This window comes from Lactuca virosa, chromosome 5 (assembly GCF_052849685.1).
Source record: "Lactuca virosa cultivar CGN04683 chromosome 5, Lactuca_virosa_CGN04683_v6, whole genome shotgun sequence".
In the NCBI taxonomy this organism is placed as follows: Eukaryota; Viridiplantae; Streptophyta; class Magnoliopsida; order Asterales; family Asteraceae; genus Lactuca; species Lactuca virosa.
In genome coordinates, this window is record NC_136430.1 from 432657496 (window position 1) to 432729584 (window position 72089).

General features: G+C 35.4%; 3 protein-coding genes, 1 long non-coding RNA gene and 1 other non-coding gene across 5 annotated transcripts; 3 read left to right on the plus strand and 2 right to left on the minus strand.

Moving 5' to 3' along the window:
* Nucleotides 1-22686: 22686 nt before the first annotated feature.
* On the minus strand, nucleotides 22687-24193 carry LOC145113394 (SAGA-associated factor-like protein). Its single transcript, XM_079049495.1, has 4 exons — nucleotides 24036-24193; nucleotides 23653-23707; nucleotides 23094-23402; nucleotides 22687-23019 (listed from the first exon to the last, which is right to left on the minus strand). Exons 2-4 carry the CDS (start codon nucleotides 23677-23679, stop codon nucleotides 22957-22959), a joined length of 399 nt encoding a protein of 132 aa, XP_078905621.1. The 5' UTR covers nucleotides 23680-23707; nucleotides 24036-24193; the 3' UTR covers nucleotides 22687-22956.
* A 42-nt stretch (nucleotides 24194-24235) lies between these two features.
* TRNAL-UAG (transfer RNA leucine (anticodon UAG)) lies at nucleotides 24236-24315 on the minus strand. Its single transcript has one exon. It is a non-coding gene; the product is annotated as a tRNA-Leu (tRNA).
* Nucleotides 24316-28549: 4234 nt separating this feature from the next.
* On the plus strand, nucleotides 28550-29128 carry LOC145114179 (uncharacterized). Its single transcript, XM_079050173.1, has one exon. It carries the CDS (start codon nucleotides 28550-28552, stop codon nucleotides 29126-29128), a length of 579 nt encoding a protein of 192 aa, XP_078906299.1.
* Nucleotides 29129-30158: 1030 nt separating this feature from the next.
* Nucleotides 30159-31466, plus strand: LOC145114180 (uncharacterized). The gene has a single exon (XM_079050174.1). It carries the CDS (start codon nucleotides 30159-30161, stop codon nucleotides 31464-31466), a length of 1308 nt encoding a protein of 435 aa, XP_078906300.1.
* Nucleotides 31467-33635: 2169 nt separating this feature from the next.
* Nucleotides 33636-34338, plus strand: LOC145112248 (uncharacterized). Its single transcript, XR_013710475.1, has 4 exons — nucleotides 33636-33766; nucleotides 33842-33919; nucleotides 34020-34110; nucleotides 34187-34338. It is a non-coding gene; the product is annotated as an uncharacterized LOC145112248 (long non-coding RNA).
* Nucleotides 34339-72089: the final 37751 nt, after the last annotated feature.

The window sequence follows — 72089 nt, forward strand, 5'->3', positions numbered from 1 at the left end:
AATTTTGGATTTACGTTCAGGAAGTTTTAAGGTAAAGGATAGTTGATATAACTCTAGATCTTCTCATTACCTTTCCGTGGATATAAAGAACGTCAAAATCGGACTTAGAACGAAGAAGTTATGGCTTTCGGAAGATTGGTGGTTTTGGTCCCTAGCCGAGTACGCGGGGTGTACTCTATGAGTACGCTGGGTGTACTCTATGAGTACGCTGGGTGTACTGGCTCGTTGGTTTGGTGGTGGAGGTGCCCACAAATGTGGGGCGTACGTGGGAGTACGTAGTGTATACGGCCAGCAGGGACAAACCCTAATTTTAAGGGTTTGTGCCCTATTTAAACACCTTAAGCTGCTCCTAGACTCTCTTATGACCAACCTCCACCTCTCCAAACCCTAAGAACAAAACCCTAAGTGCCCTTTGAGTTATTTTGATATTATAAATAAACTTTAAGGGTGTTTTTGGTGATTTTGAAGGAAGAGGAACTCTTGGAAGTTGCATTGGTGTGGCTAGAGCTTGTGGATCCAGAATCATCATCAACATGGAAAGCTCTTTGAGGTATAAATCTCTTAACTTGATGGTTCATTTTGTGAGATCTAGTTAGGGCTTGTTTTTTGTGCTTTTTATGGTCCTTTAAGTAACGCATGAGAGTATGAGCTACTCCATAATAGAAGGATGATAGATCTTAGCATTTTTGAGGTCCCTTGTTCATAAAAATGAAATCTTTATGATTTATATTGGACCATGCATGAGTTTGGGTGCTTATTACGGATTTTATTGAGTATTGGGTCCCATTAAGACATGCAAAGGAGTAAAGTTTCCAACTTTTCGTGTTAAGACATCATTTAGGATCATATCTGAGAATTAGACATAGTGGCTTAACTGATTAAGCACTTAATGGTGAGTTGGGTTGGCAGTGGAGTATGCGGCGCGTACTCAGCTCGTACGCAGCGTGTACTAGCGAAAGTATGCGTACGAGGGGCATAAGTCTCAGTACGAGGGGCGTACTCAGCTGCCATTGACTTATGTTGACTTTTGCGATTTGGGCCATATTTAGACTATTAGGGTTTTGGGCCTTGTTAGGTCAATAGTCTTTCTGAATTTGGGTCATTGTTAGGCTTTGGGCCTTCTTGGATTTGGCCCATAATGGGCTTTAGGCCACATTTAGGAATTTGGGCCATATTGGGCTTTTTGAGTCATTAGGTTGGGCCTCGTTTATTGGGCGAAGCAAGGAAATGGTAAAATGGTATTTTACCCTGGGAGTTGGACAAATGAATCAGATTCTTAGTTATGGTTTATGGCCTGATTATTAATTGGGGTTTTATTTGATTGATTAGTGCGGGGACTTTCCGGATCACCAGTCCGAGCATTTATCTGGTTTTCAGCAGTTTGAGGTGAGTGCCAATGGCTCTAAGGAACCAAGGCTAGCCCATTTATTGTGGTTATGTATCCTATGATGTAGGATTTCTATGATACTTAGATGTGTGAGTTGTTGTGTATATGTCGACATATGGATGGTTGGGTTGAGGCCGCGCGCCAACAAACCTGGTATGGTTGGGTTAAGAATGGAATTCAACATACCCGGTATGGTGAGGTTGAGGCCACGTGCCAACAAACCTGGATGTTGTTTGAGTCCACGTGCCAACAAACCTAGATGGTTGGGTTGAGGTCACGTGCCAACAAACCTAGATGGTTGGGTTGAGGCCACGTGCCAACAAACCCTGGATGGTTGGGTTGAGGTGTTACTGCTCTATGTTGTAAACCAACAAACCCGATATGGTTGGGTTGAGTTAAGGACCAACAAACGTTGTATGCATGCTTGTATTTTATCTGTAATTTTTTGTATTTTGGGGTATTTTTGGAATCTCACTAAGCTTTGGCTTATAGTTTGGATTACCATGTTTCAGGTACTTCTGGATCGGAAGGGAAGAGCTCGGGGTGATTGTTGGATTAGTGTCTAAGTCCATAACTATAATTGATATGTATTCGACCCGACTTGGCATGGTCCATTTGGGTTTCACTTCACCGGAACAATTTATATGGATAGTCTTTTGAGAATAGTATCTTTATGATTTATATTAATATATTATAAGTTCTAATATATTAATATGAAATCATATTATTTAATTAGTATTGATCAAGAATTAATTTAGATTAATTTAGTGATCAAAAAGGAACGAATTAAATATGGACTCTTATATATATATATATATATATATATATATATATATATATATATATATATATATATATGGAATGGGCCAAGTTCATTTAGGTTGGGCTAAGCTTTCATGGATAGTCCATGGAGTGTTTAACCCATGGATCCTATGGAAATGAAAGGTAATGAGTATTAGGGTTTACATGAATGTAACCCTAATCCTCCATACTATATAAAGAGGTCTTTGGCACATGAAATGGTACTAGTGTGTGAGAACAAAGGGTGGGCCAATTTCTAGAAGTGCTTACTATTCTCTCAAGTTTTCCAAGGTGTTTTTGGTGATTTGTGATTCCACTTGAGGCTTCCACACTATTGGGGCTAAGCTCTTAAAGTTCAAGACTTCAAGCTACATCAAAAGGTATGTTATCTAACTAGGATTTTGTAGTATAGTTGCTTCATATTATGCTAGTTAGGATAAAACCTTGGAATATAGAATATTTGCATGTATAATAGAGAAAACATAGATCCAAGGTTTATAGGGTTTGATGTACACCATAAGAGTGTTAGAATGCTCAAAACCCATCAGTGGTATCAGAGCCTAGGCTTGTTTTCTTTTATACTTGATGCAAATTGCTGAAAATCGAAGTTTGTATGCTGTCTGGTCAGCTGACTCGCCGAGTCCATTAAGGGACTCGACTAGTCCATGCCTAAATTCATCCAACTCGTCGAGTTGGTTCTTGCACTCGACGAGTTGGACCCCCTGACAACATATCTTTGAGTTTTAAGGTTGGAATTGGTCTAGAATCATTACCTTAAACTGTTTTGGACCTATAAAACTTGTTTTTGATGTGGTAATGATTATGGTAAACCAATTTCAAGGTTTTTATCAAAATTTCAAGTTTTATGTGTGTTTATGTAATTCTTGAAATTGTTGATATGATTGTTCATACACTTATGAGTTTTGGTGGATCATAGGAATTATTTGCAAAATTGTTTGTTAGTTAATTCTTGATCTAAATGTGTTTTATTGGAGTCCATAAATTGTCCTCGAGTTATGGATTACCAAAAGTCATTTCTTTTAAAGATCCATTAAAATGCATAGGTTACAAAATTGAAGAGTCTTTTTGTTTTATGAACTCCATAACTTGTCCTCAACTTATGGATGTTCAAGAGTCTCTTCATTAAAGTTTTTAAAACCTTAATTAAACTCATAAGTTATGAAAATCCAAAAGTTTTTGAATAGTTCAAAACTTGCCCTCAAGTTTTGGAATTTGTAAAGTCTCACACACACTTTAATTCCAAACCCTAGAGTTTTAAAAGTTAAAATTCAACCCTTATACTTTATAGTATTATAAGTTAATAATATATATATATATATATATATATATATATATATATATGTATAAGATCAAGTCAGTCTTGCCGTTAGTAGGCCTCATTCACGAAGCCGGTCTATAAGGGGGTATAAGGTTACTGCCTATAAAATGGCAGTTTAATGGGTGTCCACTCTCATCCACCGCTTCCTTGACTGGTGGAGGGTCGTTAGCCGAACGGGTAGGACAAGGACTATAATTTTCATTATAAGTATAATGATAAATGTAAAGTAACTAAACCTTTTATAAATTCCCAATCTTAGTTACTTTAGGAAAATGTGAATTTGGTGCTAACCCATGAAATTACACTTTGCACTTTGCTTAACTCGTTAGTGGAGCGCGTGTGGTTAACCGACACGCTAACTTGGATTTAACAAGGTAGGCAAATGGTAACTTAATGTTTATCATAGGATCGGTGGAGCGCGTGTGGTTAACCGGCACATCAATTAAGTGATAAATATTAAGGGTACCAAGTATATTTGCATGGTTATTCACACCTTGTTTTGTGATCCTCGGCATCCCAGTCACAAAACTTGAGAGGGCACAATCGATATTGAAACATGCCATTGAAAAGTTCAATGAATCTCAAAAGATCTAGGAGTTTCAAATCCAATTAAAACCTAATATTTCTATTTCTTTTTCATGGTGGAAACTGGTGAATCGTCATTCGCCTACCCTCAAATATTTTATAGCTTGGATTACGGCATCCCTCTTCCAAGTTATAAAAGTATTGTGTTGGATCCTAGCCTTAATATTTCATATTGGGTGTTATATTAAGGACTTTAAATCAACTAACTTGAATTTCTCCCATTGTAAATGTCTAGTTCAGACAACTATGATCTTCCGAAATCTCATGGAACAAGCTTTCCTAATGAAGATGATGTCCCGTGGTTGGCTCATGGAAATCATACTTCACTTCCTCCACCTCCTCCAATTATTCTCCCTATCCCACAAGTTCTTGAATAGCTCAAGGTCACTCAAACCCTATTGGCAAGCAAGGTCTATGTGTGCTCACATCTTGGAGATGAAGTCACATATTGACAAGTCGGGAGAGTTGGGTGTCAAAGTCTTGAAAAATTTGGTTGTTCAATCACTTTCTAAGTCACATAGTGAGTTTCCTTTGGGACTACTATGAAACAGACCATGACATGACCCTTAATGATCTTATCTATTTGCTAGGTGCTGCTGAATCAGCAATGATTTGGAGCACTGGTAAAGCAAATTTGATTAGGAGATCAACTTCCCAAACTTCCATGGACATTGACAATGGTAACATTGAAAATCCATAAAATCTTTCTCTTCCCAATGGAAAGGGATCGGCCATAGTCAACTCGGTTGACCAAATGGTAAAGAGAAAGGCTAAGTCTGAGACAGTCTCGTGTACCATTCCCAAAGAGTACATATGCTTATATTTCTAAAGGAAGGGGCATTGGTTGCAAAGCTGCCCTATTTACCTGAAATATCATAAGGTTGGTCAAGTCAAAAAGTTTGACTCTACTTCAGGTAAGTCCACTGTCTAACTCTATTAAGTTCCTATTTGGAGATTCTTATTACATGATGTGACTGGGTCACATGTTGAAGTTTTAAGAATCAAAGAAAAGAGAGGAAGCTTAAAGAAGAGTAAGCTGATTCTGATCGCGAAGATGGATTTCGATCGCATGGTTCGGTGATCAGAATTTTTGAGCTGTTGCTTAAGAGTTGTGATAGATTGTTTAGGAATAGATAACAACATAGTTTTCATATGCATTTTGCATTGTAAGGATAAGTTTTTCCACAAGTTTTAAATAAAAGAAAAGTTTCGTTTTTTTTATATTTTATTTTAAATATCCTTACAGTAGCATTTGTGAAAAATTGTTGATTATATGATTCCATTGATAGCAACATTGGAAAATGGATTTGATTCTTTCGTTTGTGGTAGTGTCATAATTTACCAAATAAGGAAAGATTCTCATCAACCAAGTTTCAATTGGATAGAAACTTGGAATTATGCAAGTGTATTGTATGGTGAATGAGAATTTGCATCTTTGGAAAATTAAGAATAGTTCCTTGTTCACATGTATATGTGAGTCAAGTGAAGGACTAAGGGATCGAGTATACATTCTTGTGTACTGGTCAAGTCCACCACAAAAGATCGATAATACTATTCGTCATGATTTACTAAAGTTTAGTAAATATGGTTATACTTACAAGTTTAAGTATAATTCTGAAGCATTGGAAAAGTTTCGATATATGGCAGAACGAATAAGAAGAATCAAATTTGGCAGAAAGATAAAAGTTTCTCAAATCTGAAAAGATGGGAGAGTACTTTAGTATCATGTTTTATGATCATCTTAATGATTATGAAACCATATCACAATTGATTCTCTAAGGACATCTTAGAGCATTTGTTTGACTAAGAAGAGGAATCGTGAATTGTTGAATTGGTTAAATCAAAAAGATGAATCATATTGAGTTCCAAAACAAATCTTAGAGTCATACTCCAAGATTGTAATTTGAGTGACACATTCTCAAGAAGGTTTACTAACACTTATCAAATGTAAGAGTAAAATGTGTCCTACTCTTGTACATTTGAAATTGGTAAGTTGTGATGTTTTGGATAAAACAGAGACCAACTTAGGCCAATTGTGTGAAGTGTTTGTCTTGATAAGAATCCGCACTATCTCTTGAATATTTGTCTGTCAAAGAATGTGTACTTGGCAAGAGAGTCTTATATGTCAAGAGGACAGTGGGAGTCTAAAAGATTCTAAAGAGTCTAATCAAGAATAAAACATGTAGTTTATCACTAGCACACGACTTGAGGTTTATAAACTATCGTGTTGACATATTCCTATTTCTGTGCCCATTCTAGTTAAAGTTGGCTTTGCATATGAGTTCTGAGAGTTCTCAATTGGTTGCATAACAACTTGGAAGCAATGGCAGACCCTTGTGCTGCCAGGTGGCAAGAATTTAAGATTGCACAAGTTCAATCCATATAAGTTTGGATTTGTCACTAACCTTGTCTTGTGATTATGGTTTTGACAAATTCACATGGATAGGAACACATACACCATAATATCTAAGTGTCATAAGGTTACTCTCCGATTCATGAAAATGATGGTGAGGAAACGCTTTCACTAAGTAGATTTTAAGTAGATAGCAATTGTGATATTTGTATTCTCAAAGTCGTTAGTGGAGCGTGTGTGGTTAACCGGCACACTAACATGGACTTGTGAGGAATAGCAAAGGTCTAAACAATTGAGACTGTGATTACGACATCCCTTTTCATAGTTCTGAAATTGTTTAGACACACATGTGTGCTATCTAAGGAAAGGTGTATGATTTTGATAAAGTTTTATCAAAGCATCTCGTATAAGAAATCTGAACTTTGGTAAGAAAGTCAATAAAGTATTGATTTATAGAATTCCAGCTGATTTCTGAGTACATGTCAAAGCTAGTAGGAGCATAAGTGTTATGCTAATAATCATCATGCAAGTGGGAGTATGATAATTATGGGAGTATGATAATTATAATAAGTGTTGTAAGTTAGCAATGTTAATTATAGAAAACAAAAAAGTTTCAATTTGGAAAAAGTTGTTTTGCTATAATTAAGGGAGAGGAAATTATACTTCATTTCAATTCTAAAAGCTTAGATCGTGAGATTTTAATCAAATTTAGTCAAGTATATATATGAATGTTATGTTGGAATGGTTCAACATAAAGAACTTCTATATATGGGAATATTATTTGCGTTCTAAAATTTGATTATGATTACGGCATCCCTTTTCATAATCTGAATTGTGAGAACATGGCAAATAGAAATAGAAATATTATAGCAAAAGATTGGTCTAGTATCATGTCTTTATGTGAGACATCATGAATCGTGTCCCATACGCTTCGGATATAGGGTCGATTGCATGTGCTATAATATTCATCCTTTCTAAATTTTCCAAATGCTCAGGGCATTAAGAGGGGAAAAGTCTAGAATTGGATATGACTAAAATGATTAAGCAATTGTCGAGGACAATCTAAGGTTTACCAAAGATTGGTTGCTCATGGACAGTTGGAAGTATGTTGTAAATTTTTGGAGAGGACGATATTGACATATTCTGAAAAGAGGCAACTCTTGTTCAGAAGTGATAGTCAAAATGAGAATATGGAAATATTCCCATAGGTGGAAGTTATTCATTAAATCTGTGTAAGATTAGGAAACTTAATCCAAGAAGGATGTTCAAAGCAATGTACTTTGAATTTGATACTTCGTTTTCATGGAATGATCTCTATTGGAATACCCTGTAATGACTGTTGACAAGTCTTTGTGACTCTGTGCATAATCATTACAAGAGGATCAATGCATATAAGTTTAAAATCTAACAAGATTTCGGTAAATGGCAGGAATTTGGAATTCTTGCATTTGCGGTAAGGATTTGGGATTGTGAAATGAGAATCATTGGAATTATGTTCAATCGATCTATTCCACAAAGTAAAGGTCATAGACAAACATAGTGTGCGTACTTGGTGTATGGCATGACTAGTGTTTAGAAAACAAAGTGTACATGCTTGGAGCATGGGACAACTATTGTTTTAATTCAAGTATAAAGTTGATAATTTGAAACAATATGCAATGAATAATGTGTAATCAATATGGTGATAAATAAAAGGTGTTCTATTTATATTCATAAGTTCTGAGACCATATTGGGTTCGATTATTCTTGTGTTTCACTTTGCATGTTTTGACTTCCAGAATAACTAGGTCGCTCTTCCTGAATGACTAAGTTATTCAAACCATCCACAGTCGATAATACGTTGGAAGTAGGTATTAAGGCAAGACTGTCATGAAACTGGTTTGTAGATGTCCAAGGTTTGGACATAGCAAGAGTTGCTACAACATTCATGAGTGCTCATAAGTTCTGAGTATTGGATTGGTTCCACGCTCATTTGACTCACTTCATGAGTTTTATCACGAGTGATCATGAGACGATAATATCTTGTATTCTTTAAACCTAGAGATATGAGTTGTTGCCTATGAGTTGGTTATACATTGATTGTACGAAAACGCATTGGTAACTTGATGTTATAAAACGTGACTTTGTATATGATTCAACAAGTAGTAGAACATGCATATGAGTCGAAGTTTATCCATTCCTTTTACCCTTAAAGGGATAAAAGCGATATTTGTGGGCCCCTCGATGATTTAGTGATGACACTCCGAAGTGCTTGGCCAAGCCTGGACTAATTTGATTTGTTCAATTAGTCGGTCGTCATAAATCGGAAATCGGGAAACAACAAATGGACAGAGAGAATGATTATAATCCATGTCTCGGTCCATATGATATCTAGAATGGAGGAATATATGATCCCTTATCTAATGGACACGTCATTGATTTGTTCAGAGTTCGACAGCGGCTTTAAGAGCTACGATTGCTAGTCGGGTTTTGGAGTCATACGCAATAATAGTTTTAGACTTATCCAAGTGGGAGACTGTTGGATTAGTGTCTAAGTCCATAACTATAATTGATATGTATTCGACCCGACTTGGCATGGTCCATTTGGGTTGCACTTCACCGGAACAATTTATATGGATAGTCTTTTGAGAATAGTATGTTTATGATTTATATTAATATATTATAAGCTCTAATATATTAATATGGAATCATATTATTTAATTAGTATTGATCAAAAATTAATTTAGATTAATTTAGTGATAAAAAAGGAACTAATTAAATATGGACTCTTATATATATATATATATATATATATATATATATATATATATATATATATATATATATATATATATATATATATATGGAATGGGCCAAGTTCATTTAGGTTGGGCTAAGCTTTCATGGATAGTCCATGGAGTGTTTAACCCATGGATCCTATGGAAATGAAAGGTCATAGGTATTAGGGTTTACATGAATGTAACCCTAATCCTCCATACTATATAAAGAGGTCTTTAGTACATGAAATGGTACTAGTGTGTGAGAACAAAGGGTGGGCCGATTTCTAGAAGTGCTTACTATTCTCTCAAGTTTTCCAAGGTGTTTTTGGTGATTTGTGATTCCACTTGAGGCTTCCACACTATTGGGGCTAAGCTCTTAAAGTTCAAGACTTCAAGCTACATCAAAAGGTATGTTATTTAACTAGGCTTTTGTAGTATAGTTGCTTCATATTATGCTAGTTAGGATAAAACCTTGGAATATAGAATATTTGCATGTATAATAGAGAAAACATAGATCCAAGGTTTATAGGGTTTGATGTACATCATAGGAGTGTTAGAATGCTCAAAACCCATCATGATCGCATCACACACACACACGCCCCATAACTTCCTTTTTATATGACTCTGATGTAATGAGATGATTGATTGACTTACTATGATTTTCCTTTATGGTTTTATGAAAACGTCTTGGATGATGATTTTATTATTATTAAAATGAAATTTTTGGTCTTAAATTTTGGGACATTACAAGTTGGTATCAGGGCCATGGTTTGAGGGATTCGGGCATAATCTTGGGTGTGTCTGAACTTAAACTGAGGGTTTGGTAGATTTTACGAAATAAAAGTTTTATTAAAGGATTTTCTAATAAAAGAAAAAGGTGTGGAGTGTGTGTAATCAGTTGAGCTTAAGTAAGTGATTCCCAGAATACCCATACATGTTTGTTATGTTATATGTTATGAGAATTGCATGCTAGAATAAGGCTAAGGATCTACTTAGGATTTCATGACTAGGAAAGATGCCTTTTATATGCCTAATTGTTTGAGCTTTTAGAAATGCATGTTAGTATGAATTTCAGATGATTGGATGGATTGGCCTGATATGTGATGCCTTGTAACCTAAGTGGAATTGGATGTTACACTAGATTTGGAATTTTTTTTGGTAGGAAGCGAGCTTCAGATGTCCTCTGTTTGGTTGTGGCTTGGAGTGTTATTGCACGAATGCTGCTTGATTTGTGCTTTGTGGGACTCTTGATGATGTAAGCTAACTATTAAGTGAATATTTTAAGTGACATATTGCATAGGTTAAATAATCTTAGAGTGATGGATTTAACCCTACTGCGCAACTCTCGTATGAGTCTAACCGTTGCAGGGATGAGTCTTTTACTCGAAGGATTATCTAAGCTTTGTGGCATGTGATTCTATTCATGAAGTAGTTAGCTAAAATTATTGGGAGTTCTTCAGCAACTGATGGCAGGGTGAGCTCGGGAACCTAGGAGAGCCTAGGATGTGTTGTAGTGAGTTGGTTGCGCTATTTAGTAGATATTTGGAGTATCAGTTTGAGAATGTGACTTGGTGGATTCGGTATAATTCTTGATGAAAGTATGAATAGGTGTGGAAGGTAGTATTGGGCCCGTACTACTAAAAGCACATGATCCATACTCGACTCAAGGAGAATCACGGAGAATATAAGAAGCCTAAAGGATGAGGATTCTTTGGGTATGTTCTGATCATTTGAGTATGGTGATGAACACTTGTGGAGGAGGATCTGATTCAAGCTTAGGTGCTGGTGTTGATCCAATAGATGAGCGGATGCGGGAATTTATCTCGTCGTAGATCACCCGTGGTATTTTGGAGCGGACTCCTGTGATGTTTGGTACCATCAAGGAAGGGATCATGGAACTCTTGGAAGATCGTTTCGGGGCTTTTAGGGTTGAGATTGTCGCATGACAGTTGGAGGCCCATCGGGAGCTCAAGGCTTGTGCATCCCTAAAATATTTTTGGGAGAAGGATCCTATTGCTAGCTCTTGTCATGAAGGATCGAAGGTGGGTTATGCATCATGCCTTACGTGGGATCGATTCCATGATTGGATTGCCATTGAGGTTTCACGAGCCTTACGCGAGGAGTTACCCGACATTATTGGTCATGTCACTGACAGACTGGTCGCCAGGTTCGAGAATCGGATCTCGGCCGTTCAGGCAGTTGATGGGATGGTAGAGGTGACTTGAGAGCAGGAGCTTAGTTTGGATAGGCAATTGGGGAAGAGGAAGTGGACTCATAATCCGACTCTGCTAGCATCATCTGAGTAGTTTGATGCTATCATGCCTAGTGATAGAAATCTGAGGGGCCATGAAATTTGTGCTAAGGGTGGAGGAACCCATGAGCGTGTGCGCGACAAGTCTAAATGCGGCATATGCGAATGGAAGGGCCACATTCGCCAAGAATGCACCCTGGAAGTAGAATTGTGTCATCGTTGTCATCAGCCTGCTCATATCAGGACAAATTGCCCATATTTAGTGGTTGGGGTGGCTCAGGTTCCATTGCAATTGCTTCTGCAGGAAGGAGGAGCAGGACCCTAGGACACTAAGGGTCTGTATTGTGTTCTTCTATTTCATGCTTTAATCAATATGCTAATAATTCTGTGTTGGTGTGCATGAAATGTTATGCCCTGATTATCTAAGAATAGAAGCACCTGTATGAGTAATATAGTTATTTTATCCGAAAAGTTATTATATGCCATTTTTCATGCCATGGGTCGTGTTCAGAAGAGGATTGAGTATCCCGCTTGGGAGACCAACATCCGGTCAGATCTTTAGTGGTATCAACGAGAATCTAAGAAATCTGCAAGGTAGGCATGTCGGGTTTGAATGCAGGATGTGTAGGGGTGTTCATGACCTCGAGGTAGTTAGGAATTGGTTCGGTCATGGTTGTCATATCAGTAGTTTTAAAGTTCACACCTTCGAAGCGAGGTCAATTGTAGGTTGCATGGGGGTTGCTCTAAGTGCAAGTAAGTGGTTGAACGGATTAGGTACTTGTTCGATATTGAGATATTGTTCCTCATCAACCGATCAGTCGTCAAGGACTTATAGTGGATTCAGTGAGAAGTGCCTTAGGATCTTGAAATTCGTTGAGGTGTTGGGAATGATCATCCGGTCTTGGAATGTATAAGCACTAGGTTTGGCTGGTGAATGAAAGCTAGTTGTTGTAAAGCTCAAGTTGTCGACTGCTACCATCAGTAGGGATTGAGCAGTGGTAACGTATTACTCTTAGGTAATGGGAAAGTGTTGTTCGCATGGGTTATTTTAGTCATTGGTATTTTCAACAGAAATCGAATGGTATCATTTGGCGAACTTTTAATACATCGATCCTTCGATAGGTGAGTTGTTGAATTGATGATCCATCCGTTTCGGTTAAGGGTTATAGTTCTATGCCACGAGACGCGGTGGCTTAGGATTTGGAGCTGTATGATGTGGAGTACTTGGGATTATTGAGCTCATTGAGAATTTGGGAAGAGTTCATCCGGTTTTGGAATGTGTGTGGTCGCTGAGGTTGGCTAGTAATGGAATGCTAGTTCTTGTAATCCCTGGTTGTTAACAGTTTGAATTGTTAGGTTGTGGGATGGATTAGGAATCCATCAAATTCTTTGTGGATTGGAAGAGCGCAGTCGAATCCAAGTGGGGGAGAATCGTTTGGTCTTAAAGGTTGCACAAGAGTGGATATTCAGGTTTCATTGCACATCAGTAGTGACGCATGGTGGGTATGTGGATGGATCCAGGTTGAGGGTTGTGTTAGAGCCACATTTGATTGGCTATAGTCGGAAGCTGGTTCGACTCATAATGATTATGGTTGGTTTGGTAGATGGACTGTAAAACCATGGGTTGGGCCCATGTCAGTATGGAAATTTTGTAAGACTATGGGGAAGCCGTAGCATTCACAAGACTGGTAGGCAGATGTAGGAATGTTATAAGACTACGGGGTAGTCGTAGCATACAAAAGGATGATAGGCTGTCAGGGAAGTGTTGTAAGTCTGTGATGGGATCGTAGCGTTCACCACAATGATGTAGCCCATTGTGGTCGTGGCCGTGGGACTGAGGAATGATCGGTGCTTTCCAGGGTCGAGGCGGACAGTATTTTCGGAAGATTACTCTTAGTTGGTATGAGGATCGTTGGAACCGGGGCAAGGTATTGGATTACGTTTAGAGTGGGACAACTCTGTGGTCAGTGATTGGTATTCATGTGATGTATAGGCTAGGGTAGCCTTTATCAGTTAGACTCTCAGTAGGAGCCTAGTGATTGGACCAGGTGTGAGGCTGTCAGTTACAACGGTAGATTGGGGATTTTATATTTTATTTTAGTGAAAGGTCGTCGTGGAATTAGAATATTTCAGATAAAATGCAAGTGTAAATCTTTGGATTTCGGGATATGGGTCATGTATAGGGTTGGAAATGGGCGGGACTCGCATTGAGAGTAAAAAGATCGTTTTATCATCAATTTATGGTTAAGGAATCTGTCTGTCAAAGGCATCAGTTGGATAACACAATGCCAAAAGGACGTTTCTCAGCTCAGATTGCGGTGCGGGGTCCTAGTGGTTATGTTTTGGGATGGTCCTACCTGTGTGGAGGTCAGGCAAAGTTTTTGGGGTTTCGGAAATATAGCAGTGAGGTGCTGGTTTGATAGTTAAGGGATCAATGATTTGTTCACCATTAGGAATATGTGTTCTGACAAGGTTGAGTTTCAATGGTAGCCTTGGAGGGTCACTAAGAGTATGAGACAACCTTTCTAGTGATTCGGGGAATCAAGAGGCACTAGTCGGAGCGTTTGGGTTCTAGAAGGATGGTAAGGAAGTGATTTCGAGGATGAAATCTAATTTAAGTGGGGGAGAGTTAGAACACCCTGTTTCAAATCGTTTCCTAATTCGGGACCGTGACCCAAAGATAAGTTATCATAAGGCTATGTGCCTTAGGGGAAGGAGAGAGTTAGACCCCCTTGGATGTGGATAAAGTAGATTAGGTGACCCGAGAGTTCGGTTTGTGTTCTGGATCCCAAGAGTATAAACGTAAAAGTGATAGTTCGAACTTTTTATGAATTTTGTATTTAAGCTCGGGAAGTTTTAAGGCAAAATAGAATTGATAGAATTATAGAGCTTCTCATTACCTTTTCGTGGATATAAAGAACGTCAAAATTGGACTTAGAACGAAGAAATTATGGCCTTCAGAAGATTGGTGGTTTTAGTCCTTAGCCGAGTACGCGGGGCGTACTCTATGAGTACGTTGGGCGTATTGGCTCGTTGTTTTGGTCGCGGAGGCGCCCACATACGTTGGGCGAACGTTAGAGTACGCAGGGCGTACGGCCAGAAGGGGCGAACCCTAATTTTTAGGGTTTGTGCCTTATTTAAACACCTTAAGTTGCTCCTAGACTCTCTTATGACCAGCCTCCACCTCTCCAAACCCTAAGAACGATACCCTAAGTGCCCTTTGAGTGTTTTGAGCTTAGAAGTAAACTTTGAGGGTGTTTCTGGTGATTTTGAAGGAACAGGAACTCTTGGAAGTTGCATTGGTGTGGCTAGAGCTTGTGGATCCAGAATCATCATCAACATGGGAAGTTCTTTGAGGTATAAAGCTCTTAACTTGATGGTTCATTTTGTTAGATCTAGTTAGGGCTTGTTTTTGTAATTTTTATGGTCCTTTAAGTCATGCATGATAGTATGAGCTACTCTAGAAGATAAGGATGATAGATCTTCATTTTTAAGGTCCCTTGTTCATAGAAATGCAATCTTGGTGAGTTATATTAGACCATGCATGAGTTTGGGTGCTTATTATGGCTTTTATTGAGTATTGGGTCCCATTAAGACATGAAAAGGAGTAAAGTTTCCAACTTTACGTGTTAAGACATCATTTAGGATCAGATCTGAGAATTGGACATAGTGGCTTAACCGATTAAACACTTAATTATGAGTTGGGTTGGCAGTGGAGTACGTGGGGCGTACCCAGCTCATACACAATGTGTACTGGCCAAAGTAGACATACGATGGGCGTAAGTTTGAGTACGTTGCCATTGACTTATGTTGACTTTTGCGATTTGGGCCATATTTGGACTATTAGGGTTTTGGGCCTTGTTGGGTCAATAGTCTTTCTGACTTTGGGTCATTGTTAGGCTTTGGGCCTTCCTAGATTAGGGCCCATAATGGGCTTTGGGCCTTATTTACAAATTTAAGCCATATTGGGCTTTTTGAGCCATTAGGTTGGGCCTCGGTTATTGGGCCAAGCAAGAAAAGTGTAAAATGGTCTTTTACCCTAGGAGTTGGACAAATGAATCAGATTCCTAGTTATGGTTTATGGCCCAATTATTAATTGGGATTTTATTTGCTTGATTAGCATGGGGACTTTTCGGATCACCAGTCCGAGCATTTATCTGGTTTTCAGCAGTTTGAGGTGAGTTCTCTCACTATGCTAATGGGTCTAAGGCACCAAGGCCAGCCCATTTACTGTGGTTATGTATCCTAAGATGTAGGATTGCTATGATAGTTATATGTGTGATTTGTTGTGTATATGTCGACATATGGATGGTTGGGTTGAGGCCGCGCGCCAACAAACCAAGTATGGTTGGGTTGAGACTAGAAGTCAACATACCCGATATGGTGAGGTTGAGGCCATGAGCCAACAAACTTGGATGGTTGGGTTGAGTCCATGTGCCAACAAACCTGGATGGTTGGGTTGAGGCCATGTGCCAACAAACCCTGGATGGTTGGGTTGAGGCCATGTGCCAACAAACCCTGGATGGTAGGGTTGAGGTGTTATTGCCATGTGTTGTAAACCGACAAACCTAGTATGGTTGGGTTGAGGTCAAGGACCAACAAACCCTATATGCATGCTTGTATTTTATCTTTAATTATTTGTATTATGGGGTATTTTGGGAAGCTCAATAAGTTGTGGCTTATGGTTTGGATTTCTATGTTTCAGGTACTTCCGGAGCGGAAGGGAAGAGCTCGGGGTGATCGCATCACATACACACACCATGACTTCCGTTTTATATGACTCTGATGTATTAAGATGATTGATTGACTTACTCTGATTTTCCTTTATGGTTTTATGAAAACATCTTGGATGATGATTTTATTATTATTAAAATGAAATTTTTAGTTTTAAATTTTGGGACGTTACACCTAGACTTTGTTATTACTTTTTATTAAAATCCCCAATTTGATTATTTTATATTTTATTTTATTTTATTCTATTCTAAATAAATCAACACATTAATTAAATGACTTTAATTCATTTTAATTATTGATTAAATCATATAAATCACTTAAATCCCAATTAAACCTTAAAATCCTGATTAATCTCTTTTTGTTTATTTAATTATATATTAAACATATAATCTCACACCAGAAACACACGTAAAGCTTAATTATATATAACAAAAGGCTAACTTCACTAACAGAAAGAATTTAGGTCGTTACAGTTCAACTCTAGGAGTTTCTCAACGCAATGATTCATTTGTGCCGACTGAACATCTGCATATTTTGATTCGGTATATGGATCATTCTAATGAATTTATGGTAAGTTCCACACTTCCAGTAGATAGTTGATTGATGAGATGACGTTGCAAGCTGACTAAAAGGTTAACTTTTACTATTGAGGGTCCTATTAAATCAAATGTCAACCATAGTAAATTTGGTTACTGTGGGGATTAATTTAGTCTTGGTTTTAGGGAAAATGACATATATGCCCTATTATGTTTCTAGGATTTACCTATTTAGCCACTTAACTTATTTTGTGGCTGTATAAGGGAACGAATTACACTTTGTCGGGTCGATTAGGTCATTTTGGGCAAAATGAAGGGGTCATTCGGTTACCCCTTTTCCACATCAGATGTTTGTTGACCAATTATTCCTTAACCCAGTACTATTCATCTTCTTCCCCATTCCTCAATCATGTTACGTGATACACATTAGTAAACATCAAAATCATGTCGTCATGTTCTGATTTCATGCCTAAAATTTCTTGATTAAGAAAAAGAGGATATTGAAATGATCCAGTAGTTGGCGATGCCTATGAATATGAAAAATCACACAATAGTAAACATCAAAATCATGATTTAATCAGGTTAAATTTGAGAATTGCTTTACGTTACCTGGGAATTAGGGAGCAAAACCAGAGAATCGAGAAATGAAGTGGGACTAATACCACAATGTATTTTAAGAATCGGAGGCCAAGCAGTAACTCGTGAGGAAGAAACCGAAACTCTGATACTCGAAGCATTGGTATCAGAATTACCACGTATTGCAGCCCTTCATTCTGCAATACTAACTTTTCTACTACGAACTCTATCTCTATCCTCGGGACTACTTCCATCGTTACCTTTTTCGAAATCTTCCTCACGTTCATCTAATTTTTCAGACTTCAAAACAAAAAAGTCATTGGAAATTAAACGGTCAGGAGTCGCAATCAGATCTCTCCACTCATCGTCATCTTCAGCGCAATCACCTCCGCTCTCTTCCTTCTCCGATATTTTCCTTGAAACTGAAAAACCCTAATCGAAATAACAGAGCATGATTTGATTTGATAATACGAAATTGACTGCAACTGTGTTGCAAAATCAATACACAGTGTCGATAAAAACATGTGATTTTAGCTCAAAATTAAAGTCGGTGTGCTTGGATTAAAACAGATCTTTTTATCGATTAGATCTTAATAAGCAACGGAGAGGGAGAGAGAGAGAGAGAGAGAGAGAGAGAGAGAGAGAGACAATAGAGTGGCCGTTAGCATGAAAATTGGGAAGATATCGGCTGCCAAGGAAGTATTAAGGGGAGGTTTATGGTTTATTTGTATATAATAAGAGCAAAAATCTCCTTTATTTGTATATAATAAGAACAAAATGGAAATCAATTTTTAGAAAGTCAATGATTTTGACTTTTAAATGGAAAATAGCCGATGTGTCCTTGAAACCTGCTATAATAGGTTAGAAGGACTAAAAAGACAGATTGCTTCTAACCTTATGCCCCTATAAAGACACAAAATTAGTTTAGGGACTTAAAAGGTCAACCCTAGAAAGTTTGTAGGGCATTTATGTCATTTTCCCTTGGTTTTATACTCTTGTTGTTCAATCCAAGAGAAGAATGTGCATCATTTATTCGTAATTATGAGGTGACAGATCCAAGATTTGTTGGTGGATGGGTATTGAGATCACAACATGTTTTTTTGTTATAGATGCAACTGGGTGTATTTTTGAAGTTGACTACGATGAAACATTTGTCTATTGATGTGCTTTTTGTGACTACATTGTGGATTTTATTGATGTTTCGTGAAATTGATTGTCATGAAACATTCGGCTATTGTTTGAGTATCATTTATAATTATTTATTTTCTTGATAAAATTGCAAATAATTTCCTATTGGTTTTTTTGTTGTATGTGGGTAAGGTCCAAAGCTTTGAAAAGTTGCAGATTTGGCCATTTTCAACAAGTTTTGTTGTGGTTTTGTTCTCTTTTCCGTTAAGTTTAACAACTTGGTTGTTAATTTTTATAAAATGATAATTTTACCGTCATGGAGCATTTTCGCAATTTTTTCTTTTTACCAAACTACAATGACCATTTTTACATACCTTTTTTTTTAACTTTATTAAATTATTATATATTAATAAATATTATTTTTAATATATAATATTTATATATTAATAAATATTACTTTATTGGATTATTTATTACTTTTAATTAATTTTTTAATTCTTTTTATCGGTTTTTTATTGGATTATTATATATTAATAAATATTATTTTATTAAATTATTAATTTATTTTAGTTAAAAAAATTTATTTTTTTTATTGGAGTAATTTTTTTATTGGACTATTATATATTAATAAATATTATTTTTAATACATAACATTTATATCCTAATACGCAAAATCATTGCCTCTAGTCATCGAAAATCGTCGGGATCACCGCGAAACACCTTCATTGCAGGTAGCTTATAATGAGAAACTACAGGGACAACACCACTACCATCACCCGGTCACCACCATTACTTATCATGTTTACAAAGGTTTGTTATGCATTGTGTGGGATATGGAGGATTTCGACAAATTTTTATGAGGTTGTCGCAGCTGGCTACCGGCGGCATTGGGTGGAACATGTTGGTGGGGTTTTCGTCGGACCTCCGATGAAGAAGTTTGGTGGTGATCCCAACGATTTTCGACGATGAGTTGCATATTCCGACGACCTTGTGGTTAAGTTAACGGAAGTGAGACCAAAACCATAATATAAAGAAAATATTAAATTAAAAGTAAAAATCCAATAAAATAGAATTAATCAATAATTTAAAAAATTAACTAAAAAAGTTAATAATCAAACAATATAATATTTATTAGGATATAAATATGAAAAAATATTAAATTAAAAGTAAAAATCCAATAAAATAGAATTAATCCATAATTTAAAAAATTAACTAAAATAATTAATAATAAAACAAACAATATAAAAGACGAAACTGTAGAAATGTTCAATAAGGGTAAAATAGTCATTTAAAAAATTAATAATTAAGCGGTTAAGTTAACGGAAGTGAGACCAAAACCACAATATAACTTGTTGAAAAAGACCTAATCTATAACTTTTCAGATATTTGAACCTTAACCACATAAAATACGAAACGACCTAGACCATTTTTACAATTTTGTCTTTCTTTCTTATTTATTTATTTATTTTTATTTTTGCTACTTTTATAGTATTCGGCGGTTCAAGAAAGTTTAATTAAAGTTGTGTTGTTTAAATATGATTTGTTGATGATGAAACAAAACAATGATTAGAAACTTTGATATGGAGAAAGTAAGAAGTGGGCAACTAAAAACAAATGGTGTCTAAGAAAAGGATGGGAGACAACTTCATCCTATCCAATCATTAATGCTTCCATGGTCCAATCACTTTTTCTTACGAATGTCAATAATATTTTATTTTGCTTTGTTTTTGTTTTTGTTTTTGTTTTGTTTTGTTCCTATGTATAAAGTTAATCATATTACATAAGTATTTTTTATATAGCATAAGGTTGACACTTTTAGTTTATATAAAAGAAAAAGAAAAAGAAAAAAAAATCTAAGAATTAATTAGTAACATCTTATAATGTTTTAATGGGCATATATATTTATCAAAGTAAACTTATCGTATATGTATTATCTTCTTGTTTGATGCCTTTTTTTGTAAGATTTGTATAGTAATTAACGGGGTTGATCCGTTGATTTTAAATGCCTTATATGAAAAAAAAATTATATATAATTTTTTTATACAAATAAAAATCATTCATAAGTCGATATTTGTTATAAAATTAATCAAAACAAAAATTATCATCGATTCGTCCCTAATATGTCAATCTGTCATAATCTATCACTATAACTTATGTACGTTCAAAAAAAAATTGGGCCTCATAAACAACATGCCCCTGTGCAGTCGTACATCCGGCGCATGCCCATGGCCAATCCTAATAAATAATAAATTTGATGCACAACTTTGTTATATAAAACTTGTGTGTACTTAACAATCACAAAATTGTTTTAATTCAAAGAAAATCCCCCGGTATAAAGGGTTTTTTATTGTGATATATGTAGTTAAGAACATCTTTTGTTTCTTTTGAAATTTTAGGAAATCTACATGTGATGAACAAGTTGTGACTTGAGGTGTTGATATTAGATAATGTTTACATGTGCGACCTAAGTAAGATCCCTTTTGAAGAATAGATATCGGAAAATAGCAAATGTGGAGCTTACTTCATGTGAAAGTTACTTTGGCACCAATGGTGTGTTAGTGTTATCAGGGGCGAAGCCAGATTTTAGGAATAAAATGGGCTTACATAGTAATAAAACAATAACAAATTATTGGTTACTAGAATTGTTTAAGAGTGAAAATTGTTGTTCGAGATAACGAATCAAAAAATCAAAGTTTACATGTCCTAAATTTGTCGACACAAATTGGTTGAAAAATAATCGAACATCTTCTTTCCGTGTTTATTATACCCTATGATTTTAAAACCCAAATTACCAATCATAATTAAATTACTAATTATAAATTACAAGAATTAAATATGCTATAAGATTTAGAGTTTACCTATTATTAGATGGAGAATGGAATCCTGCTTTAGATTAAATTACAAGGTCTTCTAAACTAGAACAAATAGTCGTAATTAAATAAAAGAGGTAGTGACTTTCAAAAAGTAAAATAGATGGAGGGGGCTTTAGGGTTTAGATTACTAAAGTGGGCTTAAAATTAATTATGAATTGAACTATTTATAATATTATTAGTAAAAGGTTAAAAGGGTTGGAGGGGGCGCAGCATCCGGCTGCCCCTCTACTAGCTCCGCCATTGAGTGTTATAAAATTTGGGTTGTGATATCCTATGGCCTCTCCACTTTCATTTTTGTTTTTATTATCAAGCTTATGAAATGAGATATATGATAGGATGTGTATATGAATTCCCATTCCCATTCCCATTATTGTCTTATTTTGTTTTCTAGTGTTATTCATTCACATCATCCAACTTTTGGACACACCTTGAGGTGCTAATGATTGTTTTAATGTGGCATGATTTTGACACCGTGTATTATTGCACAAAGTGAGTTGGGCATTATACCTTGTTTTCTTTTAAAGTTCATAATGGGGTGAATTTACAAAGTTGGCTAGTAAATTGTCGGCATAGTTTTGTTGAATTGTTCCATGCATAAGATGGACTAGATTATGAAACAATAAATGGTCTTCATATTCGCAAGTTTAGTCTCAAATAATTTTTCTATGTGGTTCTGATTTCTTATATGGTTGGCCCCTTATCGATATAAATGAAATTACTACCTTTTATAATTTAATTTATAATTTTTAATTAAAACAAAATTTAACCCCATTTGCCTGTCTATCAAATGGGTGGTGAATTGGAAGTGAAAGACAACATTCTAAGCACCAACTCTTATCATCAACATCGTCCGGCTACCATCACGCTCCGGTACACAAACCGCATGCCATGACACATCCACCATTTCTTCTATCTCCCTCTCATTTCCCTTCACGATTTCTCTTCTTTTCCTGTTCTATCTCCATCGTGCTCTCTGATTTCAACGAACATACGCACATACAGTGGCGGAGCTTGAGCTTTTGAATCAGATTCATAATCCATTGTTATTTCATTTCAATTTTATGCCTTCAGTTTGATTAGTTCGAATTCAAAATGTTCTTCACGATTTTAGTGGGTAGTTCATGATTTGAGTTCAATTTCAATGGATTCTTTCACGATTTCAATGTTTTCTTCACTCAAAATTTGAAAGTTTTAGTAGGGAAGGACATCAAGAAGCTAAAATGTGTGGGTTCTTCGATTTCAATGGGCTCTTCACCATCATCGTAGAGAGAGACCCATGTTTTATTTTCTTATCCTTTTTATTTAAAAAAAAAAAAGTAGTTATGTCATTTTTTAAACCATTATGTAATTTAGTCACGAAACAGTTAAGGTATGAATTATGATAGATATATCATTTTAAGAAACATGACCCCTTCATAATGTACATCCACCAATATACGAACAACATGTCGATCGAAAAAGCACACATTTAAACAAAAATTAGAAAAAATATAACATCAAATTACCTTAATCATGCTAACTTTGAGGCTTCGATTGTGTTTCAAAAATCAAAACTATCATAAGTATAGAGAGTTGAAAACTAGTGAAATTTATCAGTACTAAGGTGTATTGTATTGATTGTGTTTCTAACATGATTACCGATTATGTGCAGCAGCAGCTGTACTACTTCTTGTTGACTTGACACGCGCCTTCCTCCCCTGTAATTACCCAAAATAACATCATACTTTGATTTATACCATTTTTTAAATAATGAAGTATTATATATCATTACCTTCCCCATGCATTTTTCCAAATGAGGAGCGAATCTTCCAGCAACAATAGCTCTGCCACAGTTCATGCAATCGAATATTTCAGTGGCTACAGGAGGATGAGTTTGACCAAAAATGTCAACAACATATTTGCTATTTGCTTCACTATTGCTTGGATCTGCTACTCTTGCCCTAGCTTGTGCTGATAGCCTTAGTTCTTCTTCTTCATCATCTAAATTTCGGTCAAGTCCTAATCTTGCAATTCGGTGACACTCAGATGAAACATCCATGATTATAGAGCCTAGAAGTTCATCAAACAAATGAGATGCAAGCTGCACAAACAAAATCCCACCTTCGTAAATGGTACTCATAATCATGAGTCTCAAAGGCTAGAGCTATATTGCAAAATGCAAACCCATGTATCCTAGATTTGGATCTTTGATGATGAACGTAAATTTTGAGACACCCAAATTGCAGCAGCTAAAGATTAATCCGGATTATGAAAATACGAAAGCACGATTTGTACGGCATACATGATTGAACGATTGAAATAAGTATTCGAGATACGAAAATTGAAGAAACCTGTGTATTCTCAGCGGGGGAAGACATTATTCTTGACAACCAGAGTGTTCGGTACCTAACAATAACCATAGAGTGTTGATTAGAAAAATTAGTACCAATTAATCGCAAAACGTACACGGATCCGAGAACTAGGGTTTGCTCATCAGCAGTCGTACAATAAAAGCAACAAACACAATTTAGGGATTCGAATATAAACCTAGAAAATACTCAGTGGAATCATACCGAATACCAGAAACTACGAAGATATCAATACAATCCAGTAAGAAATTCTGATTAACTCAAACTAGATCAAAAGATGCTACGATTAATCAAGCAGTTGGAGGTACAATGGAATTAGCAATATATAACGGAAATCATTAACGCGAGTGATATAGACAACATACCTAAAAAGAAGTCGCTCGGAAAGTAAATGGTGGGGATTTCGCCGGGATAATCAATTTGATGGTGGCAGAGGAGATCGGGAGGAGACGGAGTGAGGGGAGAATTACGGGTTATGGATCGGGAAAAGGTCCGATTCGTATTAATTTTTGTTGTCTGCGAAAAAGGGTTTTTTATTTTAAAAAAAATATATATGTCGACAAAATGACAGCTGTGGGATTTGAACCCACGCCCTTTCGGACCAGAGCCTAAATCTGGCGCCTTAGACCACTCGGCCAAACTGTCAGATGGTATACAATTGTAAGAGAATATATATTAATCTTATCATCCTTTGGTATCATCGTGAAAAAGATAAAACTAATTAAACGCATACTCTTCTCATTGTTAAATGTTTTGTTGCAAAACTAATTAGGATATATCCATTTTCTATAAACTCTATACGAAAATAGATATAAAAATATTAACATGTGCATGTACCCAATTAGATATGGCAATTTAAATATGCATATATGTACAAGTATAAAATAACTTTAATTTGTATATATTAAAACTAGGTATATTCATAAAAAGTGGCATTTTAAAATTTGCAATATTTTGAATAATTTGGAAATAATCCAACCTTTTCATTTTGTAAAAAAAAAAAAAAAAAAATTATCATGGCCTTTGAAATAAGACATTTAGACTTATTATATACATATATTAAATCCTAACACGTATGTGAACAGTAAACTTTTACATTTTTAGAGTTTCACCACGTCACTTTCTACAGAACTACAATTTCGTCATTCTCACAAAAACACTGAATATCAGTTTGTAATTTCCTCCGCCTCTTTCTTCTTCATTCGTCTCCGACATCTCCCAGCGACTTCTCATCCAGATATTTTATACTGTGATCGTTTGAGTCTCACAACGATTTCTCATCCAAAATTTCGTCCTTCTCACAAAAACACCGAATATCAGTTTGTAATTTCCTCCGCCTCTTTATTCTTCATTCGTCTCCGACATCTCCCAGCGACTTCTCAGTCTCACAACGATTTCTCATCCAAAATAGAGGAATACGATCCCATCCAAGTAGAAAGCAATTCGATTCCTCAACACTATACGGCCGCAACGAACGTCTATACCCTGTTTAGTGAGGATTTTCGGTATGTTGTTGGTTGTTTCAATTACGTAATCATATTTCTTCAATTAGGAGCAATGTCTCTGAATGTTTCGGTTTGACAATCGACAATTTCCATTCAAGAATCAGGAATCGATTTCTGTGAACAACCACGTCTGCCATCAAACCGCCACCAAACATCAGCCTGTGTGAGGAATTTCGGTATGTTGTACGTTCTTTCAATTTCCTAATGATTTTGGTTCAATTGCTCCTCTTTCTGATCCTTCTGTGTTTTTGAGCGATGTCTCCGACTTTTTGGGTATAACTATCAACATCCCGTCCAAGAATCAACTCAGATTTCTGTCACCAAGTACATCAACAACCAAACACCTGTGTTATTGTTTACAATTCGGTATGTCTAATATTGTTTGTAATTGATCTTGATTTTCTTTATAATTGATGTTCCTTCTGTTTTTGTTAAACGAAGCCTCTCACTCTTATTTCAGGAAAAAAAAATAGAAGTTAATCTCATTTTAATTGTATAGCATGTAAACCCTCCTGATATTGTTGGCTCCAAGGATTTCCATCTACTTGAATCCCTTCGATAACTAAATTTGTATTCTATAAAGCTATTAGGTTTCAATTCCCATTTCTTAATCATTTTTTGCAATTCCAACATAACTAAATCAGAGAAAACTTGCCAGGTTCTCAATTTTCCTGGAAAATATATTCACATCCTTAAAACTTCCCAAAATGCCCCTGGAACTCTTTATGAAATTCATGGAAAAACTTGTCAGGTTCTCCATTTTGGTGCAAAAGTTCTTCACATCCTTAGAATATTAATTGCATCTTTTTTCAACCAAAATGTCTTCCTCCTGTAAACAATTAAAATTAAAAACTTCCCAAAATACCCCTAGACTCTTTTTATCCCATATATGAATTATCCAACAGTACGTTTATATAGAACAACTTTCATTAAGAGAGACATCACTATAAACAATCTCATTTAAAATATGATAATGATGTTCCATTTTTTTTTTTTTTGGGAAATGCCCTTATGCCAATTAGATTGTTATCAAACTTTTAAAGATAAAACCAACTGCATAAAAATGACGCTTTTTCTTTTAAATCACATGTCAAGTGGCTATGCCAATAATATGTTACAATCTAGATATCAAGAGGTATTTCGGTCATGATTCCCACATCTCATTTAAGCTTTAAATTAAAAAATATCACAATATGAAATTTTAAGATTAAGCAGACATGAGACTATTTCTAAATTTATCAAAATCTTAATTTTGACAGCAATAATTTTTCAATCTACAAAAAGTGTGTGCATTAGTTTTAAACGATTGGAAATTAACACAGTTAATGCAAAAGTATAGATGATGGTTCTACCAATTACAAAAAAAAAAAAAAAAATTGCATATTCAAAAGTTTTAGGTCTCGGCACTGTATATGAGGATTGCAAGAAAAGGGAAAGGATACTGTAAACATTTTAAAATTAAATTCAATGTAAAGCAAGTATGAATCGAAGGTTAATGAGTTTACAAGTAGTTTATATGAAAAAAAAAGTATATTACATTTTGACCAAAGGACAATAATGCCCTTAACCATATTTGCAAATACTAGACGGAAAATTTACCTAATAGCTTTTCTATCACAAAATTTTCAATACCTTTTAAACTATTTAACTAAAACATAAATCATACACATTAGTGAATTTATGAAAGAAAATTTTAAGTAAAATCTATGTTTCTCATTACATTCTATAGTACGTAGCTGTAATATGGAAATATATATAGTATATTGCTATTTTGTGGATCCTCTCCTTCCAAGTTCATTCAATCTGCTAATAATTTCTAAAAAATACAGCATGCCTCTAACAATCAAGTTATATTAATGTATTTTTAAATTTTAGACAATTTATCATGCATTTTCTGCAATGACAATAATGCCACTAACATTTTTTTTTTTGAATATTTTACCTAATAACAACTAAAGAAAACCCTAATCATATTCTATGATTTTATATTGCATTTTCACATAACTACATAATGCACTAGAGCGTATTTATTAATGCTAGAAGAAAAAATTTACCTACAAAAAATAACATAACCTGTTCAATTATACTGTGTAACACATGTAAATGAAAAAATATGATACAAACCTGAAATAATTCCATACAACAGCTCTAATTAAGTAACAGATCAACATATTTATAAGGTTCTGAGGTAAATTTGGTCATGAATAAACAAAACTATGGTAGCAACAAAATTTTCCTAGATGACATGCCCTATATGATACCAAGAATTTGTCTATTTGTCAATTTATTCACAAGACCTTATAGCTATGGAATGAGACTTGATACCATATATAGATTCAGATTCATGTAATTTCAGTTGGTAATTTTTGTCTACATAAAATTTTAAAGTTTTACTTGCATTATGTTAATAATGCCACTATTTTTTTTTTCTTTTTTCTTTTTTCTTCTTTTCTTTCTTTTTTTTTTTTTAAATGTAAGAAAGAAGCTTCATAGCCATCTTACATACTGATACACATAAACCCCTAATCTTATTCTATGCTTTTATATTGCATTTTCACAGAAGGAGAAAATGCCATTAACCATATTAAAATGTTAGACAAAATTTAATACAGAAATATGCTACAAATTTAAAAAAAAATCCCATACAACAACTTTAATCGAGTAATAGATCAAACATCAACCCTTTGGATATATAGTATGCAATTGTAATATGACTTCTAACTAATACACATGGAGCCTTTGCATTCAACTAGATTAGTGTTAATATAGAATTGTAAAATTTTTGTTTATAACCTTTTCATATTCACCTCTACCTAGTAGCTATACAAAGATTCTATCGATTAATACAATCATACAATAGCCTATTAATCTCTTCTAAATGTGTGTTAAAAATACTCCAACAATTGGTTACTAACTAAAGTAGTTAGTTTCAAAAATACATTTTTTGAGTCTAATTTTCCATTTCATTTACATATAAAGTATGTTAAGCGTCGATAAATTTTGGGTTTCCATTTCTGTAAAGCCTTCTTCAAATGCCTCCAAAACGGCGACATATGGATTCTACTTCCAATACAATAGTCCCCCGTCAATCACGTCGTTCACGCAGGAGTTCACTTTTAGTGGAGATACCAACGTTGCCTTTTTATTATGACTGTGGAAATTGTACCTGTGTATGTGAGTATTGTGGGGCTTATTTTTGGTATCATGAGAGAGTATTGTATTTATCCAGAGCCAATCATCCACAATATACAAAATGTTGTAAGTCGGGTAATGTAGTTCTTCCCTACCCTCTTCGTCCGCCTGATGTGCTTATGCAATTCTACGAAGATGATCACTTCATGCATAACATAAGAGCATATAATTCCATGTTCTCTATGACGTCTTTTGGTGCAAACGAAGACGACTCAATCAACAAAGGTCGTGCACCATATGTGTTTAAGGTTAGTGGTCAGATTTACCATTGGATAGGCTCTTTTTATCCTCAAGACATTCATCAACCCCGTTTTCTCCAATTGTACATGTGTGATACTGAAAATGAGGTTGCTAATAGACTTCGTTCTTTTCATGATGGGGAAGTACTTTTGTCTGCAGATGTTGTAGAATCCTTAAGTCATATGTTACACACACATAATGAGTATGTTCGTACATTTAAGACTGCGAAAGAAATAGCTCAGTCAATGAATTTAGATTCATATGGTGTACGTTTATTTAGTGTTGTACCTGACAGAAGATATGGGCCACCGGCCCCTGGAAGTTTAGGTTGCATTGTTTGTGGTGATGATGTTACTGGGGCTGTCTATGACATTGTTGTCTATTCAAAGTCTGGGTCACCTCGGCGTGTCAGTAAGCTTCATCCAACTTACATGCCTTTGCAGTATCCATTACTGTTCCCGTACGGTGAAGAAGGATGGTCTCCTGGCTTGCATCTATGTATTAACTCTGACAGAAGTTAAACAAATAATATGTATTACAGTTATCAAATTCATGATCGACATACTTACTCTCTTATTTTACGTGCACGCCGTCTTTTCCACCAGTATTTAGTGGATGCATATACTTGCATTGAACAATCTAGGCTTGACTTTATTGAACACCATCAGCAACAATTGCGTATAGAGTACATCAACGGTGTTTACGACGCTTTGTCCAAGGGTGATTCGAACACGCATGTCATTGGAAAGCATGTATTTCTACCTGCAACTTTCGTTGGGGCACCTAGGTATATGTATAAACACTATCAGGACGCTCTTTCCATATGCAAAGTTCATGGTAAGCCACAATATTTCATCACTTTCACTTGCAATGTTAAATGGCCTGAGTATAGAAGATACATGGATGCTATTGGTCAACGTGATATTCAAAACAGACCAGATATCATTGCACGCATCTTTAAAATCAAAGTTCATGCTTTCATTAACTTCCTTAAAGAGGACAGAACTTTTGGAGATGTTAGTGCATGTAAGTTTTTGTTCTCTTATTTCATTCTTCCTATTTATTGCCTTCTATTCCTTTATGTCTTATATAACATCATTATGAAATATTCTATTCATAGATCTTTACACAATTGAATTCCAAAAAAGGGGTTTACCACATTGCCATACATTATTATGGGTAACGTCACCCTATAAAATTCAAGAAGGTGCAGATATTAATAAATAAATAACCGCTGAACTTCCTGATCCCATACTTGAACCAACACTATATAGGACTGTTACTACATGCATGCTACATGGTCCTTGTGGTTCACTGAATATTGGTGCCCCTTGTATGGTAGATGATAGATGTAAGAAACTATTTCCAAAACCGTTCAACCCATTAACAACTTTTGATGAAAATGGTTACGTGCATTATAAAAGACGTGTTGGATCGTATCATGTCCTACAAAGTGGGATTAGAACTGATAACGACTATGTAGTGCCATACAATAAATGTTTGTGTAGTCGATTTAATGCTCACATCAATGTCGAATATTGTGGTTGGAATATGATGATTAAGTACTTATTTAAGTACATTTCAAAGGGGGTTGATCGCGTTCGTTTCACTCTTCAAACATCAGAGGCAAATACTCCTACTATTTCCTCTACCATACCTGTCGCTGTAAATGAAATCAAGTCGTTTCTTGATGGTCGATATATATGTCCACACGAAGCAGCATGGCGCATCCTCAATTTCCCCATTCATGAACGAGATCCACCTGTACAAGTCTTGGCCGTCCATTTGGAGGGGATGCAACCTACTATTTTCAAAGAAAACAATCAATTAAGCTCTCTAATTGATACCCCAGTTTTTGGTGTTACCACTTTAACGGAATGGTTGCACAATAATCAACGTCATGGTCGAGGAATTGACTTGACATACAATGATTACCCTTCTAAATACAGTTGGGACACCAAAGATAAGAGATGGATTCATAGGACTACCACAATAAATACTACCATTGGCAGACTTGCATATGTACATCCAACAGCTGGGGACTTATTCTATCTACGGATTTTACTATTCCATCAAAAAGGATGTAAATCATTCTATGACATTAGAACCGTTCGTGAAAACACATACTCAACTTTTCGTGATGCATGTGAAGCATTAGGGTTAACTGGTGACGATAAGGAGTGGCTAACAGCATTTGAAGAAGCATCGTCTTGGGCAACCTCATCTGAACTTCGTTCTCTATTCTGTCATCTACTTTTGTATTGTGAAGTAGGAAACCCTCTTTTGTTATGGGAAGTCGCAAAACCTAAAATGGGCGATGACATAACCCATACATTCACTTCCAATTCTACAGATCCAAATGTAGTTCTACGTGTTGATACACTAGAACAACAAATACTTCTCGAAATTCAAAAGACACTACTAGCTTCAACACCTTCCAAATCACTTGCTGACTTTGGATTGCCAATGCCATCTCCATATCTTCTTTCCATTCTCAGAAATCGTCTTTTTATTGAAGAGACTAATTATGATACAAATCTCTTAATTTCTCAAAATACATCCATGGTATCACAATTGAATCCGGATCAACTTACAATTTATGAAAGAGTTGTGGATGCTGAACGAAACAAAAAGCAACTGCTATTATTTGTATATGGATCTGGTGGTACAGGAAAAACTTTTTTATGGACAACTATACTTTCATATTTCAGATCTAAGGGAAAGATTATACTGGCTGTTGCCGCCTCAGGCATTCCATCCCTTTTGTTGCCTTCAGGTCGTACTGCTCATTCTAGATTTGTTATTCCAATTGACTTTACAGACAAGTCTTCCTGTAATATTAAAAAAAAACACAGCTAGCAGAGCTCCTAAAGAGGACTTCTGTGATCATATGGGATGAAGCTCCAATGAGTGATCGTCGTTGCTTTGAGTTTCTTGATTAATCAGTAAAATATGTCCTTGAGGATGATAACCATCTTTTTGGTGGGATGTTAATGCTCCTAGGAGGTGACTTTCGACAAACTCTTCCTGTTCAACCTAAAAGTAGAAAATCACAAATAATTAGCCTAACTCTACCTATTCCTATCTATGGTCACATTTTACGGTATTCAAATTGTATCATAATATGCGTTTATCCCAACCGGTCAATTCAAATAAGGATGTTAATCGAATATCACAGTTTGCTTCATGGCTTCTCGATATTGGAAATGGAAATATTGGAACACCAGACAAGAATGATCCAGAAAGCACAAACATTATACAAATACCTCATTGTTTCCTTATCGAATCAAGAGACAAAGGATTAGAATCACTAATACATTTTGTATATGGCAAAGATATAATTTCCAATCCATCACCTGAAGAGTTATCTGTTAGAGCCATTATTTGTCCAAAAAATGAAACAGCTGATCAAGTCAATGCTTTAATTCTATCAAAAACTAATAGTCAAGGGGTGGTATACAACAGCTGTGATTCTATTAAGTCACAAACCCATGATAGCTTAGAATTAGATACCTTATATCCCCAAGATTATTTAAACAATCTTCACTTTTCTGGTATTCCTTCACATACATTAAATTTGAAAGTTAATATTCCGGTTATGCTAATGAGGAATATCAATCAACGAGAAGGTTTTGTAATGGAACACGTTTGATTGTTACACAATTATTACCATCTGTGAGTGAAGCTTCCATAATAACAGGAATATCTGTTGGGAAAAGGGTGTACATTCCAAGAATAAAATTTGTACATAATACCTCTGACCTACCTTTTATATTTATCAGAAAACAATTTCCTCTTAAAGTATGTTACACAATGACTATAAACAAAAGTCAAGACCAATCTCTTAAAAAGGTAGGTTTATACCTCACAAACTCTGTTTTCACACACGGACAACTATATGTGGCTTTGTCAAGAGCTACCTCACCAGATTCGATAAAGATTCTGCTACAACAAGAAGATGCATTACCATTCAACTGTACCAGAAATGTCGTCTTCAAGGATTTGTTAGCAAGAGTTAATATGCAAGAGTTAATATGCAAGAGGTTATTACACCACATTTATATTTTCAAATCATCTAATAGCTAAGATAATTCTATCACCCAAAATCTCATCTTTTCTACCTGTTTTGCAATTATACTTATTATAAACATCTAATACCTAAAATATATGCTAGGAAATAACCATCATATTTTTAAAACTATTTTAACAATGTTTTTTTAATTGCAGAGCAATCTCGTCAAACATGGATAGAATATCAAAACTCCACTTTGGTTCACCAGGAAATTCACTTGAAATCCGTTTCTTGCGAAAATGGACACTACAATTCAGAAAGGACGAGACATGGTTTATCGTGATTGATGAGCATGTAAGGATTTATATATATATATATATATATATATATATATATATATATATATATATATATATATATATAATTCACTCTTGTACAAAGTAATTCATATATAAAACACCCTAACACATTTATTTGACCAGGGAGATACAATTCAGCTACTTGCACAAAAGACAAATCAAGGATCCACAGAAACTTCATTACTACTCTCTCGATGTTATCGTATTAAGGACTATACATGCACTGAGCCAGATAAATATCAAAAGGTCTTAGATCACCTAGTACACATGAATATTGGTGAAGCATCAATAATTGAGGAAATTCCAAACCACAATGCACTTCCACTAACATGGTTCCGCTTCAGTCCAAGATCACACTTTCAAATGATAGCAGACCAAAACTTGGAGCATCCAGGTACATTTATAACATCAACCCAAACATCATTACTTTAATGCAAAAAATTTGGTATACTCTAATTTGTCACTAATATTACGCTTACAATTACATTCAGATTTCATAGGCGTGCTCATCAAAATGAAAGATCGCGAAAAAAAACAAGGAACCTTTCATGGTTATGACTTTAACAGAGGAAAAGTAAGTACATATTCTTCATAAGAAAACATATTACCTACTATATTTCCTTTAATTATTATTAATGACAAAACCGGTTCAAGTGCGGAGGAGATTACCATACTCTTATGGAAGGAATGCATAGATTCGCCAGACAAATTCAATCGAAATGCCCTTACATCAAACTCTAACACGGTGGTACTAGCTTTCACCAATGTCAAGTCCACTATGTACAATGGTAAGTAATAACAAAGACCCTTATTATAATACTCACTTCACACTATGCTAAAATACCATCTTACTGCACATGAAGATTGACATTGACAAGCACCAGCGCAACACACATGTACGTCAATCCCAAAATACCAGAAACGGACACACTCATTACAAGGTATGTTATACTGCTTCTACCAAATCTTAACCATACTTAACCAAACTATAAACTACATAATATACAACATTTATTCACTAACAAGTTTCCATTAATACAGATTTGGTACCCAATTTCACTCAAAATCATCATCAACTGTGATAAATACTACATTACAACGCTTAAAGAGCTCAGATTTCTCTCAAATAGTGGTAAAAAGTTTTCTTTTGTATAATACTACTATTTCATACATAAAAATCACTAACATACATCTATAACATGTTCAAGGACAATGTATATGTTTTAATGACCATACTATCTGATTTCACATTCAAAGATGTATGGTACCACGTTACATGTACCACATGTGGTAAATCAACACACAAAAAAGGTGATGGATGGTTTTGTGTTTCCCATGGGCCCATAAATGAACCAAAACTTTTGTAAGTACTCCCTCTCCCATGTATACCTTATATATTTATAAAAATCACACATAACATCACTTCTCTTTCCACATATATAAAATCTCAACAGTACTCACAGATAATACAGATACCACAACAGTTTTCATGTCTAATGAAGCAACCTGTACTCTGCTAAATGCGACTACACAAGAAATCCTAGACCGCTTTCCTAGTCAAGATAGAAAAACTTTACCTGAACCACTCGAACGTTGTAAAGGGTTGACAAAGAATGTCTATGTAGAATGCACAAAACTTTCTTCCACTAGAAATATCCGTTTCACAGTCACCACAATCAGTGACATAAAAACACCACAACCAACAATCTTATCAACACAAAAAACACAAACTACACCTTCAACACCAATGGAACAACAAACCACAACAACTATGGAGTCCCTCACCCCTACTAAATCACGTGAAACTGGAAAACGACTCCAAATGGAACATACAGGTAAAAACAACTTATAGCAGTTTATTTATTGCATACACATAATTAACATCTTACATTTCATAGATACACCAAAAAAACCACGTCCCAAACGAGAGAAATACAGAAACCACGGCGAAGCAGACGAAGGAACACATGCCAAAAAGCAATGAAACTATTTGATATTTTCATAACATACTTAGACTTAACCTAAACTCTCTTTATTATAGCTTTATGTCCATATTATAGACTACATTCAACACATTATGTTTATAAACAATAATCTGTAAATATTCAATAAAACTATGTCATATTCAGACAAAAAAATTCCAAACACTTGTAATCTTTTATTGTTTCCATAGATTTGTTTGATATCTAATGACATTTACTTTTCAATTTGTAGTTTTTAGTGTGTTTATTGTTCATGTTTATAGTCGTGTGTATGAGAAGTGTTGGTATCTATTGAACCATTTTTGTTCATGTTGTACAAAATAGAAGTTTGTTTTACGTTGCAAAAGCAATAACTTTACGACATCCTTCGATTTTGAATCCATTCAAGATTTCACGTCATAAACAAAGTTATTTCGCGTTTTAAAGATTTGCATGGGTAACGTTTTTTTCTTCAACTATATACATCTATCATAACCAATCTCAACTAACAATAGTAAACTTTATGACTATTAAAATTTCACCATATAACTCAATAAATATTCACCATCTATATTTTGAATAATGTCTCTTAACTCTGCGGTTTGACGTTTCAGACTATTTCTCGTCCAAAGTCAGAATTTCAATTTTCATTATCAACACCCAATAGTGCTCTATTACTACTACCAAACGTCCGCCAATAACGTGACACGTGGTTCACCACGGGTTCACACACTAGTTTCTGATTAAATTTAGAGCTAATTAAAACTCTCATTTCTAAAAAAAAATACATTTTGTATTCAAATTTCAGATTCTAAATCTCGAAACAGGAAAACGTATTTGGAATTTTCAAAAACATGTTTGAAATCTTATCAACAATTTTGAAATTTCAAAAAAATTATTTATTTTTCTAAAATCTAACATAAAGTTAAAGAGGTAATACCATACAAGGGCATACAAGTTAGGACAAATTTCATATAAGTCATTTTGTTATCACTTTCTTTTCACACTGCTTTTGTAACATCATGTTTTTTGGGCTAGAAATTTTGAGTAAATTTAAAATTTTTATTTTAATAAATTAAAATAAATAAATAAATAATCAAGTTAGAATAATATGAAAAATAAAAATAATCTACTATAATAGTTAATGATAAGTCAGAAAGGTAAAATGTAGATATTATAACAATTTGGGTTTTGGGGTTAAAAATGTTAAAGTGGTGAAAGTGTGTTTAACCTGAGGGTTGACTCACTTAAATGATTTTTAGACCATTAAAATCATGAAAGGGATTGGAAGGGACCAAAGAGTTAACTCCTAAAGTTAAAAAACTACTAGTTATTGGAATGGGACCATTATTGACAAATTGTAAGGATGTAAGAGTAGAAAGTAAAAATATGAGAAATAAGAGTGTAACTCTCCCTCCCATTCCATGAGATCATGTTTTAATGAACTAGAGAGCTCTTAGGTAGTGATTTCATGAGATAACTGATGAGTTTTCTAGGTTACAACAAAGAATATTTATGTAGCGGAATCATAATCATATTATGGGTCCATGCAACCTAGAAGACTATGGTATTTTCTCAAGTTATAATTGATGGGTTTTGAGCACTACAACATTCCTATGGTGTACACGCAACCCTAATGCTTTGGATCTAGGTTTTTCTCAAGTTATACATGCAAATAATCATCCAAAGCATAAATCCTAAGACTAGCATACACAATTTCGAAATTCATATGTAAAATAGGGTTTGGAACATTACCTCACTTGTTATGTAGAAATAACAAGTATAATCCTTCTTGATCTTGACTTCTAAAAGCCTAGTGCCCCAAGTGTTGCACCTCTAATGGAGTCACAAACACCCAATGGGTGTTATTTCGAGGACTTAAATCAACCAACTTGAATTTCTCCCTTGTAGATGTCTAGTTCTGACAACTATGGTCTTTCTGAATCTTTTGAATATAAATTTACTTATAAAGATGATATTCCACGAGACGATCGAGGTGAAATATTAATCCCTTTTTCGTGATGTAGTGGAACTTCTCTTCCTCCACCTCCTCCAATAATTCCCCCTGACCCACAAGTTCAAAGACTTGAAAAGTTCAAGGTCACTCAAGCCCTATTGGCTAGCAAACACCAAGATGGAAGGTCTGTGTGTGCACATGTCTTGGAGATGAAGTCACACACTGACAGGCTAGGAATGTTGGGTGTCGTTGTTTCAAGGAAGTTGTTTGTTGACTCGGTTCTTCAATCACTTCCTAAGTCATATAACGGGTTCTTTAAGGACTACTATATGGGAGATCACGACATGACCCTTATTGATCTAACATATTTGCTTGTTGCTGCTGAATCAGGAATGATTTGGTTCACTGGTAATGCAAATTTGATTGGAATATATATTTCCCAGACTTCCATGGACATTGACAATGGAAACATTGGAAGTACAGAAAAGCTTTCTCTTTCCAATGGAAAGGGATCGGTCATGGTCAAGTCATTTGACCAAATGGTAAATAGAAAGGCTAAGTCTGAGATAGTTCCATGTACCATTCCCAAAGAGTCCATATGTTTATATTGCCAAGAGAAGGGGCATTGGTTGCGAAGCTGACATATTTACCTGAAAGATCGCAAGGATGGTAAAGTCAAAAGTTTGACTCTGCTTCAGGTAAGTCCACTATCTAACTCTATTAAGTTCCTATTTGGAGATTCTTAATACATGATGTAATGTAATTACATTTTAATGTTTTGTAGGATCGAAGAATAGAAAGGAAACTGAAAGGAAGAGTAAGCTGATTCTGATCGTGAAGAGATGGATTTCGATCGCATGGTTTGATGATCATAATTTTGAGCTGCTGCTTAAGAGTTATGATAGATTGCTTAGGAATCGATAACAACATAGTTTCCATATGTATTTGCATTGCAAGGAAAAGTTTTCCGCAATTTTAATAAATAAATTTTGATTTTATTTTATTTTAAGTTTCCTTACAATGACATTTGTGAAAACTGTTGTCTATATGTTTCCATTGATAGCAATATTGGAAAATGGATTTGATTCTTTCGTTTGTGGTAGTGTCAAGATTTACCAAATAAGGAAGGATTCTCATCACCCAAGTTTCAGTTGGATAGAAACGTGGAATCATACAACTTGGATTGTGTGATGAATGAGAACTTCATATTTGGGAAATTAAGACTAACTCCTTGTTCACATGTATATGTGAGTCAAGTGAAGGACTAGGGGATCGGGTACACTTGGTTGTGCGCTGGTCAGGTCCACCGCAAAGAATGATAAGACTATTTGTTATGATTTACTAAAGTTTAGTAAATATGGTTATGCTTACAAGATTAAGTGTAATTCTGAATCATTGGAAAAGTTTCAATGCATGGCAGAACGAATAAGAAGAATCAAATTAGGCAGAAAGATAAAAGTTTCTCCAATCTGAGAAGAAGGGAAAGTACTTGAGTGTCGTGTTTTATGATTATCTTAGTGATTATTAAACCATATCACAATTGATCCTCTAAGAATATCTTAGTGCATTTGTATGGCTAAGAAGAGGAATCGTGAATTGTTGAAATGGTTAAATCAAGAAGATAAATCATACTTCGTTCCAAAATCAGGTCTTAGAGTCATACTTTAAGATTGTAACTTGAGTGACATGATCTTAAGAAAGGTTTATAACACTCATCAAATGTAGAGTAAAATGTTTCTTACTCTTGTACATTTGAAATTGGAAAGTTGTGATGTTTTGGATAAGACAAAGACCAACTAAGACCAATTGTGTGAAGTGTTTGTCTTGATAAGAAACCACACTAACTCTTGAATATTTGTTTGTCAAGTAATGTTCCTTGACAAAGTGAATCTTATAGGTCAATAGGTCAGTGGGAGTATTAAAGATCTTGAATAGCTTCAAGAACTAATCAAGAGTAAACATATTGTTAATCACTAGCACACGACTTGAGGTTTGTAACCTATCGTGTTGACATATTCTTGTTTCTATGCCCATTCCAGTTAAAGTTGACGATGCATGTGAGTTCTCTGAGTGCTCAATTGTTTGCATAACAACTTGGAAGCAATGGTAGGCACTTGTGCTGCCAGGTGGCAAGAAATTAAGATTGAACAAGTTCAGTCTATATGAGTTTGGATTTGTCACTAACCTTGTCTTGTGATTATGGTTATGACAAATTCACATGGATAGGAATACATACACAATAAAATCTAAGTGTCATAAGGTTTTTCTCCGCTTCATGAGAATGATTGTGAGGAAACGCTTTCACTAAGTAGATTTTAAGGAGATAGCAATTGTGAGAAATGGCAAAAGGTCTAAACATTTGAGACTTATTGTTGTAAGTTCTAAAATTGTCTAGACACACATGTGTGCTATCTAAGGAAAAGGGTATGAGTTTGAGAAGCTTAGATAAAGGCTTATCAAAGCATCTCGTGTCAGAAATTTGAACTTTGGTAAGAAAGTAAATAAGTATTGATTTTTAGACGTCCAGCTGATTTCTGGTTAAATGTCAAAACTAGTGGGAGCATAAGTGTTATGCTAGTAAGATAATAATTATTATGCTACTGGGAGAATAATTATTATGGTAAGTGTTGCGAGTTAGCAATGTTAATTATAGAAAACAAAAGTTTCAATTCGCAAAGTTGCAGGGTTTGAAAAGTTGTTTTGATATAATTAAGGGAGAGGAATTCATACTTCATTTTCGAATCTAAAAGCTTAGATTGAGATTTTAATCGAATTTAGTCATGGAAATATGTGAATGTTATGTTGAAATGATTCAACATAAGGAAATTCTATATGTGGAAATATTATAGCGAAAGACTGGTAAAGTATCATGTCTTTATGGAGACATTATAAATCGTATTCAATATGCTTCAGATATAGGATCGATTACATAAGCTATAATATTAATATGTTTTAATTTTCCATATGCCTAGGGCATTAAGAGGGAAAATGGACTAGAACGAGATATGACTAAAATGGTTAAGCAATTGTCGAGGACAATATGAGGTTTACCAAAGATTGGTTGCTCATGGATAGTTGGAACTAAAGTGTAAATTTTGGAAGGACCATATTGACATACTCTGAGAAGAGGTAACTCTTGTTCAGAAGTGATAGTCAAAATGGGATTATGGAAATGTTTCATAAGTGGAAGTTGATCATAAAATATGTGTAAGATTAGAAACCTTAATGCAAGAAGGATGTTCAAAGGAATGTACTTTTAATATGAGACTTCGCTTCCATGGAATTGGCCCAGTAACCAATGTCCAAAGGGAATACTTTGTAATATCATTGGCATAGTCTTTGTGACCTTTGTGCATTGACATTACAAAAGGATTATTGCATTTGAGTTTCGAATCTAACAAATTATAGTAAATGGCAAGAATTTGGTATTCTTACATTTACGATAAGGATTTGAAATTGTGAAATGAGCATCATTGAAATGTTGTCAACTGATCTATTTCACACAGAAAGGATCATAGGTAAACATAGTGTGCATGCTTGGAGCATGGGATAACTATTGTTGTAATTCAAGTATCAAGTTGATTAAGCGAAACATTATACAATGAATAATGTGTAATAAATATGGTGATTAAATAAAAGGTGTTTTATTTATATTTATAAGTACTGAGACCATATTGGATTCGATTATTCTTGTGTTTCACTTTGCATGTTTTGACTTCCAAAATAATAAGATTATTCAAACTATCCACAGTTGATCATACTTTGGAAGTAGGTATTGAGACAAGATTGTCATGAATCTGACTGTAGATTGTCTAGGTGTTTTAGACATAGCACAAGTTTGTTGCAGTGTTCATGAGTACTTCTGGAATAAGATTCGCGTATTGGATTAAACCCACGCTCATCTGAATCACTTCATGGATTTTATCACGAGTGATTATGAGACGATAATATCTTATATTCTTGAAACCAAGACATGTGAGTTGTAGTTTACAAGTCGGTTACACATTGACATATGTAAACGTACCACTGACTTGGTGTTATAAAACATATTGTTGTGTGTGATTTGATGAGTAAGTACAAGCAATCATTTGAGTCGAAGTTTATCTGTTCCTTTTACCCAATGTGGATAAAAGCGATATATGTGGGCCCCTCGATGATTTAGTGATGACACCCTAAGCGCTTGGTCAAGCCTGGACTGATTTGATTTGTTCAATTAGTCAGTTGTCATAAATCGGAAATCGGGAAACAACAGATGGATAGAGAGAATGATTATAATCCACGTCTCAGTCCATATGATATCTTGTAGAATGGAGGAATATATTATCCCTTATCTAATGGACGCGTTATTGACTAGGTCAGAGTTCGACAACGACTTTTAAGAGCTACGATTGCTAGTCGGGTTGTGGAGTCGTACTTGCAATAATAGTTATTAGACTTATCCAAGTAAGAGACTGTTGGATTAGGTGTCTAAGCCCATAACTATAAATGTTATGTACTTGACCCGAGAGTAGCATGGTCCATTTGGGTTGTCTTCACCAGAGCAATTTGATAGGATGGACTTTTGAGAAGAGGTTATTTGTGATTTATTAATATATTATAAGTTCTAATATATTAATATGAAATCATATTATTGTAACATACACGTTTTGAAATCGTGTTATGTAAATTAAAAAGTTAATAATATTATGAAATATTATGAGAAATTGAGTGTTAAGTTCTAACAGATAGTCTATACTAGAAATGAAGTAAAACTATGTTTAGAATCACTCATTAAATGTTGGAAGTCTTATGAGATTCCAATTAAAAGCCAAATAGTGAAATTTAGCGAAAATATAAAATTTGAAATAAGTAAAATTTTATTATTGAAAGTTGTAGATAATCTCGTTAGAAACACGTAGGCGAAAACCTCGTCGAAATCCGAGTTATAACGAAGAAGTTATGACCAATTGAAGATCCGTGATAAAACCGGCACGGTGCCGAATGACGTAAAAAGTGAGTTTTTGATAAACTACTTTTTAGCCTTAGTGATCTAAATGAAAGTCGTAGTATTCGTTAAACCGAGAAGTTCGATAAAAAGAACGTCAAAATCTGACTTCGTATGAGGAAGTTATGATTTTTACAAGTTTCAGCTTAGCAGTAGACAGCTAAAAACTCGAATTTTAGATCGATTGGTTTTTTGCCGACACAACCTAAACGAGAATCGAAGGTCTCATCATTAGTAGTACAACGGTAAAAAGTCTGACGAAAACGGACGTCGGATGAAGAAGTTATGAATTTTTAACGGATTTACCAGTCCCTGTCTGTTAAAAATAATAATATAAAAATAAATTCAAACTTTTCCGACGAAGTCTACACGAAAGTTGTAGAGCATAATTTTCTCTACGCGTGCATATAAAGAACGTCAAAAACGGAGCTCGTATGAGGAAGTTATGGATTTTACAAGATTTGGCACAATTTTCGAGAAAAATCACGTGAATAGTAATTGCCACGTCACCCTCGCTCGGAGCTGGCCACGTGTTCGAAGCTGCTGCGTGGCATGCCCGAGGAGCGACGCGTGTCACACAGGTGTCCGAAGAAAGCCACGTGATCCGCGCATGAAACCCATGTGATCCGACCCGCGTGTAGGCTTCTGATTCGACCGAAGAGGAGGCCCAATCCGAAGCGAGCAGGTGTCCGAACCGAACCTCACCCTGCTGACAGCTGGTCCGAGCCTCGCATGCGAGCCTCTCGCTTCCCAGCCTCGGATCCGAAGCTCCGGATCTCCTCCTCTATAAATACCAACCTTGCGAGACTTCCCGGCTAATTTTGGAAATTTCACACTTTTTCACCATTTTTCAATATTTTTACTATCCCGACATCCCCCGAAGCCCCGGTACTTATTCCAAAACCCGAAACGTGCCCCGAGCTTCCTGAGAAGCCCAAAAATTTATCTTTTCGGTTTCGAAGCCCAACCCTCGCAGGGCCCGGTTTTCAACGACGAAAGTCATATTTAGAGCCGAAGTGCTGCCCATATTATTATTTTGACCCCCGGTTAACTCAAGGTGAGTTTAATATGTAGAAACAATTGTATGTTATGTGTTATATGTGCTATGTGCTTTTCCATGTTATCATCTCGAGTTGTTGTATCTGCTATTTTTATAGCAAGGCTGTACCTCTGACTTGAAGTGTATGACATAGGCATCACTTGGGTATTGGTATGAACCGTTGACCATGAAGTGTATGACATAGGCATCACTTTGGCTTCGGTAGAATGTTATTCTTGAGTATTTTCCCGTGTTATTTTTTTTATTTCTGCTATTTATGATAGCAAAGCTATACCTTTGACCATGTGATCAGTTTACGAACTCAGATTCACAGTGGCACTGGTATGTAGCCTCTGGCCATGTAGAGCATGTCCCCCAGTAAGTGAATGACTCTATTCTATGGCATTGGCATATGGTTAGACAGGGCGTGAAAACCTGAAATCTACCTTAATGTTAATCAGAAATTGTTTGTCTTCTGTGCCATTTGGGCCAAAGCTTTATTGATTGTATATCAAGTATGGAAATTGTTATGTCTGAATGATTGTATATCTTTGAATTAAATCAATGATTGTTAGGGAAAGCTTATCACATTATGCCTTTGTTGTTCCTTGCTTCTAATTGCTTCTGCCATATTGGTATATAAATATGGCATAACGTTATATTGTATCTATTATTGAACTCACTAAGCGTTATCGCTTATCCCTCCCAATGTTTTAACATAATGTAGGCAATAAGCACCCAGTATAGTTGGAAGACTTAGAATAGTTGTAATATTATTTTTTTTGTATTTTGGTTTAGGTTTGTATAGATTTACAATATCCTGGGTAGTTATGTAAAATATTAAAATATAGTCGGTTTGTATCCAATCTTTTGTAATGACTTTATCAATGTAAAAATATTATTTTATAAATATGCATGTAGCATGTTTTGGAGTAACTATATTGTCAAGTATGAAAGTTTGGGTCTTTCAGAAATATGAAAGTATAGAAAGGGGTTCTTTCAATCATGGTATCAGAGTAGTGGTTTAAGTGAACTAAATTCCATGGATTGGTATTTAGACTTAAACTATTGGAAGTTCAATATATGAACTGAATCATTGTAAATATATGGATACAAACCATAGGAAACACTTAAGTGGGGTATTGGGTAGTGATAAACCCTAGTATTCTAAGACATTAAGTTACTTCAAAACTTTTAGAGAATTAGTATATATGAACTAGGAATTTTGAGAATTTCTAGATTTAAACATGAATTGTTAAGTGAAGATGATACAATATGTATCTGATATATTTTAGGTTGAATACCTAATGGGGTAAGCACTAGAATATTAAGAGGAGATATGCCTTATATTCTAATATGTGCTAAAGGATAAGTAAATATAGCATGCTTTAGGTTTCATACCTATATTGCTATTATTTGAGAAAGTTTAAGGTCTGTTGCCGACCTTGGTTTTGAAAATTTTATGTTTAGAATTCTAAGAATTTTCGTAATAGAATTTACATGAAATTTTTTTTGAAGTAATAAAGATACTTATGATAGTTGATATTGATAAGTTTATAAATAAACGATTGCGGGAAAATCGTAAAATAATAAGTGAAATCGTAAATAGTGTATTAATACCAATAGAGTGGTATTATACATTTAAAATATGTAAGAAAATATAATAACATATTTGGAAGAAAGATGTGCGTTTGAAATACATTTGGATGAGATAAATGTTTTGGCATAACCGATGAAGTTGTTCAACTGCTGCCCAGATTAATGCAGTGATAGTTTATAGAGTCGGAAGAACCAATGATGGTGATAAATACTTCAACAGTATTGAAATTAATGTAGTACAAGATTTAGAAGAATTAAATGAAGATCAAAGGAAAGGCTAATGAAGTTTTTAGACTTATTAGGCCAAGACTTTGTGATGAAGTATGTAGTTCGATTAGTAACCCTATACAAGATGCTCAGACTTAGAATTCAATAATACTGAGTGATGATTGACTTCTATCACCTCCTTATGGAAGTTCCATTGTGTGTTAAGCCGACTTTAACATACAAGATTGGGATAGTGAAATAGGTTATTTGGTTGTGAAAAGGCTAAGTGGCTTACTTGTTAGAGTAAGGTAGAGTACTTAGTTGAAGAAGATATACACTCATATTATTATATGAGAAGAAATGTTGTAATTAAGAATGACAGAGAATCAAGTTGAAGCTAGTAGAGCTTGCTGAGATGCAGCTATAATGCAGACTTCTTAGGATAGACTCATATGAAGTAGACTTAAAAGATACAACCAAGAGAAGAAGACTTACTCAGATACAGGAATGACGATGTCATGAAAGGATAATGAAACCAACAAATATGCATGATGGTTTGCATGAGTTAGAAGATGATGTAAGTAGTTGGAAACTATTTGTCATTACACTGCTAGAGGAAATTTTGGGTGTAGTATGTCTTGCAGAGTAGACACTACCCGAGAGAGAATTTATAAGAAGAAATGGAAGTAAAATTTCTATTGACCTATGGAAAAATATTAGAATATTCTAGATCTAGTATATACGTGAGAAGAATCCTAGAAGGCGAGTATAGGTAATCCAATATATGTTTGATAGAAATGCGAAAACCCTAGTTGAGTCTAGGAGAAATTGTTGTATGTACTTGTTTGAACACACTCAGGTGTGAAAAGTTGCTTTGTGAAAACTTTTGAATGGTGACTTGGGAACTGCGAGACAATACTTGGGACGAGTATGAGTAGGTGTGAATAGTAGTAGAGGCCTATACTACTGGAAGCACAGGACTCACACTTGGATCAGGCAAAGTCACAAGGTTACCAAGAAGCTAGTAAATGATTCCGTTTTATTCATGTGTGTCGTTACCTTCGTTTCGGTAATGACTAAGAAGATAATTATTGTTCAAATCTTAATGTCATAAAGAATCGAGTCCGATTAGTATAAATCCGCGAAAGGAGTTGATTGGTTCAGAGAACCATGTCTTATATAGTGACGAAACTTCAGTAGGAATACTGAAGAAGTAAATGGTCGAGGTAGTCGATAGAAATATAACAATCTTCGTTAAAGGATTGAGCAATCATTAGCCAGAGATATGACTTGCTATGTGGTGTTACTGGCCACAAGAAATGTTTCCGCCCTACTCTTACTAGTCAAATGACGGGGAGTCAAGTTTCCGTTCAACAATCAAAGAGTACTCCAACTAAAAAGGAGGAGGTGCCAAAAGCTAAAAGATGTATATGTCCGAAAGCACGAATTAGAGATACGTGGTGCTATTCTTTCTATTCCGAAGCATCCACGTGTTGTTCAAACCCTTTTTGTTTTCTTTATTCCATCAGCTTGATTTATTCGATCTGATTCTAATACAAGAGTTTGGTTCGTTATGTGTCTTGTGCGTTATAAAATCAAAGGTCATTAGAATAAGACCATTCGAGTTGTTGTTATAGCAAAAGTAAAGACCTTATCTTGGGTTTAGTCTATAAACCAAGAAGGAGCAGGAGTCTGCAATAAGAATTGAGTTTTAACCCAAAGATTTGGATCGAAAGCCCAATAGAGAATGATGAGCGGGTGCAGGTTTGAGCACCGCTAGTAATTGAAAAGTTTGAAGAGTTTGACAATCGTTTGGCAAACCAAAAGTTAAAAATAGTACATTTTAGATTACCACAGAGGAAGTAAGTTAGGACTCGAATGTTGTGACTAGTAATTTCTCGTAAATTTTAGATCTGCTCACATCTTATTTGATTGTGATGCCTCAGATTCTTTCGTGCCTTATAAATTCGCACATTATTTTCAAATTGCTTATTATGCAAATTATCCAATCATTTCATATAGATAACATAGGAAATATATTATTACTTGCTGATAAAGTCTATAGAGATAGTGTTATAGGAATTGAAAGTTATAATCTTCCTGCTAACCTAATTCCTATCTTTGATATTATTCTCGACATGGATTGGTTGTTAAAGAACTACGCAGATCTCTTGTGCTACGAAGAGATGATATGCATCCCTATCGAAAGGGAAGATTCTATTTATGTCTACGGCGAAAATAATAAATTTCTTTCTTAAAAACTCGTAAATTTATGTCGAAGGGATATTCTACTTATCCGGCTTATACAGTTAATACCTTGAAAGAGGAGAAGAAAACTGTGAATGATAGCCTTTGGATAATTATCGACCGGCTGATTAAGAGTGCATATTTTCTCGCCATACGTATAACGGTTCTAATGAAGAAATATGCACAAGTTTACTTAGACGAAATTGTGGCGAGACATGGTGTGCCACTAAAGATTATTTCCGATCGTGATACTCGCTTCACTTCTCACTTTTGGGCGAATATGAAACGTGAATTGGGATCTCGAGTTGCTCTTAGCACAGCTTATCATCCCCAGACGGATGATTAGACGGAGAGAACAATACAAACAGTAGAAGATATGCTCGTGCATGTGTCTTAGGGTTCGGTAGTAACTGTGAACACCATTATGTTGGCATAATGTAGGACAGAAAATCCTTGGTGGTCCTGAATTGATTCAAGACACCACTGATAAGATTCAAATCATACGAGAATAAATGAAAGTAGCCCAGGATCGACAAAAGACCTGTGTAGAAATGGAGGAGACGATCCATAGAATTCCAAGTGGGTGATACTGAAGGTAACCCCGTGGAAAGGTATTATGAAATTTGAGAAGAAAAGGAGATTGAGTCCTAGATTTGTTAGACTTTTCAAAATTAGTCAACAAGCATATCGCTTGGAAATTGCCTGAAGATTTGGCAGGTATTCATGATGTATTTCATGTAAGATATCTACGTAAATGCTTGAGCATGTATGATGAAACGGTTCCATTATCCAAGGTGAAACGGGATAATAAAATTATACTTAGGGAAAATAAGAATGAGAAAGAGCGAATATCCTCATTTGTCTAAATTGTTGTGATTTCGGGGACGAAATCCTCAAAAGGAGGAGGTATTTGTAACATACACGTTTTGAAATCGTGTTATGTAAATTAAAAAGTTAATAATATTATGAAATATTATGAGAAATTGATTGTTAAGTTCTAACAGATAGTCTTTACTAGAAATGAAGTAAAACTATGTTTAGAATCACTCATTAAATGTTGGAAGTCTTATGAGATTCCAATTAAAAGCCAAATAGTGAAATTTAGCGAAAATATAAAATTTGAAATAAATAAAATTTTATTATTGAAAGTTGTTGATAATCTCGTTAGAAACACGTAGGCGAAAACCTCGTCAAAATCCGAGTTATAACGAAGAAGTTATGACCAATTGAAGATCCGTGATAAAATCGGCACGGTGCCGAATGACGTAAAAAGTGAGTTTTTGATAAACTACTTTTTAGCCTTAGTGATCTAAATGAAAGTCGTAGTATTCGTTAAACCGAGAAGTTCGATAAAAAGAACGTCAAAATCTGACTTCGTATGAGGAAGTTATGATTTTTACAAGTTTCAGCTTAGCAGTAGACATCTAAAAACTCGAATTTTAGATCGAGTGGTTTTTTGCCGACACAACCTAAACGAGAATCGAAGGTCTCATTATTAGTAGTACAACGGTAAAAAGTCTGACGAAAACGGACGTCGGATGAAGAAGTTATGAATTTTTAACGGATTTACCAGTCCCTGTCTGTTAAAAATAATAATATAAAAATAAATTCAAAATTTTCCGAGGAAGTCTACACGAAAGTTGTAGAGCATAATTTTCTCTACGCGTGCATATAAAGAACGTCAAAAACGGAGCTCGTATGAGAAAGTTGTGGATTTTACAAGATTTGGCACAATTTTCGAGAAAAATCGCGTGAATAGTAATTGCCACGTCACCCTCGCTCGGAGCTGGCCACGTGTCCGAAGCTGCTGCGTGGCATGCCCGAGGAGCGACGCGTGTCACACAGGTGTCCGAAGAAAGCCACGTGATCCGCGCATGAAACCCACGTGATCCGACCCGCGTGTAGGCTTCTGATTCGACCGAAGAGGAGGCCCAATCCGAAGCGAGCAGGTGTCCGAACCGAACCTCACCCTACTGACAGCTGGTCCGAGCCTCGCATGCGAGCCTCTCGCTTCCCAGCCTCGGATCCGAAGCTCCGGATCTCCTCCTCTATAAATACCAACCTTGCGAGACTTCCCGGCTAATTTTGGAAATTTCACACTTTTTCACCCTTTTTCAATATTTTTACTATCCCGACATCCCCCGAAGCCCCGGTACTTATTCCAAAACCCGAAACGTGCCCCGAGATTCCTGAGAAGCCCGAAAATTTATCTTTTCGGTTTCGAAGCCCAACCCTCGCAGGGCCCGGTTTTCAACGACGAAAGTCATATTTAGAGCCGAAGTGCTGCCCATATTATTATTTTGACCCCCGGTTAACTCAAGGTGAGTTTAATATGTAGAAACAATTGTATGTTATGTGTTATATGTGCTATGTGCTTTTCCATGTTATCATCTCGAGTTGTTGTATCTGCTATTTTTATAGCAAGGTTGTACCTCTGACTTGAAGTGTATGACATAGGCATCACTTGGGTATTGGTATGAACCGTTGACCATGAAGTGTATGACATAGGCATCACTTTGGCTTCGGTAGAATGTTATTCTTGAGTATTTTCACGTGTTATTTTTTTTTTATTTCTGCTATTTATGATAGCAAAGCTATACCTTTGACCATGTGATCAGTTTACGAACTCAGATTCACAGTGGCACTGGTATGTAGCCTCTGGCCATGTAGAGCATGTCCCCCAGTAAGTGAATGACTCTATTCTATGGCATTGGCATATGGTTAGACAGGGCGTGAAAACCTGAAATCTACCTTAATGTTAATCAGAAATTGTTTGTCTTCTGTGCCATTTGGGCCAAAGCTTTATTGATTGTATATCAAGTATGGAAATTGTTATGTCTGAATGATTGTATATCTTTGAATTAAATCAATGATTGTTAGGGAAAGCTTATCACATTATGCCTTTGTTGTTCCTTGCTTCTAATTGCTTCTGCCATATTGGTATATATATATGGCATAACGTTATATTGTATCTATTATTGAACTCACTAAGCGTTATCGCTTACTCCTCCCAATGTTTTAACATAATGCAGGCAATAAGCACCCAGTATAGTTGGAAGACTTAGAATAGTTGTAATATTATTTTTTTTTGTATTTTGGTTTAGGTTTGTATAGATTTACAATATCCTGGGTAGTTATGTAAAATATTAAAACATAGTCGGTTTGTATCCAATCTTTTGTAATGACTTTATCAATGTAAAAATATTATTTTATAAATATGCATGTAGCATGTTTTGGAGTAACTATATTGTCAAGTATGAAAGTTTGGATCTCTCAGAAATATGAAAGTATAGAAAGGGGTTCTTTCAATTATTTAATTAGTAATGATCAAGAATTAATTTGGAATTAATTTAGTGATCAAAAGAGACTAATTAAATTAATGGGGACTATTTGTGTAAATTAGTTATGTGTATATATATATATATATATATATATATATATATATATATATATATATATTTGGGCTTATGATACATGATGGGCTAAGTTTATGAAAGAATCCATAAAGAGTTAGTCCATATGGATCATGGATCATGGATAATAAGCCCAAGGGTATGGATTAGGGTTTAACCATGACTCTTAGAATCTTACAATATATATATATATATATATATATATATATATATATATATATGTCACCCTATAGCTAAAATCGGTTACAACATATGTTCTAAGAGTTCACTTGAGCCGATTTGATGCAAATATATTCTCTCTCAAAAGCCCTCCTTTGTTCATGGTGTTTGTGAACCATTTGAGGTGCTAAGTTCTTAAAGGCCAAAACTACAAGCTACAACAAAGAGGTAATTCCATAACTCAATTCTATGTTGTTTATGTCAATTGTATGCTAGTTGTAGGCTTAATGCTTTGGAAACAATATTGCATGTATAATTAGAGAAAACATAGATCCAAAGCATTTAGGGTTGTATGTACACCATAAGATGTTGTAGTATACTAAAACCCAACAATTGCATCAACAATACATGGTTTGATTAGATTCTGGACCCCAAGAGGATATGGAACCATGCATAGTAGACCATTTGTTGCACCAATATTGATGCTTATAGTGGAAATGTAACACTCATTTCCTTGAATGGATCAGTGTAGGACATTAAAGAGTCAAAAGCATGGTTTTTTGGGAAAAACCAGGATTCACGATGTGACCATAGGAAGGTCACAACATGACAAGCTGAGATGAAGAACGCACATCTGGGGGAGCAGTCACGATGTAACACATAATTGGTCTTGACGTGAAAAGGGATGCAGCCGAAGCCCATGATCTTTTAGGGTTTTCTTCGTATTTAGCACCCTAAACTCGGATTTAGGGTTCATTTCTCAGCCCCCACCATTCTCAAACCACAGAAACCCTAATCCTAGTCCTTTTTGGTGGTTTTGGATCATTTTGGGTGGCTTTAGCTCTTTTTTGTAGAAGAAGGCCCCTTTGGACCTTTGCAAGTCCCCAAGTTCTTGACTTTCTCATTGAAGCATGTTAGATCTTAGTTTTACCAACTTTTCTCCATGTATGGGTTGAGTTGAATGCATGGAATCCACAAAGTTAGCAACTTTATGGATCTTTGAGGTCATTTGATAAGCATAAGTCTCAGATTTGAAGTTTGGTGGCGGATTGGACTCCAAGCATGAGTCTTGGTCTCATTTCCCTTTATTTTGACCTAGTTAGTGTTCAATTCATGCATTGGACATGCATGACTAAAAAGTTATGATTTTTATGGTCCTTTGGGTTGGGGAAAGCCTTATGGAAGGTTTGACGGTTTTGCTTGAAGGGTTAAGAGCTTAATGCTTTAAGCTGTCTAGATAGAGTCTCATGACGTGACAGGTTATGTGTCACGTTGTGACGACGGGTGTTTTGCGCCACTGTTTTGTCCGGATTCTTTCACTACGTGACCAATGGGTGGTCACGATGTAACAATCAGTTGGGAATAACTTTGACCGTTGACTTTTGACCTTGGTTGAATTTTGGTCAAAATAGAGCTTAAGGGTGTAGGCTGAGAGGGTACTTTTTTTATCGCTGTTGGGTGTCTCATTGTACCTGTCTACCCGGTGTGTAAGCTATTATGTGTTAGCTGCTATTCGCAAGGTGAGTCATCTCACTATACTTGCTTGTATGGTAGTATATACATGTTGACCAGTTGGGTCTTATTTGGTGATTTATGTTATATATGAATTGAGTTGTTGATAACTCATGGACTACTATGAGTCCATGGGATTGCTGATAGTCCCCATGATTGCTGATAACATGTGAGGTGTGTTGTTAATCCACAGGGCGTGCCGTTAGCCCACTTGGACCGCTACTAGTCCCCAAAGTTGCTGATAACCCTTAGCTGATTATTATGCTATATTGTATGTGATATTTTGGGAACTCACTAAGCTTTGTGCTTACAGTTATCGATTAAATATTTTGCGGGTACTTATCAGATTGCGAAGGTGGGACTGTACACATACATCAACAGATTCATGATTTGAGATTTCGCATTGTCTTCTTAATAACTCTGATTTCTGAATAATGGTTTATGAGCAAATCGGTTGCCCTGAATGTAATTTTGTTAAAATGGATTTTTTTATTATTTTAAAAATGAAAATTTTAGCCTGGGATTTTGACATGTTACAAGTTGTTATTAGAGCCCTGGTTTGAGGGATTTGGATGAACACTCGTGGGATTCCAAACTTAAATTATGGAGCTGAGAGTTTTACTAAACATTTTGGAGAAGATTCATTTCAAGAGAAGAAACGAGAAGATGTGATGTGTACAATAAGCAGGAGCTCGAAAAATGATTTCCTAAAATACCCGTACTTGGTTTATATGTTGTAATTGACTAGCTATTATATGTAATAGTATGATGTGCAAGCTAAAATTTAGGCTAAGGATCTACTCATGGTTGCATGCTAGAGTGCCTACTTAGGAGAGATGCCTTTTATGTGTGATATATGAGCTGTTAGAGATGCAGGATAATGTGTAGGCTAAGGATCCTCATGAATTGCGTGTTAGAATTGCCTGATCCTTATGATGCCCTTTTTCCTATTGTTTTTTTGCTCGAATGTTGCTTGCTTTGTGCTATGTAAAATTTATATTGATGTTAGTTAGATATGAAGTGAATACGTTAAGTCGCATGCTACAAGGATTAAATAGTTCTAGAATTTCTGATTTGGCCTACTGTGCAACTCTTGTCTGAGTCCAACTGTTGTAGTACAAGATCTTTCAGTCGAAGGACCGTTTAATCCTTGTTTCATGTAATTGTATTCATAAGATAGTTAGATGAAATTGATAGGATTTTATTTCGCAGCTGATAGCAGTGTGGGGGTGAGTGTTCCTAGTGATCTTAGGGGAGTGCTAGAGAGTGTTGGTGTGATCACTTGTGTATCAGGAAGTCAAAGTTGGGAATCTAGGTAGTCTGTGATGGATTTTCTAAGCATTTAGGTGTGTTGATACACCTGTAAGTGGTAGAGTTCCTTGGAAAAGCATTCTAGTACGTGCTCATACATGATAAGAATCCTAGAGAAAGAGTCTGGGATGGGCAGTAGTGTGTGCATGTGGTGGCACGAGTATCTGAGATTGATAATGGTCTGGTGTAGTGACTAAGGGACTTTGAGGCGATTCTTAGGACACGTACGAATAGGTATGGAAGGTAGTATAGGCACATACTACTGAAAGCACATGATCCGTACGAGAACCAAGAAGAGTCAAAGAGGTTCTAAGGAGCTGGTGGAGGATAGATAGTGTGGTATAGCACTAGTGTTGATTACATTCGTCTCCAACGTTGTTGGCCTATCGGCTATGATTGTTCAGACTGAGACCGGTAATCGTTTGGGCATTCGTGTCTGTAGCAGTTTGGGCTTGAATGGTGCAGACCTATGTAAGTTAGTTGATTCAGAGGTAGTGAGGGCCTTGCTGGAAGTAGTGACAATTTGAGTCATGGGACTCAAAAAAGGAATTTGTTATGATGATCGACTCGAGGGTTACAGCCTGAGACTGAGTAGTCAGCCAATGGCAAGGGATGTTACTTTTTGCACCGGGGTTGTCTTTTTCCTGCCTCCCATGCTTGGGGGAGGAGAGAATGGATGTGGGTCAGATGATGGTTAAGATATGAGATGTTGATCTCCTCATAGGTTCTGCTGTAAGAAATTGAAGTTTGGTTCGCAGTAAGTCATCTTTGTGTCGCAGCGGATGGATGTTTGTTCTTGTGGTTCGATGGCTAAGGTGAAGGCCATGGCGCAAGTGGAATACATACATCGGATTCGAGAAGATCGAGTGTGACTGAAGAGACATCAAGTTCTTCCTATTTTGGGTAAGAGAGTTCTTTAGATATGTGAGCTTTTCGAAGCTATGTTTTGAGCATCTGTAAGGGATTCTTGAAGTTCAAAGAGGAGGATAAGGTTGTGGATCAACTCTCCAAGTGTAAGATTTTATGTGCACAAGATCAGTTCAGAAGGTGCTTAGTCTATCCAATGGTGTTCAACGATGCTGGGGGAAAGGTCTCTGAAGTCTCCATCTGATATCTGGAGTTTTCTTGTTTGAAGGATCATCTTGTGTTGTTTCATTCTTTCTGAGAGTCAATTCGAGTATGTTCATGGTTAAGCCAGTCTGAGGCTTGGGTGTTGTAGATTTCAGTCGATGATGGTTCGAACCGTAAGTGATGGAGAACTGCGTATTCTACTTGGATTCAAATTGTTCGATTCAATTTTTATGGTTTCATCGCGACTGTTCAGAGGAATCTGTAGTTCAAGTAAGCTAGATTTTGGTTTGGGTTTATGGCTACATGGGGGAAAGAAAGTTGGTTACCATCAAAGTGCTCGTGATTAAGAAGTCACTCGTTGCAAGGATTTATCAGAGTCCTCCATGGTTGCAGAAAATGTATGTATTGGTCAAATTGTGAGTGTAGAGTAGGTTATTGTCAGTTTTATACCTTCAAGGGCACATGCATTGTCCTCACATCGAGAATATGATGGGTGAGGAACTTGTTATGGTCAGTAGCTCCATGCAGAAGCGCCAGGGATCTTGATAGGGGAGCGTTGAGTCGCTCGAGTTATGCATCAGATTTAGAGATGGTGGTTAGTTCTCAGTATGGGTCAGTTATTTATGGCCGAGAATGGGCAGTCATTGATGTCCCGGGAAGCTTCATAGTTTGATAAGAGTATTTTCATAGGGGTTTTGTTCAGCATGTGTGGGGCCATCAGATTTAGTTCCATACCCATTTTCGATCATTGGTTGTTTCGTTTATTAGTAGCAGTTGAGGTTATTCGAAAGATTCAAGCTATATCATCTAAGGGTGTAATTTATGAGTCAACCCTTAGTCAAGTTCAATAAAGTTTGTATCTTGGTCCATGTGAAGGTGTCCTCTCAATTTCTTGGTTGTGAAATTGTTGCTTCTTGTGGTTTTAGGTGACAACTGGTCTTAGTTATTGGAATATCATATATCGGAGCAATGTTGGTTAGCTTTCAAGTATGATTGAGGTTGCGCAAGATTCAATTTCACCAGGTCGCATCGGCTGGGGTTGGTATTGGGAGTGATTCGAGCAGGATTTCGGAATCATTTCTGGTTCATTTTGGAATTCTTTCCGAAATTGAAGGTTTTATTGATCTTTTGCACATTGGTGTGATATGTTCAGTTTCATCAAGGCATGGGATCTTGATTGTGGTCAATAGAAGAATGTGTCTAATAGAGGTTGGGATTCGTCGTTTTGTTCAATTTGTTAGTACCTCACCTTGTGGGTAAGGTCACGTTTAAGAAGAAACACATTTGGCATGAAGGGTGTTGTGTTCTCTCCTAGGGAGTATGTCATGATGTGTTTTCAAGTTGGAGCAGGCGTTCGTCTGTCTATTTTGTTTCTTGATTGTGTGCGGCCATGTTTCGTCTAACGTGGTGTCAGTGGCAGTTGGACTATGGAAGAGTGCGTGTTTTAGAATGGTATGGCTCTTGTATTTTGAGAGTGTTGAGTGAGATGTTGACTGAGTTCCTACTGGTCATTGGGACGATGACAATGTGTCTTTAGGCTGTTTGATGTTGGTCGAGAGTCCTGATGTTTGTGGTTGGGTGATAGCAATAACGGTGAGGAACCGTTAGCTTCTCATCCCAATGGTTGGATGGTGTCACAGCGTGCCATAAGCCACCATGGATTTCACTCTTATGAGTGGGGCTTACAGTGTGCAGCGGAGGCATGTGTGTTGTTTTGCTAATGCTGCGACATTGACGGGTGCTTGAGCAGTATAGTGTTGGCACTGATGGCGCAGTGATTAACAGGTTGGGTCGAGCCGTTGTAGGGTGTTGACTTTTTGGAAAAGTCATGGTGGTGTAATAGCATTTATTATTGGGATTCTTCTTAGTGGAGTCTTGTTTTTTTTAATAATGAGGTTTCGCGTGAATTCTCTCGCTATTTTACCTATGTCATAGTAGGCTACCTGTTAGACTAGTCGGGTCTTAGTAGCTGATGGTTGTTATGAGTATTTTCTGAGTTGCAGAAAACTCCAGGACTGCTGATAGTCCTCGGGACTGCGAATAATCCCATGGTTTCTGATAACCTCTAGCTGATTAGATTGACATAGGGGTAGTGGTATGCTGGTTGGAATACCAGGAGACTGGTGTTGTAGGTGGTTATAAGTCCCTTGGGAGTTTTGGCAGATGGTTATACACCTATGCTGTTCTGGAGCCTGAGTGTCACGAGTCTTGATATTGCCCATAGTTGCGCTCGTGGAAGTAGTTGGTCAGACTTGTTAGGAAGTCGGGTGTGTATTCGAGGACCTAAATCATGATATCTGATTTTTGGACGGGATGATCTCACTTTCGCCGGTTGATGATAACCCTTGTTGTTCCATTTAGCTATCTTTATGTTTATATGCGGGGTTCTTGGATCAAGGGGATGTGTGGGCTAGTTTAGACCTCTCTTGTTCTTTTTCGCTTGGATGGCAGTATGCGAGGTTGTCAGTTTCTGCAGTTAGTAGTGGTTCCTGTCTACTGCTGTCAGTGGGACAGCGTAAAGTCGGGGAGGTTTTGATTGGGGTCAGACCATTAAGTTTTGGTTAGCATGGTTGATAATGAGGGATGCCTTGTCTACCGGGGAGATAGACATGTTTGTGGAGTTTTAAGTTAAGGGCGAGGGATCCAACTCTTCTCGATTCGGTTGGTTGTGATGTGTTGATCTTCATTCTTTGTCAGGGGACGTCATTTTGACATTGGGGGAGTCTCCACTTAGGTTTGGCGTACACGCCTGGTTATGGAAATCTTTAGGTTTTTAGTTACAGTTTCTGGAATCCGGTATGGCGATGGATCGAGTAAGAAGTAGTTGGTCTAGGAAGATCCCACGAAGGGAATTCGGAGGGGGGAGAATTGTAACACCCTTTTCCCTGAATGGACCAGTGTAGGAAATTAAAGAGTCAAAGGAATGGTTTTGGGGAAAACCATGAGTCGCGACTTAACTGTAGGGAGGTCACGACGTGACAAGCTAAGTTGAAGAATGCGCATCTGGAGGAGCAGTCACGACCTGACACAATCTCCAAGAACTGACCCTAAGTAACAACAACCCTCTGCTCAGGAGTATAAGAACCAGTCACCAGGTTCCACTAGTCCTTCATGCCTAGACGAAGCAGGTTCAGGTCACACCTGACCTTCCAGTCCTCCGGACAGGAATAAGTATAAAAACGGCCCTCCATGTCAAAAATCCACTTCATGGCCACGATCGGGTCCTTGACCCTGTTGAACTCCGGGGGCTTCGTGTTGCTGAAGTCCCGGTACTGGAATGACCATCTCCCCTGAACCCCCACAGCAACAACAGTTGCGGTAGCTGCAACAACAACCTCAGTCACGGCGACGTATTGCTCATCAAACAGCTCAATCATCGCGGTCTTAATAGACCCAAAAACCTCCAATATAGCGCCTCGAACGGCCGCAATCACCTCAGTGGAGATCAATTCTCGAATCTCATCATCAGTCAGTCCTGGCCTTTTCGGGCCGCCCGCTCCTGATCCATAACTCCTCATGTACACTATACTGAAAATGAACCAAAATGCATCAGAAATGCCACAATTCATACTATTAAGATCATTACGGAAAGACTGGACCCTCGAGGTTCATGACTTCCTTGCTACACGTAAGGGTCATATTCATCCAGTAGTACGGGCCCATACTACCTTCCACACCTAGTCGTATTCGTATCAAGGAGGTTCGTCACGGGCCATCCGATCGCAAGACCCAACATCTAGGATACACATACATCCTATACATTTTCTCAATAGTGACTAAACTTTCCTCACGCTAGCCTGCTGTAAACTACCCTCACTCATGGAACTTCCACCAACCCTGTAGTCATTCGTGCATGCTAATCATACATAACGTTGGTTTCCATAAACACTCGAATACTTGATTCTACCCTAAGCTCACAACCAAATAAGGAACAGGAAATAAGGCTAAATCAAACATTCTCATGTTATAAAATCTTAGTTATGTACCATTATGGTGCATACACTAAGCAACTACAGTAATGATGTCAATTCCATCTAGCATACAAGAAAATCTCCTAGGCTATCAAGCATCATAATTCAGACAATTCTATCATGCAATTCCTGAAGATCCATAGCCTACAACTAGCATGCATTTCTATCATAATCATCATAAGCAAATAACAGTGTGGGTATCTTGGGGAATACTTTTTTGCTCCGGCTGATCGTACATATCTCATCCCTCCTTGGTTATTTTTGAAAACAGTTTTGAAATAATTTGAAAACTTTTGTAGATCCTTAGTTTGAGTCTGGATTCACAAGAATGTTCATCTAATTCTCTCAAACCAGGGCTCTGATACTAACTTGTAACATCCCAAAAATGAAGGAAAAATTTTCATTTTTAAAACCATTCCAAAAATCCGTAAGTTTTACAAAACAAGTTCTCAAAAGTCACTATCATGAATCAGAGTATCGCAAAATCATAAAAACACATAAAATACAGGATGATGTGCACAATCAATCTTTCGCCTTTCCCCTGTCCTCTGAAGTACCTGAAACTATAAAATCAAATTGTAAGCCAAAGCTTAGTCAGTTCCCCCAAAATACCCCACATAACAGAACATATACAATCATGCATGTTGGGTCCACAATCATCGAACTGGATTACCCTCGGGTTCACAGTCATCGGATTGGATTACCCCTGACCCACAATCATTGGACTGGATTTCCTCGGCCTAATCAGTCATCGGACTAGAATGCCTCGGTTTGTTGGCTTACGCACATAACAGTAAAGTCTCAACCCAAACAGCACTGTGTCGACATATGCAACAGATAAATCACATAACAACAACAAATAATCATGTAGATCTAACACATCACTACAGCATAACAACATCCTATATACTAGGATACATAACCTAGCGGGTCGGCATTTATGCCTTCGACCTAAAAGTATAGTGAAGAAAACTCACCTCAGAGTCTGAAAATAGTTGAACAGATCACTGCTCCAAATATTGCCTCTACAGATCACCTATACAATTTACAGGGACCCAATCTCAAACTACAATTCAAATGACCCAAAATTCCCTTAAGTCAAACTTGGTTAAGTCCATGGTCAAATGTCAAATTCAAAATTCAAAGCGTCAACACAGGCTGAGTACACCCTGCGTACTCTATCACTGGGCATGACGTAGTGAATGTCCTTCCTAAATTGTGGGGGTCCAAGCCAGTACGCCATGCGTATTCCCATGTTACACCCTGCATATTCGTCCAACTCCCAAAATTCTCATTAAGTGCGTATTCCATTAAGTCCTTACATCCAAGTCTCAGATCTAACCCCAAATAACCTCTTAAATCATAAAGTTTCCAACTTTATGACTTTGCATGACTAAAAAGTGTCTAAATCTGAAAACCCTAACATATCATAAGATTCTAAACCCCAATACTCATGCATGGATAAAAAGGAAAGGATTGAGATCACATTTTTATGACTCCATGCACTTCAAAATATTAGAAAAGGCTACTCATAAGGCCTGGAGTAGCTCATACTCAACACCAAGATTATGGGACCAAAATGCACAAAACTTAAGAACTAACAAGATCTAGTGAAGCACTCATCAAGTTCAGAACTTTATACCTTCTAGAGGTTGCTTGAGAGGTGAAAATCTCATATCTACAATGCTTGAAGCTTTCCAAGTGCACTCCAAAGATCTTCCTTCAAGGATGAACACAAAACACTCAAATAGCTCAAAAACTCTCAAATGAAAATTAGTGTTTGCAAGGGGTCGTTTGGGAGGATGGAGGCTGAAGGTGGAAGGGTTTATGGGAGTTAAGGTTGATTAAATAAGGCTCAAATCCTCAATATTAGGGTTTGCATATCTGTCGAGTACGCCCTGCGTACCCATTGAGTACGCCATGCGTACTCTCAAAAACCCGCATCATTCATGAAAGGTTTACGCCCTACGTACACAAGGCATATGGACCATCTTTGCTATAATTTAATACTTTGGGTAAAGAAAAGAATTTACCTGATTGACTGGGTGTTACAAAGAACTTTTAATGAAAAGGTCTCGATCTTAATGACTTTTCATAAGATTAAGGTGGAGAGTAGGAAATGTACTAAATTTTGGGTTGATATTTAGATTGGGAGCAACCCACTTAATCAGTAATTTCTTAGATTTTTCCTTAGACATTAAACAAAAGTGCTTGGTATATAAACATTTAGACATAAACTTGTAGTCAGAGTTCCTACAAAGATCATCGAGATATAGAGTCGAAGAATGGTAGTAGAATGGGTTGGTTAATGTTATTTAAGATGGTTGATATTTGTGATCAAAAAGATTGGTTTGATTGGTATTTAGAGGCATCAAGTGTGTACTCGGTTTATTCTGGTATTTTTTTGGATAATGGTATATTTCCTACTAGTACGGTGTCGACTAAATAAAATAATTTTGTTTCTATCAAGTTAATATCTTACCGTGGCATATGACTCTCAATCACATTCGAACTCGTGCAAACCTTGATAATAAGGCTATAGATTTGGATTATATCTTTTGTTCTCTTTGTGATGGTACTACAGTGGACTGTGAGCCATATATATATATATATATATATATATATATATATATATATATATATATATATATATATATATAGTTATGTTCAAATGAGAACATTTACTGATTTGAGAACAAATGAGAACAAATATTGACCACTAATTAATCCTTATTTATTGGGTATGTAAACGTCTCACACACTCTTTCTCTCTAACACACACTATATTACTCTCTCTCTCTCTCTCTCTCTCATCTTGAAGATACATCTTGACCACCATCAAGATCGTCCGTCGACCGCCAAAATTTTCATAACAATGCCGGAACCATGGTAACGACCCCGGAAGCATCGTAACATCTCCGAAACCACCAGACGACTGCCTTTTCATTATATCTGGATATGCTTGGTCGTTATCTCCCTCCGCTCCCACCGTAAAAAACCACCTCTTCCGCTTCTCCTATTTCTGAATCGTCACCAGATCTCGTTTCACCGGCCACAAGAGCGTGATTCCCGATTTCGTTTCACTGGTCACAAGATCTGACCGGATCTGAAGCATAATGATATCATATTTGTTTCCTGATCTGGTTTCAGCGACATCCCCACCTCCACCATCAAACTATAATCGTCGGTATCAGGTTTACATTTATTTTATTGAGATTTCCTTTATATTTTGCCCACTCCTCCTTACAAATATTTCTTCCAATCTACAATTTCAGTTACTTGTGAAAATAAGGAGCTTCAAGTCTACTGACAGAAGTAGTTTTAACTAAGCTTAATCTTGATAAGGATATGAAGTCGTTGCTTGATCAAAAAGAAAAAGGTCGTGTTGCTGATAAATCTAAAGGAAAGTTTACTGTTGATAATGTTGTTACAGGTGCATCTCTCCAAAAATCGATCAGGTTATGTTTTCTTATTTATTAGCTTATGAAATTCCCCTTTTTGTTATGTTGTTTTCATATGAGACCCATTTTTGCGAGTTACTGTTATAAATTTTGCAAATTAATGAGTTTCTTGGTCTAGCTTTCTGGATTTTATGAACTTGCTTATGTTTTGCAGTTACTTGTTGAGTAGATTTTTTTATGAACACCAAGTGTTCGATGAAATGCCTCAATGAAAAAACCTCCACAAATAAATCAAGAACAAGGTGGTGTATTTAATGTTGCAGTTTGTAGGTGCTTGTTGACTGTTTTTTTTGCTAAAATAGCATCATTTTGATGTCTCTGTTTAATTTGCCTTTGTTTTTTGACTGGCCTTTATTTCCCCAAACATATTCAACAACTTGAATGTTTGGTTGTTAAGATTATAAACGGGTTTTATATTTTTGCATAGTTTCACCAAACATATTTTCATATCTTTGTTTAATTTCCCTCTGTGTAGGACTCGAAAAAGGTGACTTAAAGAGCTTAATGGGTTAAGTTGGCAACTTAACCCTAATAAGTATGAAAGTGACATTTTATTTGAAAATCCTTAACTTTGAACCCTCATTAAGCCAAACATAAAGGCCCTTAGGTTAAATTGAATTTCACATCTCTATAGTCTAATAAGTAACCAACAATCATGTTAAAAGTGATAAACTTAAGGCTTAACCATTAATTCCTTAATAGAACACCAAAAATGATTTAGAAGATATTATGATCAATTTTCCCAAATCTATCCTCCAACTTCTAAAATTCGTTCAAGTCAATACGAACATCTAAAAATCATGAGACTTAGTTTTCTGGAAATCTTAGTGTGTCTACTTTCTTCAAACTTTGAATCACATTTCGAAATTCCAAATCCTTGAGGGGTAAAATTGACAATATTCTCAGGCTGGTCCATGCTGTCACAGATTTCATGCACTGTCTTCAAAAAATCATAATAAATTCATCAGAACTCCAAATGCCAAAATTCCAAAGCCTATAGTTAGATATGGATGTATAGTTTCCAACATATAAAGAGACTGATGTAATTATTAGTAGATTGATACAGTTTATTCCAAGAGTGGCGAGTGGTCCATAAAGTGATAGCTAAAAGTTACCAACTTGTAAATTTAATATAAAATAAGACAAAAATCATTAGAATGAAATCTTTATATTTATGAAAAGATAAAAGGGGGAACTTTACCAATATAATTTTATCAAAATTTAATAATGGGTTGAAAGGTAAGAAAACATATCCCAAACAGAGGACTACAATCAAAGAGAAAATAAGGAAATATGTACATAAGTTTGATAAGAGTAATACAACAAAGCACAAGCTAAATAATGTTATAATTTTTGTGTAGGTTCTTGAAAAGGAAGGGATCTATCCTGCTCACACTAGCTGATTTTCAAGTTCAATGAGGTGAGTTACACTAAGTCTCCTATTACGTGTACATAATCACATATGATTTATGTGGCTAAGATTCATTTTCGCGTTCTCGATTCAATAATTGTTTTTTTCCACTTTAATCATATGTGATTAAATACATTTAATCAGATGTGATTATATTTTTCTAATCACATATGATTTATTTAGAAAAAACGAATCATGTCTATATAAATCATATGTGATTGGATACATACAATCACATATGATTATATACACGATAACAAATATTAAACCAAGAACACGAAAATAAATCTTTATCCAAACTAATCATATGTGATTAAATACATCTAATCACATGTGATTATATGAATCTAATCACATATGATTTATGTGGACACAATTCATTTTCGCTTTGTCGATTCAATAGTTGTTTTCATGTATTTTATCACATGTGATTATATGTATAATCATATGTGATTAAGTACATGAGCACAACTATTGAATCGAGAAGGCAAAAATGAATCTTGTCCACCTCAAATCATATGTGGTTATATACATATAATCACATGTGATTAAATACATAAAAGCAATTATTCATCAAAACCGCAAAAACAAATATTGTCTACATAATCATATCTGATTAAATACATATAATCACATGTGATTATATGTATCCAATCATATATGATTTATGTGGATACGATTCATTGTCACATTCTCGATTCAGCAATTGTTCTTTGTCAACTGTAATCATATGTGATTAAATACATATAATCAAATATTGTCTACATAAATCATATCTGATTAAATACATATAATCACATGTGATTATATGTATCCAATCATATATGATTTATATGGATATGATTTATTGTCACATTCTCGATTCAGTAATTGTTCTTTGTCAACTGTAATCATATGTGATTAAATACATATAATCACATGTAATTATATGTATCTAATCACATATGATTTATATGGACAAAAAATAATGATGCCATAAATCACATGTGATTAGATACATATAATCACATATGATTATATATACGAGAACAACTATTGAATCGAGAACACAAAGATAAATATTGTCCACAATTATCACATGTAATTATATGTATCTAATCACATGTGATTATATGTATCTAATCACATAGAATTTATGTGGAAAATATTCATTTTCGCGTTCTCGATTCATTTGTTGTTCTTGTGTATTTAATTACATGAGATTATATGTATCTAATTAGATATGATTTATATGGACAATATTCATTTTCACATTCTTGTTCAATAGTTGTTATTGTACATTTAGTCACATATGATTTCTGTACACAAGATTCATTTTCACGTTTTTGATTAAATAGTTTTTCTTTTTCCACATTAATCAGATGTGATTAATACATAAAATCACATATGATTAAATACATAAGAAAAAATATTGAATCATAAATATTATCAATATATATCATATGCGATTTGATACATATAATCACATGTAATTAAGTACATGAGTACAACTATTGAATTGAGAAATAAATAATGAATCTTGTCCACATAAATCATATGTGATTAAATACATATAATCACATATGATTAAATATATTAGAAAAATTATTGAATCGACGCAAGAATAAATATTTTCCATACGAATCATATGTGATTAAATAGATATTAATCACATGTGATTAAATACACAAGAACAACTATTGAATCAACACGTGAAAACAAATATTGTCCATGTAAATCATATGTGATTAAATACATATAGTCACATATGATTTAATACACGATGCCAATTATTAAATCGAAAACACGAAAATAAATACGGCCCACGTAAATAATATTTTATTAAATACATATAATCACGTGTAATTATATGTATCTAATCACATATGATTTACCTGGACAATATTCATTTTTGTATTCTCGATTCACTAGTTTTTCACGTGTATTCAATCACAAGTGATTATATGTATTTAATAACATATAAATCATATATGATTCGATACATATAATCACATGTGACTCGATACATATAATCACATGTGATTATATACACGAGAAAAACTAATGAATCAAAAACACAATAACAAATCTTTGTAGGTGGGGGTGAGGGTGGTGGCGGCGGGGTAGTGATAATGTGTGGTGATGGGTGGGTGGTTGCAAGTGATGGTGATAGTGATGGGTGGTGGTTTTGGTGGGTGGGTGGTGGGTGGGTGTGGTGCTGGTTGGGTGGTGATGGTGGTGGCGGGTGGTGGTGGTGGTTGTGGTGGGTGGGTAGTGGGTGGTGGTGGTGGTGGTGGGTGGTGGTTGGTGGTGGTGGGTAGTGATGAGTGGTGGTGGCGGGTGGTGATGGTGGTGGGTGGTGGTGGGTGGTGGTTGGTGGTGGTGGGTAGTGATGAGTGGTGGTGGCGGTGGTGGGTGGTGGTGGGTGGTGGGTAGTGATGGGTGGTGGGTAATGGTTGGTGGTGATGGGTAGTTATGGGTGGTAGTGGCGGGTGGTGCTCATGGGTGGTAGGTAGTGGTTGGTGGTGGTGGCGGGCGTGGTGATGGGTGGTGGAGGTGGGCGGTGGCGGCGGGTAGTGGTGGTTGGGTGGTGATGGTGGTGGTCGTGGTGGGTGGTGGTCGTGGTGGCGGGTGGTGGTTGTTGGTGGTGGTGGTGGGTGGTGGGTAGTAATGGGTGGTGGGTGGTGGTTGGTGGTGGTGGTTAGTGATGGCTGGTGGTGGTGGTGGTGAATAGTGATGGGTGGTGATGGTGGGTGGTGGTGGCGGGTGGTGGTGATGGGTGGTAGGTAGTGGTTGTGGGTGGTGGTGACACGCGGTGGTAATGGGTGGTGGAGGTGGGTGGTGGTGGCAGGTGGTGGTGGTTGGGTGATGATGGTGGTGAGTGGTGATGGTGGTGGTGGGTGGTGGTTGGTGGTGGTGGTGGTGGGTAGTGGTGGTGGTGGGTTGGTGGTGGTGGTGATGGGTGATGGTGGTTAGTGATGGGTGGTGGTGGCGAGTGGTGGTGGTGAGTGGTGTTAGTTAGTGGGTTTTTTAATTGTTTGTAACTATTTTTTGATTTATATGAATAATATTTTATAATTTTAATTAAAAAATTTGTGTGGTCCAAATTTGTTCTCAAATGTTCTTGCGATAAGAAATGTTCTCGATTGAACGCTCTCATATATATATATATATATATATATATATATATATATATATATATATATATATATATATATATATATATATATATATAGGGTTGAGATCGGTTGAGAACTCATAGTTTTCCGAGAACTTGAGAACTAAAAGTGGAGCGTTAGATCAAAATTAACTCATTAAGGGCATGATCGTAATCTTACCGATCTCTATTAATGTTTATTTTTTTGTGTTATTTGACAAAATTAACATAATAAATCAAATTTCGGCTTTTTTTTAATAATTTTTTTTTAAAATAGAGTTTCTTTAATTTTTTTTAGAAAACATGAATTTAAAAAAAATGGAAAAAAGTAATTTTTTTAAAAAACTGCAAAAATTTTCAAAAAAAAACTGCAATTTTTTTAAAAACTGTTTTTTTTAATAAAAAAACTGTATTTTTTTTTTCAAAAAAAAAACTGCAATTTTTTTTTTAAAAAAAAACCTGCTATTTTTTTATTAAAAAAACTGCATTTTTTTCAAAAAACACAGTAAATATTATAAACTTAGTAAATTAAAAAAAAATCTGTAATATTAGAAAGAAAAACTATAATTTTCTTAACCAAAAAAATCAATGTTTTAGGAGCATATATGCACATTTTTTCATGTGCATGTATACATATTTCTTATACTATAATATTTCTAAATAAATCATAAAAACACATTTTTACTTACTAATCTATAAACAAAATAGTACACATATTTTTTCGATACAAAATAAAATATAAAAAACTAAAAATGCTACCAAATTTCAAATCGTTTTTATGTCTTCGTGCCGAGATTTCTATATTTTCTTCAATTTATCATTTTTCACCTCTTCAATACTTTCCCAAAATTCTTCCAAATCTACAAGAAAATAAAAAAAATTGATTAATGCAAGAACATTCACAAAAATACATACATGTGATTTACATGTGAATCACATGTAATTCATATGTGATTCACTTGTGATTTACATGTGAATCACATGTAATTCATATGTGATTTACTTGTGATTTACATGTGAATTACATGTGATTCGTATGTGAGTTACATGTGATTTACATGTGAATCCCATGTGATTCATATGTGAATTACATGTGATTTACATGTGAATCACATGTACTTCATATATGATTCACTTGTGATTTACATGTGAATTACACATGATTCATATGTGATTTACATGTGAATCCCATGTGGTTCATATGTGAATTACATGTGAATCACATGTAATTCATATGTGACTCACTTGTGATTTACATGTGAATTACACATGATTTATTTGTTACATGTGATTTACATGTGAACCACATGTAATTCATATGTGATTCACTTGTGATTTACATGTGAATCACATGGAATTCATATGTGAATCACATGTAATTCATATGTGAATTACATGGTTAATTACCATATGATGGTTAATGAATTACAAGGACTTCGGTTGAATATGGATTTTGGAACAATTCCAAGGCTAAAACTAGAAGTTATGGAGTTACAGATAGGATCATACTGGTTCCATATTCCATAAATTTTACTAAAGGTTGAATATGTTTTCCATTTTACAAGTATAATAGTTAATTTGCAACAAAATCACAAGTATAAGATTGATGGTGAACATGGAGTATTTAGACAAATTCAACAAAAATCATCAGCCAAATGAATTGTACAATAACACAGTAAACATTCTCAATCCACTTAACTATTCAATATCTATATTTCCAGTATACGAAAACAGATAACAGAATATATAAGCAAAGCAAGTAATAAAATCAAACTTAATCATTGAGAAAAATGCTTGAATTTACAATAACAACTTAACAGCAAAAGTCAAGAAGATGGACTACAACTCAATTTCCTATAACACACATAGTATCCTCGTTGAGAATCATTAAAAGAAACAAGATGAAGCATGAATTTCTTGACTTCACAGAGATAGTATGTCCGACGTTAGCTCATCCCTAAGATATTTAAGAACATTAAAATGGACAGAGCTTACCTTAGATGCATAACATCAGAATATAAATTTATGTATCTAAAATCGAACATTTTGTAAAGAAATTGGGGAGAGGAAGGTACCTTACAACGAGAAATAATGTTGAAGTGATTTGCCAATATGTCAACGAGCTTGCCCTAGCCTTCATCGCCCCACCGACAACCTTATACTCCCGATACCTGGCCTAATGGACAGATTCGACTCAGTATTTCACCCTTCCTTTCTTCCAGGGTTACTATCAGGGAAGCTGAACATGAAATTGACTCAGTATTCCATTGAGAGACCTGAACACGTCGTCGAACAGTGGAGATTCGCCGTGACGTCGTCGAACAGTGGTGCTTTTGGGGGAAACGAATCGACGTGAGAGAGAAGCGATTGCGGTGGTTTGGGCTAAGGTAGGATCAGAGGCGTAACACTTCGTTCCACAACCACCAGAATTGAACGACGCTTCTAGAGTCGAAAACTCAGATCTGACCTCAAAGGAGAATCGGAGTTCCGATGAAGCAATGACGATAGTGAAGGATAGATTCCGATGGCAGAGCGTGAAGCGTGAAGAATGAAGATGTGTGTGTGTGTGTGTGAGAGAGAGAGAGAGAGAGAGAGATAAATGGAGTCGGTGAGGAAAAGATTCAAAATGTTTTTTCCTTAATCAATTAAATTGGTTATTAGGATATGATATATTTTATGTCCAATATACCCCTCTCATCATTTTTAAAAAGTCTAAGATACCATTAAAATTATTGATAATTACAAATCTGCCATTTTTCATCTAGACCATTAAAATTTTTGATCTAACGTTCCACTTTTAGTTTTCGGGTTCTCGAGAAACTATAGGTTCTCAAATGATCCTTCCTATATATATATATATATATATATATATATATATATATATATATATATATATATATATATATATATATATATATATATAGGGTTGGGTTCATTTGAGACCACCTATATTTTGTGAGACATGAGGACCAAATGTTAGCCCTTGATCAAAATTGATATGTGGTTTAGATTTAATCAAAAAAACAAAATACTGGCGGTGGCAGTTTGTGTAAATAACACAAACTTTGTAATTAACTAGAAAACACGGAGGGGTAGAAACGTAAGCTGGCACATTCACAAACGCATTCATATGATTTTCATTTCCCAAAACCCTTTCATCAATCGGAAACCCTTCCATCACAAATTTGTTTCAGATTAACCCTAAATCGATTGCAAAGTCGAGCTCTTTATTCTGATTCTAGCTCGAATTCATCCTCTGATTCATACTCGAAACAAATCCTAACTGATTCACGTAGCCAAAAACGATCAGAAAACCCTCGATCAATCTCGATTATCAACAAATTCTTATTCCTTCAAATTCATAACTTCAACCTTCTTATTCAATCTCGATTATCAACCATTCCTTCACAAAACAGGTATTAATTCAAGCTACTCAAATTTCGGATTGTGTAATTGAACCGATGAATAATTTGGGTTGTACAGATTCTAAGTCGAATAACCCTAGTATATCAAATCAAAACCATAGATCATATCCTCACTGTTAACCATTCTCCCAATTGAAGCAAAGTGAATCAAAGAGAGTTAATTTCGGTTTCTTGTTTACAAAAACTGAAGATCAAACCTAGAAGATCGCTAAGGAATCAAAATCATATATACAGGTTCTTTCTTTCCTTAATCTATCATTCTTTAAATTCACATAAACCCTATCCTTCTAAATAGAAGGAATCGACGACCATTCAAAATCATAAACCTTAATTATGTTATTCAGATTGTTTCATTCTAGTTTTAAGAATCAACTTTAGAACTCATACCCATCAAAGGCTTTGATTTCACCTTTCAACAATGTCTTGTTCGAGAGAATCAGATTCCAATTCCGCTTCTCAATATAAAAGATGAATCACCAATGTCATTATATGAAGTAGATAGAGTGATTAAAATAGCATGTACTGAAGTCTAGTCTAAAGAACCAAAGAGAAGTAATTAATTCAACAAGAAAGGACATAAAGCTATTTTCCAACAAAAACTCAATCTTTAGCTTTCAAAACAATATTCTACTAGTTCTGATTTTGTATAGTACAATATCTAATCATTCTGTTTTGTTTTGTATATGAGCTTCTAGTATACTTTTATAGTAATTCTGAGTTTTGTATGCTAGAGTTAGTATTCTATCTATTCTAATTTTGATGATGAATTGCTAAAAATCGAAAATGTTGATGAGTTTTTCATTGATTCTTGTTGATATTTATTTTATAATAGAAAAATTGATGAATAATTGCTGAAAATCGATCATGTACGATAATCCTCTGATAATGTAGAATTGATGATGAATTGTTGAAAATAAATGTTGAAATCTAGAAATTCCTTATCAGTGTATGTAATAGAGAAAATGATCATGAATTGTTAAACATTGATGTTTAGTACAATATTCTAGTCATTTTGATTTTGTATAACATATTATTCTATTCATTTTGATTTGTGTAGTAAAAATTTCTAGTTTTTTGGTTTTGTGTATTAGCTTCTATTAATATTCTAGTCCTTCTGGTTTTGTATATTAGAGTTAGTATGGTAGTCATTCTCATTTTTATGATGAATTGATGAAATCGATTGATTATGAGTTGTTGATAATCCTTATGTAATAGCAAAATTTATGATAAATAGCTGAAAATCGATCATTGTTTTTAATCCTTTAGTAATAGCAAAAATTTTTGATGATGAATTACTGAAAATCGATGTTCTAATATGAGATTACAAAAAATCGATGTCTAAAATCAGTTATTTATGATAATCCTTCGGTAATAGAGAAATTGATGATGAATTGTTGAAAACCGATGTAATCTCGAAATTACTTATAGATGTCTATAATAGAGAAAGTGAAGATGAATTGTTAAACATTGATGTTTAGTACAATATTCTAGTCATTCTGATTTTGTATAGTATATTATTCTTTTAATTTTGATTTGTGTAGTAAAATATGTAATTTTATTTTGTATATTAACTTCTAGTATAATATTCTAGCCATTCTGTTTTGTATATTAACTTCTAGTATAATATTTTAGCCATTCTGTTTAGTATCATGTTCATTCCCATTTTTATCATGAATTGTTGTAAATCGATTGCCGATGAGTTGATAATCTTATGTAATAGCAAAGTTTATGATAGATTAGTAAATTGTTGAAAATCGAAACTTGCTTATAATCCTTCAGTAATAGCAAAATTCTTTGATGATGAATTGCTAAAAATCGATGATCTGATATGAAATTATATAAAATCGATAGGTAATCAATCCTTTATGATAATCCTTCGGTAGTAGATAAATTGAAGATGATTTGCTGAAAATTAATGTTGAAATATCGAAATTCCTTATCGATGTCTGTAATAGAGAAACTGATGATGAATTTTAAAACATTGATGTTTAGTACAATATTCTAGTCATTCTGATTTTATATATCATATTATTCTAGTCATTTTGATTTGTGTAGTAAAATATTCTAGGAATTATGTTTTATATATTAGCTTCTAGTATAATATTCTAGCCTTTTTGATTTAGTATATTTGAGTTAGTATCCTGTTCATTCCCATTTTAATGATGTATTGCTGAAAATCGATTGATTATGAGTTGCTGATAAATAGATCATTGCTCATAATCCTTATGTAATAGCAAAATTTATGAT

Excerpts from the sequence above, each read along its gene's own strand:
- LOC145113394 (XM_079049495.1), bottom strand. The coding sequence starts at position 23,679 with ATGTCTTCCCCCGCTGAGAATACACAG. Across the intron at positions 23,403-23,652 it reads CCCCCGCTGAGAATACACAG|CTTGCATCTCATTTGTTTGA; the intron begins GTTTCTTCAATT and ends TTGTTTGTGCAG. Across the intron at positions 23,020-23,093 it reads TGGAAAAATGCATGGGGAAG|GGGAGGAAGGCGCGTGTCAA; the intron begins GTAATGATATAT and ends GGGTAATTACAG.
- LOC145114179 (XM_079050173.1), top strand. The coding sequence starts at position 28,550 with ATGACGTCTTTTGGTGCAAACGAAGACGACTCAATCAACAAAGGTCGT.
- LOC145114180 (XM_079050174.1), top strand. The coding sequence starts at position 30,159 with ATGATGATTAAGTACTTATTTAAGTACATTTCAAAGGGGGTTGATCGC.